The following is a 72089-nucleotide window of genomic DNA, read 5'->3' as shown; positions in this document are numbered from 1 at the left end:
CTGTTGGAAAGTTTTTCACCATATGCTACTTTATATCTACTTTTTCATTCATTATTTCAGTGATGTTTTTATTTCTTAAATTTATTTTAGAAAAATTCAAAAGTAAAATGTGGTTTAACTCCCAGTATTGAAACTTGGCATTCTTCTTTTTTTTTAATGTATTTAAGAGAGCGTTCAAAATATTTGTGATGAATCCCGAATGGTTTAGGCTTTTCAGCCAGTAATCGTTTTTTTATTTAAATTTCATGATTAAATGAATTTCCCTTTTTATTTTTTTTAATACTGAAATAGTCAATTTTTAAAGCCAAATAATGAGTTCCAATGCAAGGAAAAGGGGTAACCAATCATATATTCAATTCTCCCTCTGAAAAGTATATTTCACCCCGCAAGGAAAACTAAGATATTTTACTCGTGATGTAGCTAATATTAAACTCAGGCTCACTCAACCCTTTATTCGAGGATTGGGGGTTAGAAATTGCTGTCTTGCTTTCAAAATTTACATAGAAATAAACAAACGTGCAAGAAATGGTGCACAATACAGCAAATTTGTACAAAATAGGATGCTAGTTACAAAAACGAATGAAAAGCAATAACAAAACCATAGTTTAAATGCCTTGAAGAGATTTTAGTTCTTTTCATTAAATTTACCACTCATTCCAATAATGTATGCTAAAAAAACAATGCTTTAATATACAACTAATTTTTTACAGCTATCTCCATTTTCCTGATCTCTTTTTTATCTGAAATTTGAGCAATAAATATTATGTTTAAAAACTATGTGCCATGTGATATACTACAGGGTTGCCACGCCACAGGGAAACCTGAAAAAATATTAAAAATACAGGGAATTTTGAAAATTTCTTCCAACCTGGAAAAGCAGGGAATTTTAAATTAAAGTTGCAAAATCAATGCCCAAATATATTAACTATCAAAATAAACAAATTAAAATACTAATTACAATAATATTAATAAAGTTCACAAATGTACTTTTGAGCGTTATTTAATACATTTATTTATAAAAATTTATAACTAAGGTTATATGCAAATTCTGCTGCAATTATAAACTCAAATCTCTTATCCAACTGAAATTCTGTTCCTTAAATATAGTTGAAAATAAATGATTTATGATCATTATGAAGTCAAATTTTATAACACTTTAAGCATGAAATTTTGGGAGCTTAAAGTTAATTTGGCTGTTAATTCGTTCTGGTATTTATGAGAGTTTTAACTCGCGAGATTTTGAGTAACACGCATATAAACTCGTGAAAGAACGTTCTTTTATACTGAAATCATTTTTGAGACCATTTAAGATGATTAGATCTCATAATTTTCAGACATGAGTCTAAAACTACACTACGTAGAGCACTTATTACAGCTCTTGCTCAAAGATTTTGACTCGGGCGTTTCAGTTGACCTAAAACTTTGATTCTTGTTTCAAATTATAAACAGACCGCGTAATTAAAAAGATGATTAGTTGCCATGGGTTTCTAACCAGGACCTTATACTACACCACTCGGACTATAACTACAGCTGTATCTCTAAGAAAGTTATTCTCCTCTATACTTGGGCATTTTTTAAAAATCAGACTTTGGAGACCGTTTAACTACTAAAGACAAGAGAAACTAAAGGTTATACTGTAGTGAGTAGTTAATCATTCCGAGGGTTACTCACGGTTTTAGCAGATATCCGGGCGTAAACAAGGCAAAAACGTTTCAATTGACCTTTGCCCTCAAAATCATGAGTGAGCCACCAAAATATTTATACTAGTATGTAGCAAGTAGAATCCTTATTTAAAAGAATTGGCTTGGTTCACTTATTGCTTTTGAAGCACAGCAATCATTTGTAGCTGTTTCTTCTCACGACCCTAAACTTTGACCCCCACTCGAGGGCCAACAAGTCAAATTAGAGGGAAGACGCTTCACTTTTTCTTATCACCATACTAGTAAAATATTCTGACAGCTTCAGGAACTATCAGGCCCCCATTCACTTTTTCAGCTTTAATAACTCTTACATTCTCACAAATCATCGGATTGTGCTTAAGTTTTAAAAGTATTTCACCAATGCAATTTTCTGAATATGTTCAGTATGCATCATCGCGAAAAATTGCTCCCGTGTTTCGGATTTCAATCCTTTTGCATCTTGTAAATATGATCTTTTTACAACCGAAAGATATTTTGACATATGGTGCCTTTAGATTAGTTTATTTTTTGTTTAATTTCATTAATTAACAAAGGAATTAAATTGGAAACAATGACAACATTGAATTTACTCGGATTTAGTGGAAAAATGCTCTTCTGTTTGAAATTTCAATCTTTTTGCATCCTGCAAATATCTAAATATTTTTGGCTAATCAAATGTTATTTTAGCATATGCTACCTTAGATTAGTGTGTTTTTTGTTCAATTTTAATAAAGAATTTATTTTATGGGAAACATGCTAACCATGGGTTCAAGACTTTCCGTCTTGGACAAAATTTCCGAGACGTAGGTCGGGACGGAAAGAAAGTCAGACTTTCTTTCAATTTTTACTAAAAGGAAAAATTGAGGTTTGAAAGATATGCTTTAATTCTTGGACCTTTCCATAACCACGAATTTACATCGACATTCTCTTGTTTTTTCCGCCGTGAGTTTGTTTTGCAACGTGCTTTCGGATGAGTGGCTTTTAGACTCGCGCCGTTTGACCTTTTTTTAAGATAGCTCTGTTATTTCCAACTCGCTGCATTGCAGACCGTGGAGTTGCTCGCTATTCTTGCTGAATTTTCGAATTGATCGCCTTTCATCTTGCTGTGTTCGAGCATCCTTTCGTTTTTCTCATTTGCTTTTTTTTTGTTAATTTACACGCATAAATGAATGCGTGAATTTGAATCACCGGTTGAATGTGATTGACAGGATGAAATGTTTACGCCACATCAAAGGGCGTCTACATACCAGGTAAAAGGGGAACTATCAGGGATTTAAGATTTTAATGGGAATTCTGGAAAAAATTGGGGTGCAAATTTCAAGCTGGTATAAAAGGCCAAAGGGCAACTGATCCTGCATTTTTGAAATGTTTCTGGTAAAATATTCTAAGACTCGAAGAATCACTAAATTCCAATGACTTGCAATCTAACTCTAGCTAGAATGGAAATAGGGGGGGGGGGGAGGAAGCGAGAAAAACTACTCAAGGGCTCTAGAATAAAAAAAAATTGAACTGAATTTTAAGCCATTTTTTAAGCTAGAAGTGGTTCGGGATTTCTCCTCTGCAAACTAAATAAAAACATTAAGTAAAAACAAAAAACCAGACTGCGTAAAAACTAAAGAATGTATAAGCCCAGTAGTTTAGAATGTATTAAGTACTACTGAATAACTACAACGTTGAAATAGTTTTATAACCGTACACAGATAAGACATCATAAATTCAAAAGCTGAATAAAAGGATCAACAGTCGGGGCCCATTCCTTTCTGATTCACGGAACCCCGTTGATTCTTCTATTCTGCTTTTGAATTTAGGATTTGTCTTATCTGTGTACGGTTATAAAACTATTTCAACGGTGTAGTTATTCAGTAGTACTTAATACATTCTAAACTACTGGGCTTATACATTATTCGGTTTAGTTTTTTTGGTTTTTACGCAGTCGGGTTTTTTGTTTTTATTTAATTTTTTATTTTAAAGTTTTTAGTTAATTTTCATTGACTTAGTTATTATAAGACGGTACATTTCGCAACCTTGTCATTTCATTGAGCGAGTTTGTATCGTGAGGTTTAAGTAACTTGCGGTGGTCTGAACTACTACTATCGGAAACGTCGTCATTCAAATCTTTCTCGCAAAACTAAAATCCTCTCAAGAAAGTACACGTCGCGAAACTCAGTCCCTTGAATCAAAACAAAAACAAATGCAACATATGTTAGAGATGAAAATCGAATTAGTAGACGGACTTTTTTTTGTGCTATTGCAAGGGTTTATTTTGATGACTACAATCTGAGTGTCTTGCCTTCGTTACGCATAATTTTTTTATCACAGTTCAGATTACAAATAAAGAACACATGAAACAATTTACATCAGAGAGAGGGGAAAGTACATGCGGAGCAAAGGTGTCTTGACCCACCACCTCAAGTGCGAGAAGCAATCGCTTGGACCACTCGGCCACTGAGACCCCAATTAGTAGACTTAGTTTTCACTGCCTGAATTTTTTTGTTTACTACCTGCATTTGTCTCACGCAGGTAGCGTGCGACACCCAGCGTGCGCCGATCCCGAACTAACAAAATGGCAACTGGTTTTTGAAATGGTACTCTTGATTACTGTCATGTGTTTAGTGACACTCCTAAGGTTAAGGCAAATCGATTGAAGTAAGAATTACCAAAATTGACCAAGGCGTTTAGTCCCTAGAACGCCACATAGAAACGGACATACATCGACTGAAACACATTACCTTCCTTTTCGTCGCGCAGTCGGGTAAAAAATGCAAGCAGCAAAAACGCGTGCGGTACAAAGCGACTGGTTGCTATGGTGAACTTTTATTACTGTGTTTAGTCGTCACACTTGTAAGGTTAAGACAAATCGATTGACGTAAGAACCATCAAAATTGAACAAGGCGTTTAGTTTCTAAAACGCCACCTATGTAGGAACAAACATACATATATATACATAGACTCATAAACATATTACCCTCCTTTGCGCCGCACAAAACGGGTGAGGTTTTGAAAGTGACGGGCTTTTTAACCCGCGTTTTTGGTAAAAAGCCCGTTAAGAAAGAACACGTTGCGAAACTCAGTCCCCTGAATCACGACAGAAACAAATGCAACTTATTTCGAGATGAAAACCGAATTGGTCGAATTTTTTTTCGTGCTTATTGCACGGGTTTATTTTGAGGACTACAATCTGAGTAGTGTCATGCCTTCGTCACGCATAATATATTTTTTATTACTGTACAGAATACATATAATACACATAAACAACACATGAAAGAATTTACATCAGAAAGAGGGAAAAGTACAACCGGAGCGAGGGTGTCTTGACCCACCGCCTCGAGTGGGAGAAGCAATCGCTTAGAGCACTCGGTCATTGAGATCCCAATTAGTAGACTTAGTAAACAAAAAAATTCAAGCAGCGGAAACTACCTGCATTTGTCGCACGTCAAGAAATTTTCCAGTCTTGAACACATCATCAAACTTGCACCCATGCTTCCAAGTGATCATTATTTTCTGTAATGAGTACAAACTGAAAGTTTTTATAAAAAAATATAAACTTTAACCTCGTGGGATGCAGGTGATCAATTACCAAACTCGGGTGACTGAATTTAATTTCAAGAAACCTATCAATTCGTTCATAAATTTTAATACATCACTTTTAAATGTTTGTTAACTCTTTGGAACGGCGAGTTTTAGTTTGGTTTAAGTTTGTAAAAGTGATCTATGTAACCCGTTTTAAGTGTCAAATATTTTTTCTTTTAGGGATGCTGAGATTCCTTCATCGGACGTTTTCTCATTGGGATTGATGTTACCCGGTGCTGTAACATTGTCATTCATCACCGGGTAAACATTCATCCCGAAGTGAAACGATTTTCATCGAATGGAGAGCAGAATGAACAGTCCTGGTTGGAAGAATGTAAATTTGTTTCAGCATATTTAATAAATTGGCAAAACTTATGAGTATTCTTTCCTTGGTTCGATTGTTCGCCAAATTAAAGCACCACTTAAGTTTGCATGGAAATTAACTGATTTTCCCCCGAAAAGTTTCAAAAGACCCCTTTAGAAACACTCGAATGCAACCAAAAGGGAGGTGCACAACTAGACCCCATTAGGAGTCTATGTAACAAATTTATACTTTCTAGGACATACTGTTCTTGAGTTATGCGACATAGATACGGACGTCACGAGATAACTCGTAATTAACTCTGGAAACGTCAAAATGGATGTTTTGAGCGTCTATACATTCTTTGGTACATATGTACGTGTGGTCGGGTCGAAAAAAAAAATTCATTTTGGGGGTGAGCAAAAATGGAAATGTAATGAAGGCCGATTTTTGGATGAAAATTTTCGCAAATACTTGTTTTGTAAAAGGAAGTCAGAAAAGAACAACGTTGTCATGGTTGACAAAATAGAACTTCCCGTATTTCGCGGAAAATTGCTCTTGTTTTTGAAATTTCTATCTTTTTGCATCGTGTAAATATTTGGGCTAATCAAATGAAATTTTCGCAAATGCTACCTACGATTTGCATATTTTGTTAATTTTAGTAAAAAATTTATTTAATGGGAAACATGCAAACACTGAACTTAATTCGCGAAAACTTGCTTCCCTTTTTTCAGGTTTCAACCCTTTGGCATCTTGTAAATATTTTTATATTTTTGGCAATTCGAAGTTGTTTTGACGCATGCTATACCAGATTAGCTTGTTTTGTATATTTAATTACTTTTGCTTTGTTTAATTACATACATTCTTATTTGCTTTTGCAATTTTGATTCTAATTGTCATTAGCTAATTTTCAGAACCTCCTCTCTAAGCTATTCCATTTAACGTGGGTACTTCGGTTTCTTCCCATAAAAGTTAAAAAGCATTCATGAAAGGTTTTTTTTTCTAATAGCTTGCAGATTCTATAAATTATACTTTGAATGTGAAGATGGCAAAATTAAACCTCATGCATACCTGCCAAACCTTCCGGATTTCCCGGAAGTTTTACGGATTTTTATGTCTTTTTCCGTTTTTCCGGTTATGAGCAAAATCTTCCGGATTTTTCACGTTTTGTAGGAAAAATAATCTCGCAAATTTTGGCGCTAACGATACTTTTGTGGAACGCGGCACCGCGTTTTTGGCCAAGTAGCCAAGGAAAGGTTGCCGTAAGCGAATGGCACGAGAAGAAGCGAGGCATGATTATGACGTCACTGAGTGATACAGCGCATGACTTCATCGGGATCCAATCAAAGCAAGCGTCGCGGCGGACAACTAGGGACACAATTTCGGCACCAATTATCTTCTCATTCTCTCAATTCGAGCTGTTTTTGCTTCGTTCTTTTTTTAAGATGAGTTTGGCAGGTATGCATGGGACCGACTCTCTATGACCGAGCCTTTCAGACATTTACAGAAAAACTTCAGCCACAGAAGTCTTTTATCAGTCTCTTGTTGCAGAAAAGGCAATTTTGTTTTCCTTTTTATATTGCCTATTTATGTTTGCATTAAAAGAAATGTATGTACGAAATACGTACGTAAAAAAATGTTTTTAGTACAAATTTATGATGTTGCCTTAAAGATTTTTTTTTTTCTCCCTGAAGGGTATGAACCCTGGTATGTATTTTTTAAATATTTTTAACTGATTTCTAGGAATAAAACATGCCTTACTCATCTAAAAAATTAGTTTTTTTTACGCATCTAACAAAATAAAATAGCACCTTTTAACCAAAGCAGCTAATACACTTCTTTCCATTTAAAAACAAATTTTTTAACCGCTTTCAAAACGAAAAAAGTAATTAAAATTTTTCTTTATTTTACCCTTTAGCACAAAGATACGTCGGACGTTATATTTTGATTACATATATTTTGATTACATATTTTTGTTGCTTGAAAAAAAAAAACTGCTAGCGTCACGTGGGGACATCTTAACTAAATCCCAACAAATAAGAGGTTGACTTAACATTTCTGCTCTAAAAATGTAATGGCAAAACAAACTAAAGGTATTAAAAGTGGAGGCTCCTATGTAAGTGAAACACATAATTTCCTAAGAAGTGATAATTTACACAGGGATTCAAGTGAAACACGGCCGATCGCAATCCACAGATGCGATTGCTATTTCCCCAATTTGAATTCAAGTGTAACATTGCGATTGTCTTCAGTCCCGATTTCCTCGCAAAATTTGCAATTGCTCTCGCGCTGTCATAAGTCTGGAAATCCGTCGCAAGTGCAGAAAAACATCAATGGCGTCTGTTTTGAATGCAAAGTTGATTTAGAATTAATGGAATGTTATTTGTTAAAAATTTTCAATTCTAATTTGGCAACTCAATGCATGACTCGTTTTTTGTTTACAGTATCATTTTTGCAGTTAGCCTTCATTTTAAATTGGAAGTATAATTGGTTTTATTTACTTAACATATGCGATACTTCCTCAGTTTAACTTTGTTTTCATCTACAAATGCATACTTATTTTAATATGACTTAATACTTGGCATAATATTCTGCACAGTCATTATACTACTTCGTCGTTTTGAAGAAATCGACGAATTTTTTTTCCGGCTGAACAACAGTACAAGTTGAATTACGACTGTGATGAGAAATTATAATTAAATTCTCTTCATTGCTGTAATTTTACTAGTTAGTACTCTACTAGTTATGAAAAAAAGGGACTGTGTGTGTGTTGAAAGTGAGTAAATTTGCTTAACGTTCACTATCTTACTAATATAAAATCTCAATTCTAGGCAAAGACATCAGTGATATACTTAATATTTCTGGTGAATCACCAGTAAAAGTAGACATTCTTTAATTTTGGTGTTTTACAGTAACATATGTACTGCATAAACATGCTTTTAAAAAGTAATTGGCAGAAACATTTCGCTGTAAATAAATACGAAAGTTTTTTTTTTCAATAAAGAAAAAAAAATAATGATAGTACTATATATAAAGGTGCATATACAGGGGGGGGGGGGGGAATTCCAAATTCAGTCAGTTAATATTGGTTTGGGATCGGTGGGTAACCGGTTACTAACCGCAGCGTTCTATCATCTTTCGGTTACCACTTTAAGCTGATTGAAGCACGTGATCGGTTAACCGGTTGAGCTCGTCGAAACTATAAAGTAATAATTTATCGCCGACTGTCTTTGACATTAAAAAAAAATAGCGGAGTCGATAACCTAATTAAATAACACAATAGTCCGGTCAATTTAGACTGGAAATAACAAATTCCGGGAAAGCTAAATTTTTGTAGAGACCTTGGGTTTAGCATTGCAAATAAAGTGCCAAAAGTCCCCGTCGATCCCATGTGCGCTAAAAAAGTTATTCGGGGTCAAAGGTCAAAATTTTAGGTTTTTGGATTTTTCACAAAAAAGGTAAGTTTTATCGAAAAGTACCTCAGACCAAAGTTGTAGATCTCAAAATTCTCTATAAAAATGGTCCTTATGATTCTTCATTTCCCAGATATTGCGTACTCTCAAGACAGTCACTTACAGAATCCCCTCTACTCGCATGGCCTTGAATAACATCTGGCTATTCTAGTCCGTGTGGCGTCGTTCACGTACCCAGGGGTGCTCAACCCACTAAGGGCATGGGCGCAGCCCTCAATATCGCGGAGCCCCCCCTCCAAAAACTGAGAAAAATACCCCTCAAAACAATCCTAAAAATTTCGATGGTGCAGTCTGGGCCATGACCCCTTCTAGGTGGGCTGACGTACATGCTTCTTTTAGAGTTAAACGTGCAATTCGAGTGAATAAACGTATTTATTACAAGCGTCTACTGTTCGTGCTGATCAATATTTATGAAGTGAAAAGGGGGGCGCTTGAAAACAGCGCGAGCACCGAGACCACAGGTCTATTGCACTATCCCAGCTTAGACTACTAAAGGAGAGCCCAGTAACAGAAATAAATCTCAGCAGTTGCCTAACCGAAATTCTAGGCAGTTCCCGGGGATCTACATAGTGGTATCCCAAGTGCTCAAATCTTTGTGCAGAGTAGAAGTCACATTCACATAGCACATGAATTGAGCTTTCAATTAGCCATATGACATACTCTACACGAAGGGTTGTCGGTAACACCCATCAGATTAAGGTGCCTATTAAGAGAGCAGTGTCCAGTTAGTAACCCAACAGACTTCTTGATCTCATTCCTGCTCAAGTTCAGCAGTTCTAAGACCTGAGCCAGGGAGGCTGCTGGTTCAGAGTCTTGGCCTGTCTTTGAGACTCGGACTGAAGCCACAGGCCATATGATTCATAACCTTACCGCTTAGGCCTCGATCTAGGCCAGGGACGTAATTAGGTCATTTTCGAGCAGGGGCAAGACCTCGTTTCGGCGCCCCCCCCCCCATAAAAAATAAATATTAAAAAAATATTATTTTAAAAATATAAATTTAAATTAGGCAGTGATAAGAAGGTCGCATGTGTTGATAAGCTTATTAACTACGTAAAAATTGCATTTATAAGTTTTTGTACAGTTTATTCCTGGATTGCATTTTTTTGAATTTCGATAGTGGGTAAAAATAATTAAACATTTTATTTAATATTTTACATACGAAGTTTTTCAATTAAAACTATTTTGTGTTTCACAAGGGAGTAATTAACTTGTTGCATTATTTTTTTTATCAGGTGGCTCTGCCCCTTGCTCGTTGACGCATACCAATCCCCGAAGATTGCTTTGCAACCTTATTTGATTCGTGGATATTTAAATCGTTTGTCAGAAAGAATCAGATTGAAAAACACGTTACGAGTTCCATTTCGAACAAAGTAAAAATTCTCCTCTCCCTCCCATAGAAAATAGAGTTTAAGTGAAGAACTAATTTTTTGTACACAATTCCACTCCTACCCGAAATTATAAAAATAATTTGATAAAAATATGCATAAATGAGATGATGTTTGAAAAAAAAAATCGCTTTGAAGAACATTTTTCCTCGTTCCAAACTAACGTGAACCAACTTGCACAGCTATAGGTGCTAGTGCTAAAAGGGCTCCTGAGCATTGCCAAACGGCAGTTTTGGACGTTTGAAAAACTGCTTTTAAGTTCGTGGTCTGTAGTAATATATTTTGCTTTTTAGTTCCGAACTGAGCATAGGACTTTTCGCTAAAATAGAAACCCTTATACCTACTGTTCTAATTTATTGATAAAATTGTTACAAGCTTTATTTGATGCAGAAAAAATCTTTTTGGGACAACATGAAATATTAAGAGATGTGAGAAATCTTTCATCCCTTTAAAGGCAATTTTGTGAAATTTCAGCTTAAAAAATTAATTACAAAAAAAAAAAAAACTAATTAGAAATTTAAAGTAAACAACCCCAGGTTCAAATCCTTGGGGCTCGAAGTAATTTTGTACAAAATTTTAAGGCTGTAGGTGCTCTGAGGTCTCTTGGACGCAGGCCCGCCACAGGGATCTTTTCACAATTTTTTGACGTTACTTTTTTTTTAATGTACCGAGATGCGAATTTAAAATTACCACTTCAAATGAAAACAATAAAACAGAAATGTTTTCAATTATTTATTTTTAAGTATTATACTACTATGAAGAAATTTGTAAGAAAAATATCAGTATCCAACAATATATCGCAATAACGTGTGAAATAATTTTCCGATGACAAATTTAGTGGGCTATTTGTTTTTGTTTCTCACCTGAAATTAATTGAATATTGCTACTACTTCGTATATATAGACTTTAATCCGACAACTTACAATAGCTCGAATCGAACAGATTGTCTTATTTTACCTTGAAAATTTTATATGCAACACATTTTTGATTGTCACAATCTGTATAGTTAAATATTAATAATTAAAAGAATTAATTTTTATAAAGGACGTACGTTCCCCACCTCTGGTATTTAGTATACAACTGAAAAACATTTTTTAGAAAAACAGATACCTAATGTGCTTGATATCGAAACTCTTTTTATTAATCTTTTTTAAAAAAACACATCGTAAACATATTAACATTATTTTTCAGTGAGTTTCTTTCCAGGTTATTTCCATTTACAGTACAACCTTATTTATCTGGACTAACTTGGACCGAAGGCAATTTGAATAAACGAAAATCCGGATAGTACGGATAATAAGCAGTAATTAATTCGCAAATAAGAAGACTTAGCTTTTATTAGCAGCCAAAAACTATTTTTTGCAGCAAAATTACATAGGATTTTTACTCGCAAATACTTGGTTATAGTTCAGGTGTCAGAATGACACTCCAAATACGTCACGTAGGTCATTAGATGACTATTTTTTTATTGTACGACCTATATATAACAGTTGTGTATTTAATCAAAATAAGTGAATATTTGGCACATTTATAGTTCCGTTCTTATTATCATTAATTTAGAATTATCATTTTAGTGAATATATTTTTTAACTCTACAAATTTGATCCGGGTAAGCCGGAGGTCTGGATAAACGGGAGTGAGATAAATGAGTTTCTACACTGTAAATATAAATATGCATCAAAAGTATCAAAGCAAAATTTGAGAGAGGATGTAAAAAATAGTCGTCATTCGTTCAACAATCAATAGGCGTCATTGTGAATGAGAGGAAGACATCATGTGGGCAGCTTTATGACGTTTAATTGTAGAAAAATGACATTTGAGCATTTCCGCTGTTTTGTACTTCCCATACCTTTGTTCTTATATTCCTCCTCCGAGAGGGAGGTTCTTTAAATAAGATATAATGAGTACTAGTCACTCTAAGAAAATACTTTCATGCTGTTTACTGCGCCCGCCTCGCTCTCTTTTGATATATCTTTACCACTCTTTATCCACATTAAACCTTGCAAGCTTTTTACCTGCGCCCGCACTGAGAGTTTTTTTTTTTGACTTCTAATAATTTTTCTTTTCCTTTTACAAAAATTAATTTGAGCATTTGCTTTGTCAGTTTAGCGCCCCTAAAATCTAGCGCCCGGGGCACAAGCCCCGTCTGCCCCCCTCTAGTTACGTCCCTGATCTAGGCAGTTGTTTACACAAGCCAATATGGCTAAAGTTTCTGCCTGGTAGACAGTAGCAAGCTTCCCTAAAGAGAAGCACAAATTAGTGTTATTGCTGCTGCAATATGTACCAGAACCAGTTCCAGACGCAGTCTTGGAACCATCTGTAAACCAGATTTCGTGTGCATTGCCAATGATATCCTGTACATCCTTCCATTGCTCTCTGGATGGAAACACAATGTTATACTTGGCATTAAAGCTGAATTGCTTTAACATCCAGTCAGAAGGGATCATAAAGTAAGGATGCTTACTAGTCTTTGCACACAGTTTATCGTACAGAGACGGGTAACGAGGGGACTTCCAGAGACCTATGAGCTTGAGGCGGTATGCACACAGAATCGCCTCCATTTCCACCTGCTTATGCAACGGAAGAAGGCTAAGAAGGAGCTCAAGGCTATGGGAAGGAATAGTTCTCATGACACTAGTGATAGTAATAGTAGCCATCCTTTGTACTTTGGCGAGGCAACCCTCAGCCGTAATGGTACAGGTTTAACCCCACCAGGCAATTGCCCCATACGTAACCGTAGGTACAATGGGAGCGTTCAGAGTAACGGCACGAGGCGACCAAGTGTCCCAGCCATGACGTCATCAAAATCGTAAGGGGCAGAGCCCGAGCAGTTGTGCTCTGGACAGCGCTTGGGCCATTTGGGTGAAAACAACATGGCGGACAACGAAGGGAAATTGTTATGTTGATAGCGCTGTAATTACTAGAAGATAACAGCGATTCTGAAGAAAGCTTATCGACTGAGGATGAAATTGTATTTATACATGCATCAAGGAGAAGAACTGACGTCCCCAGAGTTCAGGGCTACTGCGAGAAAATTTCCTGAAATGCTGAATACAGACTTCAGATGTCATTTTCGAATCAGTCGCGAAAGTATTAAAATAGTTGGGGAGAATGGTGCAATGAACTTACTAGTGGATTAGAAAATATGTAACACTGATCATGTCACATTTCATCACAGTGATTGATGGTTTTGCATATATTTGGACTTCGTGAAACTTTTTTCTAGGTCTTAGAATTTAACTCGAAATAATTTTTAGCGGATTCAAGAACACATTTTTCTATGTTTCTTGGTTAATTTTAATTTTTTTTTATGTTCATTGAACTTTTTTTCGTGCAGTTTAGCCTAAAGTACGCACTGCAATGGTATTTTGCAAAGTTTTTCTCTTTAAGGGATAAGCAGGTCCCTTCCTAAGGGTGATTATTTTATAATGAAAAGCAACTCTGGCGAAGAAATGTTTAACATGAAATTCAAAATAATTGTGAAGACCTAGAACTGATTATCCAGGAACAAAAGCTGGTTATTATGTATTTGTGAAACTTGCATTAAATAAAACTATGAAGTAGTATGCATCTCTAATTTTGGACGGTGATGCAAATGAAAACAATACTGCTAAATTTGAAAGAAAGATAAGAAATAGTGACATTTTATTGGCTTGATGCAGTTGAAGTGTTAAATGATTCAGCCAACTTTTTAAAAATGCTACCATTCAGTGTCTCTATTTTTTTTTTCAACCTGTAATTGCTAAATTTCCAAAATTCATCTCAACTCAATCAAATATGTAATGTTCATTCAACATTACTTTATATATAACAGTACAATATGTACCTACAGGCTTTCAATAAATTACACAGATGTAATTGTTTTGTTTTATAATTTTCCCATCAGTAGATATCTCGTGAAATAATTTATAAAAAAAAGTTTCATACGAACGGTAAAATCTTCTTATATAAGCTTATTTTAAACTCAAACTAGCCAATCGAGGGCTCTGGCCGTAACATAGGGTAGACGGACCAGTGAATGAACACTTAAACGAATTTTAATTTTGAAAAATCCATAGCATTGTTAAAAATTGTCGTACAGTGAAACGAATACCACTACAATGAAATACTCGTTTCAACAAAATACATTTTCAGTCCTCATTTAATTGCCATTACATTACTAGAATTCAATAAAAACAAAATTCCCCATACAACCAATATTATTTTGGGTCCTTTAAAGTTTAATGTAATGGGATTTCACTGCATTAGCCACATGACAGAAAAATCATATCAAATGATGTATTTATATTTTGTAAAAATTGTAGTGCAGTGAAATTCCGTTACAACGAATGCCACTACAATAAAATAATCATTTCAAAAAATACATTTGCAGTCCTTATTACTAGAACTCCATTGCAACGAATATTATTTAGGGTCCTTTAAAGTTCAATGTATTAGCCACCATGACAGTAAAATCGCATCAAATGATGTATTTATTTTTTAAAAAAATGTGAGAATTTTTATGGTTCTGCATCAAGGTTTTTTCGGGGGTGGGGGGGGGGGGAATTTCCGACCCAGAGAATGAACACCCCAACCTGTGGACAAACGCAGCATTGTTTTGTCAATCAGAGTACCAACGAACAAAAACTGTTAAGATATTTTTCTTTCTGGAGATGGGTAAAAGAAAGTTCCTTCTGCCAATTCACTTAAAGTTTTAAAACCTTATTTTTTTTTTCCAAAATGTCTGAGGTGTTTATTCACTGGATGGTGTTCATTCGCTGGTTGATAATCCCTACACAAAATATCCAGATTCTATGATTCAAGTAGCAGTAACTAAAGTTGAATACTTTTCTGCAATTGAAACTCTCATTGTTTTCAGACATACTCATACAGTGGTGGACAAAATTATAGACTCAAATTTTTTGTATTTTGTTTCAATTACAACATGACTCAGTTTAAATTATTTTCATTGAAGTAAAGATGAATAGTTGAAGAAATAGTTCTAAAATTAGTACATCTTATCAGTTAAATTAAAAAATTCATAAAATTAGAAAATTTGCAAATTTAATATTTTATTATTACGTGAAACCTGGACAAAAATATAAACTCAAAGTTAAAAAATCCAGGATTACGAGAAAGTTTCGTTCGAAAATGTTAATTTAACGCCATAGAATGAATAAATGTTGCCATCAGTGATTGCTAAAAGTTTGGTTTTTGGAAATTTATGAGAAACATATAAATGCACTGCTGGACAAAATTATAAACTCATTTTTTTTTTTTTTTTCATTTTTTCAATCATAATTTAACAATTTTTGTTCCAGTAAAGATAAATAACTCTTTTAGCATGGTAAAGCAGGATTGGCATTTCTTAATGGAAGATAGAACGCTGAAGATTACCAATTAATACTGGAATATCATCTCTTACCTTGTGCTCATCTGATTCCTGGAGGTAACTGGTCATTTCAGCAAGATAACGCGAGTGTACACACAGCGAAAAGTACAAAAGAATGCTTCAAGCGCTGGGGTATCAAAGTAATCAAATGGCTAGCTCGTAGTCCGGATCTTAATCTGATTGAAAATCTTTGGGGGACCACGGTTCGCAAAGTTTATCATGATCGGCACCAGTACCAAACCACAGGGGAATTAGAAAGGGCAATACTTTCAGCATGCAACCATATGCCACTGCAGCTGTTGGAAACTCTTGTGAAATCTACATGCCCAGCCGCATATTCGAGGTAATTCAGAAAACGGGGGGCCCAACTCGTTTTTAAAAGTTTGTAGTTTACACTAATGGCTAGATTTAATGCAGTGTTAATTTTTAAAACGTTTCAAATATTGATTTTTTTTTCAATTTATCCATGTTAATAGCAAAATTACATTTTCCTAAATCTATGCTTTTGTTTTACTGAAGTAATTGCAAATGTAACTTAATTAAACTCGAAAAAAAAAATTAAAATTTTATCAGCTTATAATTGTGTTTATGCAGTATTGTAAGTTTTTAATTTTGTAATTCAGCATTGTTTCATTTTTGGTTATTAAATGATTAAATATTTGAATAAAATTCTACCAAACTTCAGAGTTTCTTAGTTTTGAGTTGATACTTTTGTCCAGGTTTCATGCATTATAAAGATATTAAAGTTGAGATTTTTTAATTAAATTATTTATTTTATAAAGTTTATGAGTTATGCTGAATTCAGGACTATTTAGTCAGTTATTTATCTGTCAGTTAGTTATCCCCTTGGACGCAGGCCCGCCACAGGGATCTTTTCACAATTTTTTGACGTTACTTTTTTTTTAATGTACCGAGATGCGAATTTAAAATTACCACTTCAAATGAAAACAATAAAACAGAAATGTTTTCAATTATTTATTTTTAAGTATTATACTACTATGAAGAAATTTGTAAGAAAAATATCAGTATCCAACAATATATCGCAATAACGTGTGAAATAATTTTCCGATGACAAATTTAGTGGGCTATTTGTTTTTGTTTCTCACCTGAAATTAATTGAATATTGCTACTACTTCGTATATATAGACTTTAATCCGACAACTTACAATAGCTCGAATCGAACAGATTGTCTTATTTTACCTTGAAAATTTTATATGCAACACATTTTTGATTGTCACAATCTGTATAGTTAAATATTAATAATTAAAAGAATTAATTTTTATAAAGGACGTACGTTCCCCACCTCTGGTATTTAGTATACAACTGAAAAACATTTTTTAGAAAAACAGATACCTAATGTGCTTGATATCGAAACTCTTTCTATTAATCTTTTTTAAAAAACACATCGTAAACATATTAACATTATTTTTCAGTGAGTTTCTTTCCAGGTTATTTCCATTTACAGTACAACCTTATTTATCTGGACTAACTTGGACCGAAGGCAATTTGAATAAACGAAAATCCGGATAGTACGGATAATAAGCAGTAATTAATTCGCAAATAAGAAGACTTAGCTTTTATTAGCAGCCAAAAACTATTTTTTGCAGCAAAATTACATAGGATTTTTACTCGCAAATACTTGGTTATAGTTCAGGTGTCAGAATGACACTCCAAATACGTCACGTAGGTCATTAGATGACTATTTTTTATTGTACGACCTATATATAACAGTTGTGTATTTAATCAAAATAAGTGAATATTTGGCACATTTATAGTTCCGTTCTTATTATCATTAATTTAGAATTATCATTTTAGTGAATATATTTTTTAACTCTACAAATTTGATCCGGGTAAGCCGGAGGTCTGGATAAACGGGAGTGAGATAAATGAGTTTCTACACTGTAAATATAAATATGCATCAAAAGTATCAAAGCAAAATTTGAGAGATGTAAAAAATAGTCGTCATTCGTTCAACAATCAATAGGCGTCATTGTGAATGAGAGGAAGACATCATGTGGGCAGCTTTATGACGTTTAATTGTAGAAAAATGACATTTGAGCATTTCCGCTGTTTTGTACTTCCCATACCTTTGTTCTTATATTCCTCCTCCGAGAGGGAGGTTCTTTAAATAAGATATAATGAGTACTAGTCACTCTAAGAAAATACTTTCATGCTGTTTACTGCGCCCGCCTCGCTCTCTTTTGATATATCTTTACCACTCTTTATCCACATTAAACCTTGCAAGCTTTTTACCTGCGCCCGCACTGAGAGTTTTTTTTTTGACTTCTAATAATTTTTCTTTTCCTTTTACAAAAATTAATTTGAGCATTTGCTTTGTCAGTTTAGCGCCCCTAAAATCTAGCGCCCGGGGCACAAGCCCCGTCTGCCCCCCTCTAGTTACGTCCCTGATCTAGGCAGTTGTTTACACAAGCCAATATGGCTAAAGTTTCTGCCTGGTAGACAGTAGCAAGCTTCCCTAAAGAGAAGCACAAATTAGTGTTATTGCTGCTGCAATATGTACCAGAACCAGTTCCAGACGCAGTCTTGGAACCATCTGTAAACCAGATTTCGTGTGCATTGCCAATGATATCCTGTACATCCTTCCATTGCTCTCTGGATGGAAACACAATGTTATACTTGGCATTAAAGCTGAATTGCTTTAACATCCAGTCAGAAGGGATCATAAAGTAAGGATGCTTACTAGTCTTTGCACACAGTTTATCGTACAGAGACGGGTAACGAGGGGACTTCCAGAGACCTATGAGCTTGAGGCGGTATGCACACAGAATCGCCTCCATTTCCACCTGCTTATGCAACGGAAGAAGGCTAAGAAGGAGCTCAAGGCTATGGGAAGGAATAGTTCTCATGACACTAGTGATAGTAATAGTAGCCATCCTTTGTACTTTGGCGAGGCAACCCTCAGCCGTAATGGTACAGGTTTAACCCCACCAGGCAATTGCCCCATACGTAACCGTAGGTACAATGGGAGCGTTCAGAGTAACGGCACGAGGCGACCAAGTGTCCCAGCCATGACGTCATCAAAATCGTAAGGGGCAGAGCCCGAGCAGTTGTGCTCTGGACAGCGCTTGGGCCATTTGGGTGAAAACAACATGGCGGACAACGAAGGGAAATTGTTATGTTGATAGCGCTGTAATTACTAGAAGATAACAGCGATTCTGAAGAAAGCTTATCGACTGAGGATGAAATTGTATTTATACATGCATCAAGGAGAAGAACTGACGTCCCCAGAGTTCAGGGCTACTGCGAGAAAATTTCCTGAAATGCTGAATACAGACTTCAGATGTCATTTTCGAATCAGTCGCGAAAGTATTAAAATAGTTGGGGAGAATGGTGCAATGAACTTACTAGTGGATTAGAAAATATGTAACACTGATCATGTCACATTTCATCACAGTGATTGATGGTTTTGCATATATTTGGACTTCGTGAAACTTTTTTCTAGGTCTTAGAATTTAACTCGAAATAATTTTTAGCGGATTCAAGAACACATTTTTCTATGTTTCTTGGTTAATTTTAATTTTTTTTTATGTTCATTGAACTTTTTTTCGTGCAGTTTAGCCTAAAGTACGCACTGCAATGGTATTTTGCAAAGTTTTTCTCTTTAAGGGATAAGCAGGTCCCTTCCTAAGGGTGATTATTTTATAATGAAAAGCAACTCTGGCGAAGAAATGTTTAACATGAAATTCAAAATAATTGTGAAGACCTAGAACTGATTATCCAGGAACAAAAGCTGGTTATTATGTATTTGTGAAACTTGCATTAAATAAAACTATGAAGTAGTATGCATCTCTAATTTTGGACGGTGATGCAAATGAAAACAATACTGCTAAATTTGAAAGAAAGATAAGAAATAGTGACATTTTATTGGCTTGATGCAGTTGAAGTGTTAAATGATTCAGCCAACTTTTTAAAAATGCTACCATTCAGTGTCTCTATTTTTTTTTTCAACCTGTAATTGCTAAATTTCCAAAATTCATCTCAACTCAATCAAATATGTAATGTTCATTCAACATTACTTTATATATAACAGTACAATATGTACCTACAGGCTTTCAATAAATTACACAGATGTAATTGTTTTGTTTTATAATTTTCCCATCAGTAGATATCTCGTGAAATAATTTATAAAAAAAAGTTTCATACGAACGGTAAAATCTTCTTATATAAGCTTATTTTAAACTCAAACTAGCCAATCGAGGGCTCTGGCCGTAACATAGGGTAGACGGACCAGTGAATGAACACTTAAACGAATTTTAATTTTGAAAAATCCATAGCATTGTTAAAAATTGTCGTACAGTGAAACGAATACCACTACAATGAAATACTCGTTTCAACAAAATACATTTTCAGTCCTCATTTAATTGCCATTACATTACTAGAATTCAATAAAAACAAAATTCCCCATACAACCAATATTATTTTGGGTCCTTTAAAGTTTAATGTAATGGGATTTCACTGCATTAGCCACATGACAGAAAAATCATATCAAATGATGTATTTATATTTTGTAAAAATTGTAGTGCAGTGAAATTCCGTTACAACGAATGCCACTACAATAAAATAATCATTTCAAAAAATACATTTGCAGTCCTTATTACTAGAACTCCATTGCAACGAATATTATTTAGGGTCCTTTAAAGTTCAATGTATTAGCCACCATGACAGTAAAATCGCATCAAATGATGTATTTATTTTTTAAAAAAATGTGAGAATTTTTATGGTTCTGCATCAAGGTTTTTTCGGGGGTGGGGGGGGGGGGGAATTTCCGACCCAGAGAATGAACACCCCAACCTGTGGACAAACGCAGCATTGTTTTGTCAATCAGAGTACCAACGAACAAAAACTGTTAAGATATTTTTCTTTCTGGAGATGGGTAAAAGAAAGTTCCTTCTGCCAATTCACTTAAAGTTTTAAAACCTTATTTTTTTTTTCCAAAATGTCTGAGGTGTTTATTCACTGGATGGTGTTCATTCGCTGGTTGATAATCCCTACACAAAATATCCAGATTCTATGATTCAAGTAGCAGTAACTAAAGTTGAATACTTTTCTGCAATTGAAACTCTCATTGTTTTCAGACATACTCATACAGTGGTGGACAAAATTATAGACTCAAATTTTTTGTATTTTGTTTCAATTACAACATGACTCAGTTTAAATTATTTTCATTGAAGTAAAGATGAATAGTTGAAGAAATAGTTCTAAAATTAGTACATCTTATCAGTTAAATTAAAAAATTCATAAAATTAGAAAATTTGCAAATTTAATATTTTATTATTACGTGAAACCTGGACAAAAATATAAACTCAAAGTTAAAAAATCCAGGATTACGAGAAAGTTTCGTTCGAAAATGTTAATTTAACGCCATAGAATGAATAAATGTTGCCATCAGTGATTGCTAAAAGTTTGGTTTTTGGAAATTTATGAGAAACATATAAATGCACTGCTGGACAAAATTATAAACTCATTTTTTTTTTTTTTTCATTTTTTCAATCATAATTTAACAATTTTTGTTCCAGTAAAGATAAATAACTCTTTTAGCATGGTAAAGCAGGATTGGCATTTCTTAATGGAAGATAGAACGCTGAAGATTACCAATTAATACTGGAATATCATCTCTTACCTTGTGCTCATCTGATTCCTGGAGGTAACTGGTCATTTCAGCAAGATAACGCGAGTGTACACACAGCGAAAAGTACAAAAGAATGCTTCAAGCGCTGGGGTATCAAAGTAATCAAATGGCTAGCTCGTAGTCCGGATCTTAATCTGATTGAAAATCTTTGGGGGACCACGGTTCGCAAAGTTTATCATGATCGGCACCAGTACCAAACCACAGGGGAATTAGAAAGGGCAATACTTTCAGCATGCAACCATATGCCACTGCAGCTGTTGGAAACTCTTGTGAAATCTACATGCCCAGCCGCATATTCGAGGTAATTCAGAAAACGGGGGGCCCAACTCGTTTTTAAAAGTTTGTAGTTTACACTAATGGCTAGATTTAATGCAGTGTTAATTTTTAAAACGTTTCAAATATTGATTTTTTTTTCAATTTATCCATGTTAATAGCAAAATTACATTTTCCTAAATCTATGCTTTTGTTTTACTGAAGTAATTGCAAATGTAACTTAATTAAACTCGAAAAAAAAAATTAAAATTTTATCAGCTTATAATTGTGTTTATGCAGTATTGTAAGTTTTTAATTTTGTAATTCAGCATTGTTTCATTTTTGGTTATTAAATGATTAAATATTTGAATAAAATTCTACCAAACTTCAGAGTTTCTTAGTTTTGAGTTGATACTTTTGTCCAGGTTTCATGCATTATAAAGATATTAAAGTTTTCCCCATAGGCTTAATATTTTAAGTAACAGAAAAATGCCAAGAAACAAGTCAAATGTACCAATAAAGAACAGTTCCTCCTCTTCAATCCAAATCGTGGGGTAGGTAGTTCAGCGTATTAAACATTAAAGAATAACATTTTACATGGCGTTCTTACGTTTACTGACAGCAAAAAATCGAAAAAGCGTTTAAAAAATCTAGATTGTATGTTATATTTCTTGTGTGACGGAATTTAAACAAAAAAAGCGGGACTTTTTCGACAAAGCGGGGCACTTTGGCGGGACAGTAAGACAAAAAGCGGGACATCTGGTCACATTAGGGTAGGGGCACAAACAACACACACAATGCAATAGCCAAGCCCCTCAATGACGAACCTAACCTGCTGATCTGACTGGGGAGATAGTTAAGGGTTCACAATGTCCTAATAAAAAACATTAACACATTTTACTCTTTTAAATGGAAATATTAATGTTTGTAAAAAACAAAACTTGAAAAGTTTGGTGAAATTCCGTTAAAATCATATTTTGATTCCTGTTGTAGCATTTAATAGTCCTGGAAAAAGGTGGGGGATGCTAGTTAATGAAATATTAAAAGAGTAGGGGAACTAGGCCCCTGAAATATCCACTTCTGTATGAATATACATATAGAAGTGCCGGATCATGGGGGAACAAGCTGGGACCTTTGCCCCAAGACAAATTCAATGTATTGTTGTTTATTTTTCTTGAAAGTCAATATGCTTTCAATTGAATGAAAATAAGCGAGAGCAGCATTTTAAGAAACAGCGAAAATCATTTTCCACATCCCCAACTTCTACAAAAATTAACTGTTAAGTCTGTATTCAACTTCTACAAAAGTTTATTGTTAAGTCGCTGATGTTAATATTTTGCCACCCTTTATGGCTTTAAACATTAGAACCTCTTTAATCCAAATTAATGCAAGTACCGATTAAACAAAACAACCCATAAATTGAACCCAGGTACATAAACTACTGTATTGCCGTTTTTCGAGACATTTGAAGGAATATGTGGTGGATTCAATACAAACAATAGGAAAATGTTGGAATTAGATGTTTTTTTCAGCGGAAACCAAGTAAGCGAGCTTGTAGATAATGTACAAAGATGGCAAAAAACTGAAAAATTTGCAGTTACTACCCTTTACCTGCACACCGCAGTGTACTTGAATGTATGCCAGCATTGTTTATTTAGCAAAAAATACCAGCTATTTGATAGTTTGTCCAGTTATTCTCATAGAGGAATTTGCTTTCATTTCATTTTGCAATTATATCTGAAAATGAACCTGTGACATGTATTAACTCCCAAATTAATCCACTGAGCACCTAATTTATTTTCCTCGGCAAGAGTAGTTTTCTTAGTCCTGCTTCCATCTTTGGACATTTTCAAAAGTCAGATTTCTATCACTTAGACGCAAAGCTAGCACCCTTAAATATATTTTTAGTGTAACCAAGGACACATCTGCTGGACAACTAATTCGTTACTATGCACGCTGTAGCAAACCAAGTTCTACTTAAAGTTAAAACTGTACCATCCTTTACATTTTACAATATTATATTTTCATTTTATAGTCAAGATTTCTTTGAAACTTTTCTGGTAATTAGAAATATGCATTGTTTAAAATGTTTGATACAATAAATAAGGACATATACTTTATTTAAAATAGGGGTTCCCAACCTGTGGGTCGCAACCTCAAAAGGTTCTTATGGGGTCGCAACATTATAGGACACTTCATTTCAATTTTTGAAAAATTGGAGACAATCTCCAATTATCAGAAATGATTGGGAAGGGAACCCTTTCAGATAACTAGACGTTTCTGAAAAAGGGGGTATATTTTAATCAATATTGTATGAATGTTAGAAAATGGGAAAAAAAAATTAAAAAAAAAGAGTTTTCAATTAATCCAGTAGAAAGGCAGGGCTTTTTATGCTAAGCGTACTAACAAGTACTTTCCAGGATGGAAGGCTATTGCATGCCGCGTCAGAATCATTATTTTGCAAATTGTAACAAGTGCTTTAATAAACTCACTTGAAATTTTTTGCTCAAATTCTTAAAGCGAATCGGTAATTTGAAGTTTGGATAATTGGAGCTCAGTTATATATGTTTATGTATAGCATATAATAAAAAAAGCTTGGAGTTTTCAAATACCAGTTTATCAATTCAATTTTGAAATGCATAGTACTTTTGTCATTTATAAATCACAAAACAAGATACATGTTAGTATACACGTATACACATACGGTAGTCTCCACTTAATGCAATTACTTAGACAATGACTTGGAAAACTAACCGATTAATATAAAACGTATCATGAAATCACTAAAATTCACATTTTAAATCAATTGCATTTTAAGATTTAACAGTAGTTTTTCAAAATAAAATGGGGAAGCTCATCTTATGTTTAGAATATTACCTGTAAAATATTAAAAACAAACATAATTTTTAAAAAATCATTAAATGTTGTCTAGAATTTTTCAGAAACTCCTTTATAAATTGCTCATAGTTTTTTATGTCATCAGAATATTTCTGTAGTCTATGCAGGGATTTATACAGATTACCATTTTACGGTAAATCTACAGTTTTGGGCACGAAAAATTTCTTCAAATGCATTGGTATTGATAAAAGGCACGAAATCGGTCAGGAATAGGGCTCCTAATTAGCCTAAACGTTGCAAATTAATATCAGAATATCAGAAGCACTGAAAAGAGAAATTTCAAGAATATTTCATGAAATGAAAAGACAACTGATATCGTTTGCATTTTATTCAGTGTTTGAACACAATATGAACAGTTTAGGGGGGTCATGATGCCCATGATCCTCCCCTTCTATCCGCCACTGAGTTGAGTGCTGTATCAGCACTCAATGTATTTCTCATTTGAGTATTTGTAGAATCTGGCTAATCATCAAGTGGCACTCTTCATCTAACTCATTGATTTCATCAGTCTATTTTCCTATAATCAGAATTATCAAGTGTAATAAACAATACCTAAGTAAAACTTAAGGAAAATGAGATTTGATGTAAATTTCAAATATTCTACTATTAATACTAGCCACTCTCCCAGTATCTATGGCAGTTGAAAGCACATTTTTAACATTAACGAGGACCAATTTAAGTCAACATAACATACAGTTACATCAAAGTCTCTGATTTATAAATAACTTTAAAAATTGTTGTAAAATAAGACATTTTAGTTTTTAAGTTTTAAAAACTTTTTCTTTGTAAATTTTAGTGAATCATTAACACTATTGTAGGAAAAACACATCAGTATTTCGTTTCCTAACTAAGAAAATATTTGAATTGTAAAATTCATGCATAAATTCTAAGGTTATTTACCTCTTTTAAAAATACTCAGAATCATAAATAGGCTTAGGCAACTCGTACGAGGGGGCAAGGGATTTTCCTCTCACTTTGAACAGTAAAGAGACCTTGCCCCTCCACTTTTTTAAGTTCAAAACTAAGGGTCGAATGAAAAATGATAGTGATGATCTATTCATGTGTTTGAAGACAGAACCGACTTAATAAGTGCTTGTGTTATGCTTATTTCATATATAAATTAAAATGGAACTTTGATTTTGGGGTAGGGGGAAACCTTCTGTGGCCATCTGCTCCCGCATTTTGAGTCTGTTTCTTGAATTTTTGGAAGAAGGTCAATTCATTAATAATGATGCAAAAATTCAATTGCCCAATTTTTGAAGAAAAAATTTAGCTTTAAGGGTCTGTTGCTCACCGAACCTGCCCCCTCCCCAGCACCTCCTTTAATCTCCCAATTTCTTAATGCACCAACGGCCAATGCAAATAGGAGTGCTTTTGTGTTGTATATTAATAAATGAAAAGTAACAGCTAGCAATAATTACCATGGTCTATAATGAAGTCTATTTAATGATTAATTTAACGACAAATAGTTAATGCGACAGTCTCTTTGAGATAAGAACCTGGGCTCTCTCTCAAAAAAAAAAAAAAAAAAAACATAGGCTACTGCAAACTATTAAAAAAAGCTGAGGGTTCCATGAAAAAATGAGCATTTAAAAGGGTTACACTGATCAAAGAAATTTAGAAACGCTGGCATAGACGAACAGGTGAACGCCGTTGACAGAAACCTTTTTAAAGTTTACAGACAATTGTTATATTTGAAACAAATTTATGTATCACTAGTTACTACACTTTTATGATAATCAACAAATGTTGGTTGCAAATTTCGAGTTTTCCCCCAATTAATAATAACATGCTGGACTCATTGCGGAACTCTACTCACTTTCAACTTGATATTCTTACTGTGGCCCACAATATAAGACTTGGGAGAAGTACAGTGGTTTTTTGCAGAAAATTTTAAAGATATTATTTGAGTTTGCAAACAGTTCTAATGCTATCTTGCTCTGCTTGAGGTGGTGTGCTCTTAAGGCTGTGTTCTTAATTTCCAATGAAATTCATCGGCTTTAAAGAGCGAAACATGCAACTAAAAACAAGTAATTTCATTCGTTAATGGAGTTTTTTTACCAAAACAGCAAACAATATCAAGATATCCTAATCATTACATTACGCAAACAAATACAACTTAATTTAATAGTAGCACATTAAAACACCATAATTGAAATTACATTGGACAAGAACTATTCTCACCTACCAGTCACAGCATGTAGTGTAGCATATAAAACAAAAAAAGTCAGCAACAGCGTATGTAGATTTTGAAGTATACTAGCATACTCTTTTGCTGCCCATTTTGTAATTGATATTTCCATAATAAGGTTTGTTTGATGCAGTAGTCTTCTGTTGTGTTACTTCACATTCAAAAAAAAAAGATGTTGTCTTCTCAATTAAATAAGAGCTTATTTTTAGTGATGGCATAACTATGCATTTACTTTCTTTACCGACTTTTAAGAAAGTCTACGTTGTCTGTATTACGTTGCAGAAATTTTGTCAATTTTCTCTTTATGGAGCTGCGTAAATACTAATAAATGAGCGCATACACTGAGTTTTTCCACTCAAAAGTTCCATCATTTCTTTCTAAACAAATATGAGCAACAAAATGTTCTTGATTCGAAAATAATAATAAACAATCGCAGCAAAAACCATTACAAACTTCTCTATTTTCGAACTCGAACGTGTGAAAAGTTGATAAATAACAGCAAAAATTTTTAGCCAATGAACAGCATGCTTTGCGAATGTCCCAAATACGTGACCTATCTGCCCAGCTAAATTTCTTGGGCTGCTTGCGCTCTGTCCCGAGTGACTCGGGCCACTACTCTGGACAGCACCTGGGACATTCGGGCTCTTCGAGCTGCTACTCTGAACGCTTTGGGACATGACCCGAGTGCCTCGTGCCGTTACTCTGAACGCACCCCAGCGATTTTTGGAGAAAAACCCCAATTAATACCAATTGCTCGTCTACAAGACCAAAAGATTATCTTGGCCTTATCGGTAATTTGCTTAAGGTGAGAATTCCATGTCAAAGTTTTGTCAAAGATCACACCCAGGTATCACCAGAGTAGGCAAGAGGCGAACCAAAGAACTTAATTATCTTCAAGTCTTTGAGACGTTTACGAGTGAAGGGAACCAAATAAGTCTTATTCGGATTGACCGTAAGACCTGCCTCCAAACACCATTTTTCAATTTCCTTAAGGGCAGACCCCATGAGATTTGTAACAGTTTCATGGAACCTACCCCTAATAACAAGGGTTATGTCGTCCGCATAGCCAATGCAGTGCAGATCTCTGCGACGAATTCTTTACAGAAGTTCATCAACCACCAGGCACCAAAGCAAAGGGGGAGAGAACGCCACCTTGTGGGCAGCCACGGCAGTTACCCACCATCATAGTTCTGCCCAGCATGCAAGCTTTTGCCATACGGGTTGTTAGCAGACTATTAACCCAGGTACATATCATGGGATCAATTCCCTTGTGTGCGAGAGAATCGTTAATAGTCTCAGTAGGGACCTTATCAAAAGTTCCCTCAATGTCAAGGAAAGCAGCGAGAGCTACTTCTTGTCCATTTACTGCATTATCCAGAGCTGTTGTTAGCTCATAAAGTGCAGTCTCAGTGGACCTTCCAGGCTGGTAAGCATGCTGGCACTTAGAAAGAGGATTGGTTTTCAAAACACAATCCCTGAAGTACCTATCAATCAGTTTCTCCAGAGTTTTTAGGAGAAAAGAGGTAAGACTGATGGGTCTAAAGGCTTTCGCCACATTGTAGTTTGGCTTACCAGGCTTGGGTATAAAAATTACTTTGCAAGTTTTCCAAGCATAAGGCACATAGCCAAAAACAAGACAGGACCTGTAGATCCTACAAAGATGTGGTGTGATAATATCCACACCCTTCTGCAGAAAAGCAGGTATAATATCATCCGGTCCAGCAGATTTAAAAGGCTCGAATGAATTAATGGCCCACTCAATTTTACCAGGGGTCACAATTTCACTCGCTAGTTTCCACCTTTCCTTACTACCACGTAAGGGGTGTAGCGGAATATCAGGATGACTTTCGTCATCTTTAATTATAGAGCCAGGAAAGTGTACCCTAAACATCTCTGTTAGAGTACTTTCCCTATCATCAGTAAAGGAACAATCTTCCTTTTCAATGGAACCCAGTTGACAAAAATTGTCTCTAGAGAGTATTTTCGTGAGTTTATATATATAGCAACGCGAGAGACGCTGTCCAAATGTCAACAGAACTGTCTCCAGTTATCCTGTTTACTGGTTCTTATAGCCTTATTGTAATTATTGCGAGCTTCATGGTACAAAGACCAATCGCCCGTCTTCTTGGCTTTATTAAAAAGTCTTCTGCAATTTTTTCTCAATCCACTAAGATTTTTACACCACCAAGAAACTCGTCCTGGTAAATTAGTGGAGATTGCATTGCAATTATGTTGATAAGATTGGAGTATAGAATGTTGAAGTGAATCAACTGCTAGTTCCAAGTCTAACAACGAAGTAAGTTTGAAATTCTTACCTGATAGGGAGACCCTTAGATCTTCCCGATAGGAATCCCAAGATGTTCGTTTGGGATTCCGTTCCTCCTGCAGTACGCTTAGTGCAGGACCTGAAAAAGTCATAAGGATTAGTCTATGGTCAGATAGGGTAATCCGGTCTGACACCTGCCAATCACTTACGCAGTTCAGTGCTCTATCATTACATATTGTTAGATCAATGACTTCACATCTGTTTCGGGTAATAAAAGTAGGTATATTACCTCTGCTGAGGATATTTAGGTTGTTACCTAACAGGTACTTTAAAAGTTCCTCACCTCTCTTGTTGCAATCACTGCTTCCCCACACAATGTGGTTAGCGTCGCACCCAATAATGAACTTCAGCCTTGCCTGCATACAGAATTTTACAAAATTCCTGGCTGAGGTCGCTAAAGGAATCTCATCCTCATAGGGTAGATAAGCCGACATGAAACATGCCGAAGCACCATCTTCATTAAATACTCGGATGGCGACATTATCACCGTCAAGAAACTTCGGTAGGCAGAGAGCATTCAGGCGCTTGTTAACAACTACGCAGGCTCTCGGTCTACTACAAATCAGATCATAGAAGAGATTACCACAGCTACCCAGACCGAGGATTTTCCCGTGGTTAACCCATGGTTCCTGTTACTAGGGCAATGTCAATTCTTCCTTCAGCCAAGTATTTATACTGAGAAGAGCAGTAGCAGACTGGCAATGATGAAGGTTAAGCTGCGCAACTATGATGCCAGGCATCTCCATTGCAAAGAGCGGGGACCCGCTAAGGGGCAGCTTCTTTGTTAGGATGAGTATCCTGTAAGAGGGTCTCATCCGTTAACGTAACATCGGAATCTGCATCCGAAACGTCAAGATTTTCCATAAAGTTCGTAATCGAACTTGTAGTGGATTTAGGAGAGTTAGAACCATTATCTTTGCTCTCAATACTTACGGTGGGAGTGGATTCAGATGGTGTCCCATCCACCGAAGCTTCCACCCCTTCCATCTTTGCAGGATCTTGAACATTGCTCCCAGCAGGAGTTTCAACTGCCTCGTTATTATCCTTGGGCTTCAATGAAACATCGGAGTCCTTGGATGAGGCAGTTTCTGCACCAGGAGCATTTTGTGTGTTGGGATCGTGCAGGATCTTACACAGACCCTTGCCAAAATCCCCAACAAACAATTCCAGGTTGGACTTCTTAATGAACTCGGCTGAACCAGAGTCCACATCGAAGATCCACCTGACATAATTGTCCTTAACGACTGTTTTGTCTCTAGCCCTCCAGCTGCTCGTGTTGAGGCCGGGGTTGAGACGAGCAAGTCGTTTCAAGACTTTATCTTGCTCCAGGTGTAGATATCCCTTGTCTTAAAGGCGATCTTCACCTGTTTCACAAGGTCTTTAAAGGGCAGCACTGCAAGTTCGGAGTCACCTGCAGTGCGCCCATTGAAGTGCAAATTTACCCAATCTGCAGCAAAGTCATTGGTGCACTGGATAAACAGCGCACCATTTGAAAGACTGACAGCTGCAAATTGAGGTACGTTGTTGTTGGGGGGGGGGGGGGGATATCATCAATGATTGCATCGATGTCCCTTTGGATACCAATGGCATCATCCGGGGAAAGTTGGTCCCCCGGGTAACCTTTTTTGGTGATAGCCAACTTAATGGCAGATGTAGCCTGGCTATAGGAGACTCTAGGTCTCTTGACTTGGGCTACATCAGATGGTGAAGGGGTGGAACCCTCCGATAGGACCCTCTTTGTAGATGGGGTGCCCTGCTGTCCATGTTCCAGGCGCTGTTGAAACTTGATGGCTCTCTGGTGGTTTCTTCGTTGCCGGCTGGACAGTTTTTTGGAGGTACCGGATGGGCCAGTACTTCAGTGTTCATTGTTGTTGCAGGAGGTTCCTGAAAAACAGTTTTATTAGTGTTGTCTGCTGACCCCTTTTCAGGAGCAGAGACAGTTTCTGTGAAGGTTGGCTGCGTCCGGATATCCCGGGACGAGTCAACTTTTTGTTTTGGGCGGTTTTCACCGCCAGGTTTTTGTTTATTTTTGTGTTTACCCGTGTTTAGGGAAACGGAGGGTAGGTAAACGGTCACCGCCGGAATTGACCCTCTCTACAGGCGGAAGGCAGAATTCAACGTGGTTTGCCAAGCCACGAGGGACTGTTTGTAACAACCTGTAACCCCGGTTGCTATATGGTAAGCCATATTTCCATCGGCACGGTTCCACACCTTAGATTTGGGTTGCCTTTCCTGGTTGGTCGAGAACCTTTCGGCTCTACTGACCAGCACCAGTTATGCCATGGAACTTTTGACACCCTCCTCTTTTCTCATCCGGGCTTGGGACCGCCAATGGCAGAGTTATCAATATTTAAGAAAAATGTCACAATTTTGCTTTATTTGCAACAAACTTTTGACTGAAGATGAAACTGTTGTGTTGGGCAGTCGTGGAATGCCGACTTTAATCGATGCAAGTGTCGGGAGAAGTTATAAGAATGCTGATTATTTAAGAAGTCAAAAGCTCCGTTACAATTCGCGTGGATTGCAGAAAATCATGCACCCGGAAAAGTTCAATCTTTGCAGCAACGTGAGGATTTAATTCCAAGGCCAAATACTTCAAAAGTAAGTCCTCCTCGTATAGCGCGATTAAATGAATTTGAATCCAGCTCTTGTTTTCAAAAACGCTGCTTATTTTGTGGCTGTGAAGCGGATGAGGAGGCTGTTGCCATGGGTGCAAGACCTTCCGTCTCAGGACGGATTTCCGTCTTGGACAAAATTTTCGAGACAGAGGTCGGGACGGAAAGAAATTCGATGACTTTCCATCAGTTTTTACTCAAAAAAGAAAAATTGAGTGTTAGAAAAATATGCTTAAAAATTACTGTACCGTTCCATAACCAGGAATTTACATCGACATTCTCTCGATTTTTAGATATGGACTTGTTTTGTTGGAGTGGCTATTAGACTCGCGCCGTTTAACTTGTTTTAGGTTGCTCTGTTATTTCCAACTCACTGCACTGCAGACCGCGGAGTTGCTATCACCTCTGATTTATCGAATTTACCCTCTCTATTTGAAAATTTAGCCTTTTCTCTTTCTATTTTCGATCATCCTTTCGTTTTTTTTTCCATTTGCTTTTTTTTTTGCAAAAAAATCTTAGAGTTAAATCTGAATAACCGATTGAGAGTGATTGCTGACGGGATGAGGGATGAAATGTTTACGCCACAGCAAAAGGCGTCCACGTACCAGGCAAAAAGGGAACTATCAGGGACTTTATAGATTTTGATGAAAATGGGAATTTTGGAAAGAATCGGGGGGGGGGGGGAATGGGGGAAATTTCAAGCTACTTTGAAACATTTATGGGCAACTGTTCCTGCATTTTTGACATGTTTCTGGTAAAATATTCTAAGACGTGAGGAATCACTAAATTCCAATGTCTTTCAATATAACACTCGCTAGAATGAAAATATAGGGGGGGGGGGGGAGAGGAGGAGGAGACGAGAAAAATAACGGCTGCACGAATTTGCGAAAAAACGCTGCTCTTGCAAAGAGGGTTAGTCCGCAAATCAACCCACGATACTGAGGCCCTAAAACGTTTGTATTTTCGACAATCTAAGAGGTGGAAGGGGTGAGGCTACTCAAGGGCTCCATAATAAAATATCGAAAAACTGAATTGAAAGTCATTTTTTGAAGCTAGGCGTAGTTCGGGATTTTTCCTCTGCAAACTCAAAGTCAAAAATGTTTAGGCTGTCTTTAATAATGTAAAAGTAGGGAGGGAGAGGTTTTAAAAAAAATCGGAAACTGGAATTTTAAAAACATTAATTTAGGCAATCTTTGGTGAATTGATGAGAGATGGTTTTGGTGTTCTAAACTGAAAATGTTTTGTAGCTGATGTATTAAAAACTATTTGAGGCTATACTTAAATTTCTTGATAGAAAGGGAATTTGGGACTCTCTCCCGAAAAGTGTTTGTAAGTGAAGTCCTAAAATTTTAGGCAATGTCAAGAAGGGGGGGGGGGTCTATTTAGGCGAAATTCTGAAACTGGAGTCGTAAAAGCGAGAACCTTTAGACCATCTTGGGGTTCGGGGTCCCCCTGCCCCCCAAATCAAAGCTTAAGCATACAGAACTCAGCTTAAGATAATCTTTGAGGGTCTTAAGAAGAGATAATTCACATAAAGACTTTCTCTCAATAAATTTTAGAACTTAAATTCTTAAAACTTCGGTGATGAAAAGGGGGAACCGCACGTGTAAGTCAAATTTAGTGAACTTAAGGGAAGGAGAAGGAGTTCAGGGAGGGGGGGGGGGCTCTCTCCCCCGAAAATTTCTCCATGCTGAATTATTGAAAGGCTATTTTGGCGTTTTTTGAGTGAGTTAAGAGCTAGGGAATTCGAGGGTCTTTCTCGGAACATTTTCGAAATTGAAGTCTTAAAACTTTGGGTTGTCTTTGGCGATGTGAGGAGGGGAGTTGCTCTTACAATAGAATAATAAATCTGAAACACAAACTTACACTGCCTTTAATAAACACAAAGCGAGCGGGGGGAGGGGGGGTATTCCGCCGCCCAGCCCGAAATATTTCCGTTTCTGAAATTGTAAGAGCTCTGTTTTGGACTATCTTTGGATGACTTAAGGGGGAAGGGAGTAGGAAGTTTCTTTCAAAAAGTTTCCGAAATTGAAGTACTAAAACTTTTAGGTGGTCATAAGTCAGGTTTATAGGTAAGAGGGGTATTGTTCGTAGAAAAAAAAATTTAGAAACTAAAGCCTTAAAATTCAAATTTAGGATATTTGTGGTGAATTCAGAAAAAGGGGTTCGGGAGTTCTCTTCCGAAAATTTTTCGATGCTGAAGTATTTAAAGCGCCACTTTAGACTATATTTGAGTGTATTAAGAGGGATGTGATTCGGGGGCCCTCCCTGGGGTGAGGATTCAGTTCCCCTATTGCTTTTTTTAAATTAATGAATATTGGAAACTGTACCTCGTTTAAAAAATGTATCTACCTCACTGAAGTGGTTTTTTTTATGGCTAATTTCACCACTTGCTATCTTATAAAAGAATTCTTTTCCAAATGAAGACTGCGTGGGGGAATAGTGCCAGTTTATTATAATTACTCGCGCATACCCTTCTCCCACCTTTCCTTTCTGGTTTGTTGGCGCTACCTTGGGTAAACTTTCCGATAATAGCTGAATTATGTAGCAATAGTGAAAATCTTATGTCCCAAGCGATTTTCTTGCTGCAATAAAAATGTTTACGATCGGCAAAAAACTAATGGCGGGGAGTTCCAAACGTTTTTACCCCTAACATTATCCAATATTGTCTAAAATTGCGTTTTTGGAAATTCAGTTTCGAAATATTGCCAAAGGAGGAGTTTCTGAACTCCAGCCCTTCGATATGCATTCAAAATTTCCCTCTCAAACATTTTCACTTTGGGCGCCCCTGATGATTGGCAGTTATAAATAAGTGTGAATTAATAAATTATTAATTGTGAAACACACACTTACTTAATTTAAAGACATCAAGAGAGAAAAATTGTTTCAGTAACAAGTTTTATAACTGAGCATTTTCTAGGTCATGGTCTTTACTAATTTTCCTGCGTGTGACTTCCTTCTTAGTTTTTTTCACTTCTGCAAAACCATGGGCGTCCCCCGGCTACTAGCCCATCGGCCTTCGAACCTATACACTTTCGTCTTTTTCTGCACCTTCAAGCCTATGCACCCCTTTGGGAGTCAAGGTTGACGCCCTCTTGGAGGACCCAGTCTGCCTCTTGGCAAAGCTATATTTTTAAGAAATTAGTGTTCAAATCAAAAATATTGAAAATAACGGCTTTGACCAGAAAAGGAAATTGACTCAATCATTACGCCCCTTCCCTATCCTCCAATTGCGTTTTTTTTCCTCTTGCCTAACGGGCTGTTGCAATCTATTCTAGTTGAATTTTGCTTCTTCGTATATACTAGGGTACCTTTTTTTTTTCAACAAGCTTTTTATTAATTTGTTTCTTCTCCGTGATGTGCGCCCTTTCCGGCTTGCACCCCTAGGCCAGGGCCTATTGGGTAATCCGGGCCTGTGTACAATACCAGTGGTGGATTCAGACTATTACTTTGAGAGTGGCCATTCGAAGTTTTTTTTTTAGCAAACTTTCTTTGGATGTTTGTCCTATTGGTTACCTCTCAAACAGTGCTGGATCATTGATTTTTCCGAAAAAGAGACGAGTGATTTTCGTTTATTTAAGGAACTTTTGTAACCTTTATCATTTTTTCAAATGTGATAGCTCTTAAATAGTTACATCCTTTATAATACAGGGTACAGTGCAGCGGGATTTCCCGTTTGTTCTAGATGCACTAGGTAGTTTTTTTACATTAAATGTCTGAGGAAGATTTTTATCCTTTGAGTAGCTGAAGGAACAACAAATCATGCAATATATGAAGACCTTTCAAGGCGAGGAAAAATCTATATACATAAAAATGAATGTTTGTCTGTATGTCATCCATGAACTCAAAAACTACCCGGCAGATTTGGCTGAAACTTTCACCGTTTGTTATTTTTGGTACTGGGAATGTTTATAGACTAGTTCGAAAAAAAGTCCGATCGATAGTTCCTTTTTTATTCCAATTTAAGTCACAATCCATTGGATAAATACGAATAAAATTATTGGCTGCAGAAATTAATTCGCGTGAAAGATCTCATTGATAAGAAGTTAGCTGTTGCCATTTTTCTTGAGTTTGAACAAATAAATTCTTTCTGTATTGTTTTGTGGCTTTTCATGCAACGGGGGGATTTAAAACTTTTTCTATTTGATATTTTTAGCTATTGATTGATCTTGCAAACTGCGTGAGTACAAAATTTGAGTATAGTCACGGCTTCACTTGATACCTGGACCAATTATTATGAAAATTGCTATATATGTGTATTTTTCCACGGAGAAGGTGCATAATATGCTCATTGAAGCCACTTGCCACCAGGTGGCACTGCAGAGTAGCAACTTCGGCCCCGTTCAACAGATTGTCATGAAAAATGATGTATTTTTTTGTTGGCGTAGCAACGCGCGTCGGGTACAGCTAGTAGTTAATAAAACAACTGCTCAAAGGGCATTAGATAAATCAAGTTGTAATAAATGTACACATTGTGGCACCAAGTATCTTAAAAATATTTTCTTTTTACATATTTTTTCAACAAAACGCTCACACTTGATGGTTTATTGAAATTTCTTTTCAATTTACAAAATTTGAACATTACAACGTCTGTCGGGTCCTCTAGTTTTAATATGTAAATAGTCTGAATATTGCGTAAAATGTTTAAATTTGCATAAAATTGAAAACAAGTGCAGGAGCTCATTTCTCTTGAGCTCCTATATGCAAATTAAGCTCTGGTTAAAGCAGAAAAATGAAGTAAAGATAATTATTATCTTTGGTGTCTCAATTTAAATGAGCTGATGTGTGCATCACATGACTTCCTTCTACTCGACTTTAATGTCATTTCCCCATTACTGGCAATTTTAATGTGATTCAATAGTTTACTCTCTAAATATCACCAACAGTGGTCAAATTAAAACAGATTTTAAAAAAATCGCTAAGTTGGCGACCAAAAGACTGGCCATATATTGGCAAGTGTCCGCAAAATTATGACGCTACTTGAGTTTGCATCGAAATTAACAATGATTTCCCCCCAAAAAGGGGCAAAAGACCCCTTTAGAAACACCCGAATGCAACCAAAAGGGGAGGTGCACAACTAGACCCCACTAGGAGTCTACGTACCGAATCATGGGTGCAAGTTTGGTGATGTGTTCAAGACGGAAAATATTTTGAGTCACCACCCCCACCCTCTGACATGCGAGCTTAAGGAAAAATGTATGAGCAATAATGTTGTAGTTTTTGACTATGGCAGTTTTGGAATCTGTGTTTACTTTGAATTTTTCGCTTTTGACTTTTCTAACAACATGGACCTAGTTTAAACTATAATATTGAAGCGTTTTGATATCGTAGTTCCCAAAACCGAAAAACTGCCAAATAACGGGGGATCTGGGGGCTCTCCCCCAGATATTTTTTTTAATTGAAGTCCAAAAAACGCAATGATAGTCCATTTTGATAGTTCATATTCTCATTAAAATCTTCAAAATCCCTGATAGTTCTCATTTTACCTGATATAAGGGTGAACGCCCTTTGATGTGGCGTAAACATTTCATCCCGTCAGCAATCACACTCAACCGTTGATTCAGATTCAACTCTAAGACAATTTAACAGCGCACATAATTTTCACTTATGCATGTAAAGTTTGCAAAAAAAAAAAAAAACCGCGAATGAGAAAAAAACGAAAGGATGATCAAGTATAGCAAGTGAAAAATAAAGACGAAAAACGATCAAATTCGAAAAATTAGCGACAATAGCGAGCAACTTTGTGATCTACAATGCAAAAGGAGTTGGAAATAACAGAGCTAGCTACCTAAAAAAAAAAGTCAAGCGGCGTGAGTCTAAAAGCCACTCCTCCTAAAGCACGTTGCATAGAAAACAAGCCCATGGCGGAAAATCGAAAGAATGTTGATGTAAATTCGTTGTTATCGAACGGTTCAGTAATATAAAAGCATATTTTTCAAACACTCAATTTCTCTTTTTTTAGTAAAAACTGAAAGAAAGTCATTGAATTTCTTTTTTTCCCGACCTCCGTCTCGGAAATTTTGTCCAAGACGGAAATCCGTCCTGAGACGGAAGGTCTTGCACACATGTACCGAATTTCAACTTTCTAGGGCATACCCTTCTTGAGTTATATGACATACATACGCACATACATACATGCGTACATACGGACGTCACGAGAAAAGTCGCCATAATTAACTCGGGAATCATCATTATGGATATTTCGCGTGAGTATATGTTCTTAGGCACTTATCTACGTGTGGTCAAGTCGAAAAAAAAAAAAAAAAACTCAATATTCATTCGGGGGTGAGTAAAATGGAAATTAAGGTAGATTTTTCATTGAAAATCTTTTCCCGAATACTTCCTTTTTTGTACAAGGAAGTAAAAAGAAACCTTCAAATAATAAAAAGTTTGCAGTTTGGGACAAGCCATGGTAATTAGTCAACTGTTAAATTTTTTAATATTGAATTTTTTCCTTGCACTTTAACTAGTGCACAGCTTAGTGCATGAAGCAATGTATTTGTAAAAAGTTTAGACATGCCAGGTTGACTAGCTTACATTGGCGCTGGTTATGAAAATTGGAAGGGGTGCTCACACATCCAAGTCCAAAAAAAAAAAAAAAATTCTTGGGATCTCCAGGATTGTTTTCGAAAATCAGTTTATTGAATAGATATTAAATGAAGCGATCTCTGACCATTTTCATGTGGAACAGAAAAATACATAAAATGCAAATTTAGCGTTGAGTAAAAAAGCCTATTTGATGATAAGTGAGAATAAATTTTATGTAAGGTGAGGATTTTTGGCTTCAGTGCCATTCAGGGTTCATACTCTATTTAGATTAAAAAATTCCATGACTTCAATAAAAATGTTCATGACCTTGTTATACGAAGATCATAGCACTATTTCAAATAAAACTTTGCCAATTTCTGGAAATGAGCATTAGCAAAACTTCTACATGAATGCCACTGCATCATTGAAGCACTTACTCATAGCGGAAAAAATATCAGTTTACACTTAAAAAACTAAACTACTCTTATTTGTCTTCATCATATAAATTTAAGTAAAGTAAAAATGCAGTGAATCAAATATGATTACAGACGTGCTGAGTACCGAGTACTCGGCCGAGTTACCAAGTACTAATTGTTTTAAGAAGAACCATCGACACACATGTGATGAATTTTAAACTCTTTGGAATAGTAGTATAGGCCTCCTTGTCCATATAATAGTTTTTAAAACTAAATTCCTACTGAAATTTAATTACGCATTATATAAACAATTTTGTTTGTGTCAAAAATTTTACAAAACAATTATTTTTAAAATTAAAAACAAATAAAAGGTATGATTAATCAAGTTGGAATTAAAACAAATTACAGTGAAATCCCTCTAATGCAGACACTAACAGGACAATTTTTTTTTTGTCCGCAATAGAGAGGTGTCCGCAGGACAGGGGTTTAATAATGTTATTTGCATTGGAACTGGGGAATTAAAAATTGTCCGCATAAGAGGGGTGTCCGTTAGGAGGGGTTTCATGGTATACCAATCAATTATAGTTCTAGTCTGCCAAACATAAATAATTTTTAAAAGCAGATAAAACAACTGTGCAGGGACACTGCAGACACGTGTTTCTGACCCCCCATTACAAGGAACGTCTTTTTCAGTGCATAACATGTGAGCTAAAGAATGTAAAGACATACGACAAAAAAATCCGACTTTTGTCGGATGCCTTTAAATCCACGAGCTCCCATTTTGTGCATTGAAAAAGAAATTCCTTGTAACACCAAAACATGTGTCTGCAGTGTTCCTGCACTGTGCTTTTAACGTTGTTTTATTTCCTTTTACTTTTTAAGCAAAGGTATTTTTATATTTTTTATAACTAATTTTTGTTTGTAGCAAAAATCCATTTTTAATATAAAAATTCCATATTTTCTATACTTACCTTTTTTGCATAATTTTTAATAAATAAGTTTAATTAACTTTGGGGACATTAAAATAAAGATTTATTCCATTGGAGCATTACAAACTTCATTTTTCTCAAAATTTAAATTTGACTTATAAATTTTAATTGTAAATGATTGCAGAATATAAGCTTGCTCTTTTTTTAAAATAAATTTTAGTATGTGTCTTGGACAATATTCAATTTTTTGCAACTACTCGGTATTGGCCGAGTACCGAGTACTTGGCAAATTGGCCGAGTAGTTATCGAGTACTCTGTACGTCTCTAAATATGATGATGCTTATATGTCTAATATCTTTGTTACAAACATTCAGAATGATAATGAATGGGACAAGATTAAATGAGTCATCACTAAGTTTCAATAAATTTGCTTCAAACGTTGCCTTTTAGTGTCAACAGTGCATTTAACCATCCACTTAACTTGACAGTATTTTGGTTCTGTAAAGTAAAGCTACATAGTTTAGTTCTTCATGTTTCAAAACCAGATATTTATGTAAAAAAACCATTCAGTAGTGAATAAATCTTCTGATCCAAAAGTACTTGCTTTGTTTATTAATTTGCACATTTTAAAATGCATATACATTAATAGGTCCAGAAATTCCAGGACATAATGTTTGATTCCTGACATTGAACGTAGCTGTGAGGCGTATGGATTAGTTTAGCTTGCTGTATGTATGGGCACTAATGTTTCGAGTATTAGAATTCTCCTTTTTCTGTCTTCTATCGCCTGACTAAAGATCTTTATTCTCTAAAACCTTCAACAAATTAAGATAAATTCTGATAAATTTAGCAATCAAGTTTTTAAGAGTGATGGAAACGAACTTTGATGCAATTAAATTGCGTTTTTTGAGTGGGCGTGGCTAAACCAGGAACGTGCAAGTTCGCTACTATACAGAATATAAAACATAAGAAATGTTGAAAATAAAAGTAAATTCAAAATGAGCGATGATCAAGCAGTAAAATCACCTCGCAAAAAAAAAAAAAAAAAAAAGGCAAGTGGCTGCAGCAGAAGTGGATGTAATGAAATTTCAAAATTCAGGTTTGATTTTGGGGATTGTTCAATTCTCCACTTTGAATAGCTTTTATGTGTTATATTGTTAAATCACTCACGATTTCTAATGCTCTTTTAGTTACTGTTACTTTCTCTTTGTCCAGGACAATTTTCCATGGCTTGAAATAAATTTCCATGACCTTCAGTGAAAACTTCAATTTTCCATGACTTTCCAGGATTTCCATGACCCGTACGAACCCTGGCCATTACAATGGGGGGCAGGAAGAAAAATGCAAGCCGTTTTCTGTGGCAGCTGATCTTCAGTCTGCAGGTCATCTTTATTTAGGAAATATGTAGATTTTTCTTATAGTATCCCCTATTTTCTTTAACGTACTGGCTGTGGGGGGTGCCTGGTACCCCCAGAAATAATTTTGGGGGATGCTGGAGCACCGCAACACCCCAGGAACTGGTGTCCCTGCTGGCTTAAATTAGTATTGTTTAGCCCAGGACAAGAAATTGCTCTTTATCTGAGAATGAATGACCCATAACTTTTTAAACGACTTACGTAAAATATTGCAAATAAGACTTTCAATTAACATTTTCATTTTGTTCACAAAAAAGGTAAAAAAAGAAAAAGATACTTTTAATTTTACAAATGTGTATTCGGCAACATTTCGTATTGCAATGTCTTAGTAAAATTCAATTCAAACGAAGCATGAGATAGCAGGACATTGGTTCACAGAATATTTAAAAATAATTGAGAGAATTGCCAATTTTCAAATTGCCATTTTTTTTCAGCATTCAGCAGGTCTGGGAAAATAAGTAAATAAATAAAAAAAAATAAAAATAAAAAAAAATAAAGACAAGCACTAGATATTAAGAAATTATTTAATTTGACTACAATTGAAGCAAAATAGAAATATTAAAAATATGAAGCTTAGGAATCTGAAGGTTTTCATTAGATCGCTCTCTTATTGATAGATTCCTATTTACAATTAGAAATATAATTTCTTTGAAAAATTATTTTCTCTTAAATATTGCTAACAATTTTTACAAGTGCAAATATATTCACCATATTACACAACAATACCGCAGGTTAAAATATCCCCGCCATTAAACAAATATGCTACAAGTTACGATGCAGTCAGCCACATGATTGCAGGGCAAAGAGACTAAGGAACGAAGTCTTGAAGAATCATTATCCTTTTCTTTTACAGGCAACCAGTCACGTGACAGCCAATGTTATTGGTTTTATCTATTTACAAGCAAAGTTTATGTTTAGTTCAGTTTGTTATTCTGTCACTTTTATGCATCTGAAAGACAGGATCAACAATGAGCGACATTGTTGGAAAAGATTCCCGAATCCAACTGGATGTGGAGAACAGGTTGACTACGGCCAGCATCAGTCAAGTTTGTTCTATTTTGGGGCGGGGGAGGAGGAGGCAATCGTCTCGTGCTTTGCTTCTGTCGGTTCACTGTAAGAGGTAAAAATTTAATCAATACATTGGAATTTGGGATGTCCAAAACAGATTTTAATACCGTATTACCCTGCACTATACGGTATGCCGCAAAACCCGGGAATCACCAAATTTTCAATGCCACTTGCCTGGTCCTTTCCGGCAAGCCGGAAAAATTGAGGTTAGGAAAAAAAATACTATAAAAATATTACCGTATTACCCTGCACTATACGGCATGCCGCAAAATTTGGGGGTCACCAGATTTTCAATGACACTTGCCTGGTCCTTTCCGGCAAGCCGGAAAAATTGAGGTTAGGGAAAAAAAATACTATAAAAATATATGTTCAGCTTTAAATGAATATAAGTTATTCGACTCCCGATACAACCCGATCCGACTTACGCGAAATGGCTATAACGCGTTTTTCTAACCGGTAAAGAATTTTAGATCTAATGCTAATTCCTCGCCCGCAACACGCACATTTTCTGAAGGGAATCGCAGTGTGTAAGTACAGTGAAACCTGCATAAGTTGACCACTTTCGATGCACTACTTTAGTAGTCAACTTATAGAGGTTGAATTATATGATATAGATCTAATTCTATTGAGAATAAAAAAAAAAGCTGGTCTTCAACTAATCACAAGTCACAAAACTTCATTTAAAAAAAAAGTGTCATTTAAAAAATTTTAAGCCTGGTTGTGCCATGCCACTTCACTGCTGCTTCGCTGGGACTGATAATAACTCGGGGGGGGGAAACACGACATATGTATTCATTGCCGCTAACAAACCGGGGGGGGGGCATACGAACGACTACCCACTTTCGGCCACCCTCCCCTATGCAATACATTTTTTTTTGAAAGAAGGTTATTTTCGGGATTTATTAATTTTTTCCCTTACAGTAGTTGGCTGTCTGATTGGAACTTAATGGGGAAATTTACTTTTGTTTTGTTGCAAAATAAACCTCAAAATATCTGGCATGCGAGAAAATTTGAATTTCCCAGCATGCTGGTCAACCTCGCCTTTTTCCGGATGCCGGATAATGCGGGGTAATACGGTACATTGAGAAACCGTGAAGTATGAATGGGTGAGAATGAACAGCAGAAAGCTTAAATGGTAAAAACAGCAAATTAACAAAACAAACAAGACAAAATGGAACTCGGAGTCAAAATTTATTACACTATTCTTTGAGAAAAAACCGTTAAGCAATAAATTTCTTCAAAGCCCCCATAACAACAAATTTATTATTATGGGAATAGTGATCCTGATTAATTGTTTTGATGTGTACGAGAGTGGCTGAGATTTTTGAGTTACAAAATTTAGAATAGTTATTTGAATTTTCTCATATAGAACGTTCAAAGCAGTAAAAGTATACCTGACTATTGTAAGATTTCTGACAATGGAAAACGTTTTAATAAACAGGGATGAGAGTGGTCAGAGAGCAAAAAGGATGAAATCCAAAAAAATTTCGTAAAAGGGATGATAATCAAAACTGCATCAAAATAGAACCTGGAAATTCAACAAAAAATGACTAATTTACCAGTTTTAAAGGTAATACCTATTAAATTAAGTGTAAGTAATAATTCTGTACAATAAGCTGCATTGTACCATTTCTTCCAAGAGTGTTTATTCTTAAATAAATCTGAATTTTGATAAAGAGGCAATAATTTCAAACCCTGAGTCTTTGAACAAAGGGTTGGAGGAGCCAGAGGTCAATCTTGGCTGCATCACATAATAGTGTCAATTTTTCAAATTGTTTAGAGAAAAATACATTTTTTTCATTAAAAACATTTGAGTTTACAGTGTTAAACAAGTGTGAACACAAATTTTAAAAGGAGGTCTGTATGTAAAGGAAAAATCTAAAATTTCCCTATGTGGTAGAACATACTTTTCATAGTAAGAACTGAAAATAAATATATATAGGTATATAAATGATTGGTTATCTTTTTCCTTGCATTGGAACTCAAAATTTGTTTTTAAAAACTTCCTAATATGATTTCGGAATCAAAAGAACAACTTACAACTGCCTTATTTAATTATGAAATCCCAAAACTTTTAACAGACTGTAAAGCCTAAACCATTTGAGATTCATCATAAATATTTTTCACACTTTCTTAAATACACACACAAAAAAAGGTAACCACGCCAAATTTCAATAAAATTTGAGACTGTGGGTGCTGAGCCACATTTTTTGATTGACTTTTGCATTTTTTCTAAAATAATATTATTGAAATGATGAATAAAATAAGCAGATATAAGGTAACATACAGTAAAAAACCACCCAACATCAAAAATAATTGAAATACTAGCAGGATGCAAAAAGATTGAAATCTCAAACGAGGCATGCAACTTTCGGCGCAGTACGAGTTTGACGTCGTTGGCATGATTCCAAAACATACGTTTTTAGCAGATATTGCAAAGGATGAAGATTCGAGGGGAAAAAGTAAGAAATCGAGGATTAAAAATTTAAGAAAAATTGTATTCTTTTCCGATTTTTGAGAAAAATAGGGCTTGAAAGAGGCAAAAAAAGAAGGAATAGGAGGAAAGGTGTTAAAAGTCAACAGAAAAAGCCGGAAAAATCTCATCCCTGAATAAAGATCTCGTTTCATTGCAGAATAAGAAATTGAAAGGCTATTTTTTATTTTCAGAAGTGATATTAAGTGGAACAGGTAATATCCCATTGGAAAAACCTTGAACCCATATTACGATTCATTACAAATAAAAGTAGTTAATATGCATACCATTTTCTGCGTGAATAATTGTTTTAATATATTGCTTATATGTTATTTTAAAAACAAAGTTCAAAAATAAAAAGGGTAATCATTTTTTATTTAAATAAATTAACCATGCTCCAGAAATGACACTTACGCATAATGACAAATATGGCTACCTATATTTTAATTAGACAAAAATCTAGATTCAGTAATAAATTAATGTTTTAGCAAAAACTGAACCATTTATTTATGATTTTATACTTTCTAACAATTAAAAAACTTACAGCATTAATCAGATAAAAGATAATTTTATTTAAATTTAAGACAATTTTTGACAATAGTTTAAATTCCACCTTTTACAGCAATATTTACTGTATTGCTCTATCCAAAAATTTTAAATTTAACTGATTTGTCTAGTAAAAGACAATAAAACAGTTTCTTTAATAATAATAAAAACGCAGATGAACTTATAAACAAATTATAAAAATTTCACCACATGATGCATTAGGATGAAAACTAATGTTTAAACTGAAGAAAGAAGCTTAAAATGTAATTATATTACACTTACATTTGCTAGGATAACTTTTCTGAATGTTCATGAACTTGTCAGGTTTTGGCAAATTTTGTGCTGGGCAAAACATAGATTTAAACCTTTCTTCAAAATCTGTTTAAAAATTAAGAATACATAATTAGCATAGTATCAGAATTGACCTTAAAAATTCACATAAAAAAAACATCAGCTCTATGGTATAATAGGTAAAAAATAATGCTTTGATGATATGCCGGAATAACGATTAAATTGTCCGTCACACTTTTTTTCTCTTCCGACATCATTTTTTGCTTGGCCGTGAAAATTGTGATACTGAAAATGTTAAAATATTCCTGATTTTATGTTACCTTTTTCGGAAACTCTGCTTAATAATTTAACAAACAGATGAAAAGCCTTTTTCATCTACAGGACTGATACATACGTTTTCTTTTTTAAATTTTTTTTAGAAGACAAATTTGTTTTACAGCTGTTTGAAGGTACTCGGGCATTCTTTTTGTTACGTCTTAGTGTCCTTTGTCAGTGAAAGAAATTTTTTCCCACCGTCAAGTCTTCTTTTACAAGTATGGCCTCAACGCAAATTCTTTTGATTTGGATATAATATCCACTCCTGATGATGGTAATGAAGACAAAGAAGAAATAATAGAGGATGTTCCCACAGATGATCAAGTTATTCAAAGCATAAAAATTTAAAACAATTTTCATTTGCAAATGTCAACCAAAAAGCAAGTTTGCAAAAAAAAAAAGTTGTATAAATGAAATTGCATTGAAAAACAAAAAACAAAGTTACACATTTGGTCCATTAGTTAATTGGGTAAGTATCAATTTTTAAACAATATTATACCTGCCAACCCTGCAAGGAAAAAATCCTGGAGATTTTTTATGATCCCTTTTAGAGACCTTTAGTACAATCACATCTTTGCATTATATAATTCATTGAAACACAAAACGGAAGAATAAAAGTTAAATTAATGCTTAATACACAGTTAAAATTTACTTTTGATCTGACTTAATAAGCATTCATAATGTAGCTAAATTGGATAAGCTTTCAAACCATGGAGTACATACGTCTGGACAATCTTTACCAACACAATTTTAAAGGATTTTTTTCACAAAATTCCTTAAACAAAGGGATTTTTGCAAAGATTTATAAAATTCAGTAGATTTTTAATTATGTAGAATTGGGAAATCGAGAGAAATGCTCAAAATCCAGAAAACAACTGGAAAAACCAGTAGAATGGTCAGGTATACGAAATGCTTAGATTTTCAACAATGCCCTAGATTTTAAAATTTCCCACTGCGTACATTTTTTATCACTAGTCGGACAGGATAAGTAAAATTGGAGTTCCACTGTACTTTTTTTTGCACATGTAAGATAGAGGAAAAATTATAACATAAAAAATAATTTCATGTTAAAGCACTGGCTTTTCTAGTTAGGTGAAATTCAATGCACAAGAATGCAAACTATAATGAAGTTTTTTTATATGAATGATTAAAATTTGCATAACATCAAATTGAGAAAAGTCGATTCTTACCAGCCGACTGTTTCATTGAAGATACCCTAGTTGGCGGCGTAGGTGCCATGTTAGTTGCTGGCATTGCTTTCAACTGTGATGGTGGAGCAGGGTGAGCAGGAAACTGGTGCTGTGGTGGTGGTGGAGGAGGAGGAGCCGGTGCCCTTGGAGGAGGCGGCCTGACTGGCGCCGATCTGCTATTCACCAATGCAGCTCGATTAGGAGGCGGGGGAGGAGCAATGTTCATTTTATTCCAGTGATTGCCTGGCGAGGAATTTGTGCCCATTTGATTGAGATCATTTGGTGCACTATTGTTCCTTGGGGGCGGTGGAGGAGGCGGAGGTGGCCCTATGCTTTTGGCCACGGGCTTAGGGGCACTATTATTGGCAACAGACAGTTTCATGGAAGTAAATCGTGAGTTGTGACTTTCCCCGGTTCCGAAGCTCTGCCTCCGGAGGATGTTCGGAGGCTTTGACGGCGGGGGAGGAGGCACAGATTGGGGTGGAGCAACGGGACTGCTTTTGGGGGGTGGGGGAGGTTTCACATTGGGAGGCGGGCGAGTAAGGCGAGGTCTCTGTCCGAGGTTCGTCTGAGATGCAGAGCGCTTGACTGTCGTATGCTTCACGGATGAGTCCGGTTGCACAGAGGGTTCGACTTTCGTGTTGGATCTGAAGACAGGTTTTTGACTGGCTGGTGGAGGAATCGGAGCAGGACCTTTGAAATTGACATCATTAGGAAAGTTTGGGTTTCCACCAGATGCATTGAAATTTTCTTTAATTTCTAAACTAGGAGTCCGATAATTTGCAACACGCGGCTTTGATACAGGACTAGGAGGTTGTGAACGACTTCCACTCAGTTGCCCGACCCGCAAATGATCCAAAGATGAAGCACTACTGCCAGACTTTATACTCTGAATAACTAGAGATGATGGTGCACTGTCACCTAGAAAGATATTTTGGTAAATAAAAATTTTCAAACATGATAAAAACAGTTAAGTTCATATAATTAGAAACAATTGTCTTTATTTAAAACAAAATTTTCAATAGAATATTTAAGTTTCTTGAAGAGCACAATATAACTGTGATATGAGAATGTCTTCAGAAAAGTATTTGAAGTTCAAAAATTTTGTACAGCATATTATATATTTGATGTCAACATGGGAACAAGGGCAGGCAATTATATGAACTCCATTCGAAAATTTTTGCAACACGGTTTTATAACTCTCATTTAAGTCATTTATTTCTTCCCCATATGAGAAACTCTTCAAAAATGTTTTATAATATTTCCCTCCAACATAGTTCAGTAAAAAAGAATTGAATATTTGAAAATAAAGCAATTTTTTTTTTGAAATGGCAGGAGTTAATTGTTCATTTACTCTAAGAAAAATCTACATTTCACCTGTTTTAAATTTAAAAGTGATGCAGTACTTGGAATTGAAGAAAATAGAAAATTGAAAATGGAAAGTTCCAACTAGTTACATTAATTTTGTTATTGGTACGGTAAAAAAACTTTTTACATTTCATTTTTTTTTGAGCCAGAGCAGGTACATCCAAAAACACAACACATTGGTGGTTTTGAAAATTGCCTTCTGAATCATCTTTGCACTTCAATGCTGGTTTCGGTCTTCCGATAAAATTTTAGGACAAACTTCCTATATTTCTCGCCATACTGTGATTAATTAATCACATCTCCAATACAAAAAAGGCAGCATGTTAGGGACAGTTAAAGTGTGAGTACATTTTTTTCAGAAAACCTGAAGTTTTGAAGCACATTGTACAAATGAAGGTGTATCGTTTAAGGAGTAATATTTGCTTTCACATATAAAACTTGTTGCAAATAAATATGAGTGTAAAGCTTATAGAATTCTAAGCCCTGTTCTTTTCAATGTAATGATAAATGATTTAATGGGCACTATTTCAAGAATTGTCGCAGGCATATTTTGCTGTTTACTGATGACATAGTAATGAGTGCTACCAGATCTGACTTACTGGCTTGGAAAGTGTACTTCAACAGACCTTAAATATCCTGAGCACCTGGACTTATGAAAACAACATGGTTCAATTGTTCTCCCTCAGTACAAAACACAACATCCAACTTCATTTGAACCCAAAATTAACTTGGAAGAAGCATATTGTTACAGCCGTTGATAGAGGATATTCAAGATCAAGACTACTAAAACGTTTAGCAGACGTTACTTGGGGCTCAACTCAAGATGTTTTGTGTACTGCCTATAAAAGCTATGGTTGACCTGTTATTGAATATGGAAATGAAGTTTTGATAACTGCCTTAGATTCTTTAAGACAACACGTTGTGATTGATTGCTGGGGGTGCTCTTAATGGAGCTCCAGACAGAGATAAAACCTTTCAGTCAAAGATGCCGATAAAGCACCATAAACCTTGCTGAAAAAATCCTGCACAGAAAAAATAACTTTCTACCTTATTATAGACCAACAAGTAAGAGATTAAAATCACATAAGTCTTTGAAAATGCTCATATCCATTTCTGTAGAATAAAACTATTTAAACTTAAGAAAACGGGGGAAAGTGTTGTGCTCCAACGGATTCCGAGTCATTGTGGCATTTTCAGAAATAAGCTGTGGATCAACTTGCTAAGGCTAGATCTCTGTTGGCCTTACCAGATCTGCATAACATTAAACGAATTGTTTTTAAAAAATTAAGAACATGATTTTTTCATATAGTGACACAGCTATGGATAGAGAGTGGAACTCCGTCATTCCTTGCTCAAGAAAAGTAATAGAATCCAAAATTCATTGCTTTGATCTGTTGGAGTGGCTTATTTTTGTGTTATCATTGGACATGACTATTTGCAAAAACATCTGCATAGAATTGGAGTGAAGGATTCGTCCTGTTGTCCTCTGACTCGCTTGGGTGAGAATGATGGTAATCATCTCAGGAACTGCTTCATTATTTTAAAGTTTTTAAACAACAACTCAAAGAGCGCTTAATTCCCATTTTCATTCCCATACTTCATCAAATTGGGCTGCTCATTGATTAATGGCAGAAAAACCGCAGATAGGCGTAGGATTAAAAAAAAAAAAAAAAAAGAATATTGTGAAGGAAAGCAAAGCAGACCCAATTTGCATTTGAATTGACCCCCCTATCCCCCCTCATTTTGATTTCCCAAATAAAAACAATAAGGAATGAAGCTATTAAGTTATAACTAAAATTTTTGCTGTCTAAATATGTTTTACTTTGGAGTGTCTAATAAGGCTGAATATTCCGACAGATTATTGCAATTGACTGAAAAAAATGGCCAGATACCACTGCATTTAAACATACAATACAATGAAAATGTAACTCATCTAATCTGTTCAACATAACTAAAGAAGTTCACTTCTGCATTCTCATTAAAATGAAGTTAAAAAGTTGTTTCGCATATGATTGGGAATTTTACAATATCATATTAGCAAGTTTCATGACAAAATACAATTTATTTCAAAGCAAAATTCAAAAGTGAACACATATTAATTTTTAACAGTAAACCTTGCTGTTATGAAAAAATATTTACCATTACGAGGAGTTGTAGGCCGCAATTTTGGAATGCCTTGGGCAAATAATCCCCCAGGAGGAATAATTGGGAATGGGCCATTAGATTTACTATCTACAGTTCTTTTATTTGAAGTACTTGAAGATGTTTTACCTAATTAAACACAAACAAAACATTAAAATAGCTGTAGTTGCTACTAAATAATAAGAAAGAAATGGCAATAAAATAATCTTTCAGTAATTTAATATTGTTCGATTATGTTTTAATTAATTACTGTTCAATTAATTCACTATCAATAAACATGCACTTTTGATTTGAAAACTTTACAAAATTTTTGAATGAATTAAATAACAGTTATACGAGTAAAATAAACAGCAGAACTTTATTTATCCAGTCATCAGTAAGGATAATTTATGATAGCAAGAATGTAACTAAAGAACAGAAACATTTTTTTTTTTTGATCTGTAAATAATTCAGAATCTGTGTGCACATGCTTCTCTTAAGTGCCACATGTGTTTGAAACAGGAGACGGTAGATCAATTCTTTGTTAAGAAATGATGGAAATTTTTTTATATCTTTAAGAATGTTATAAAATTTAAATGTAATTTTGTTATAGAGCATGATTTTTTGTCGTAATGAATGGTAAGTCTGTTTATTTAAAAACTTTTTTGCTATTATTCCTACTACTCAGATTTTTTATTCTCCAAATAGCTTGAGGTCCCAATTAGTCTGTATAAACAAACTGTATATTGTATACAAAATACTAACAATCCAGTAATGCTATTCAGAGACTGCAGTTTCATCCTTGTTATGAACTTATTAATCTAGAATAGACAATAAGCGAGCTGGAGGCAGATGTCATCTCATTAAAGCTGAGAGTGCCAACAAACTGGTAGCCAAAAGAAATTTGGCACACCAGCGAGAGTCTGCTAAAATGGTGTGGTTCAATGCGTCAACTGAGGCAAAGCTTGGGCATCAAGCACTAAGTTACCACTCTTACGTCAGCTAGGTAGTACTACATGACGACAAAACTACAGTCTGGATAGCCTAACTGGGCTATCCATATTTTGTATGTAGTTCTGTCTTAGTCCAGGTTTAAGGTCGGTAACTTACTGCTGTATATTGTATGGTATTAATTTTTATTGCAACAATCACAGTTCACACCCTCCTTTGCATGAAAGGAAACCAATATCCTGAAATATATTGTAAAGTTGATGCCAAATTGGTCTTAAATATTTCGAGGTCTCTCCCAAAATTTTCAGCTTGACATCGGAGGCAAAACGAAAAGAGCAATACAGGCTTAAAATTAGTTCAAAACCATCTGCTCAATTTAAAGATTTTAAAACTTTTTGAAATCGAAAATACTTCATTGAAACCTAATTATCAATCAACACAATATTAATAATAATAAAAAGTTAACTGAACAAAACACATGTGAATTTGTAATACACATTAATCAATGAGAACAGCTAGCTTTTGATAACTAGGAATAAAAATGGCTTACCACCACAGATATTTTTTAAAAAATAATTTAAAAATTTTAGATACACTGCAAAAAAAAAAAAAATGTATTTTTAAAGCAACCATAGTTGTTTCCATAGGACATAACAGATGAAAGTCGTTCAATAGTTGTGGATACCTCTTAAAAAAATTACAATATTATAAACATAAAATTTTTTTAGAAGATGACACAAACTTAAAAAAAGTTCATCAAAGAGTTTAAGTTTAAAACTTTTATGACAGTCAACTAGACAATAAGATAAAATTCATTCCAGATTTAGGGAAGGCTAAGGTTTTCAGGTTGTTTGAAAAAGCCAATATTAAAGCAAAGCAGCAGCTGGTCTCAACAGTTGATAGACCTTGTTCAAACATTTATTACGGGACTCTTTCACGATTATCTGGCTCTTACAAACTATCTTCTCTTGTTATTTGAGGTAATTAAGTAGATTTCAAAAGCTTTCAGTTTTCTACTTAATGAGCAAGATTGCAAATTAAAGAAATAATTGTGTTGACTGGAGGGACTGACAATGCCAGTGCTTTTTTTCTAACAAAAGAAGTGCAGGAGCATTATTGTCCCTACAACTTATTTTTATGTGTAAATAGCCTGAATTTTGCCTAAAATGTTAAAATGTCCATGAAATTGAAAATAATTACAGTTCAGTTCCCGGGAGCTTCAATGCAAATTAAGCCCTGCAAACACCAGCCCAATTTAATGCTTAAATTTATTTCTTTAATAAATTTGAAGTATTCTTTACTTCCTGAGTCAGGCAGAAAAAAAAAAGGTTTTCTTTTATTGTACAGGTTTTGGTGCAGTCGACAGGTACGACGTAACCATGGACAGCTCTTGGCATAGCCTTTCCGATTAAAACAATTCAATTAAAGTGTCAAACTACGAACATCATCAATAGGCGCAAATAAGATCAAAATAGGCAACTAGTTTCAAAGGCAATCGCCCCATTTTTCAGTTCCTAGCAAAGAAAGAAAGACTTGTCAGAGTAATGCTGAAATACTTAAAAGACAGTTTCAAAACAAGTCAGGCTTCAGCCAGGGGTCTGGCCGGAGGATATTTGGGTCCGTTAACGGACCCTTCACATAAACCCGATCAACTAAAACGGACCTTTCACAAAATTCTGATAAACGGATCTTTCACAAATTGTTTGTTGAAAGAGCAAATCTGAAAGCAAAGTAACGCATATTTCCGTGTATAAAACCGATAACTTTTGGAACCTTTTTTAAAGTCAAATTAGAGGGATCAGCTTATACAAAATCTGCTAGTTTTGCAAAGAAAAAAAATTCTCTCTTGCAATGCTCCTGCAAGCGATAAATTATTGCTACTTCCAAATAAATATAATGCTTGTTGTTTGTTTCTTGGAAAGAAATTAACAGCTGAAAATAAGTTTGCATTTAAATAATTTTGTTTTTTTGTTTTATCACAGCTAATTAGCAGCGGTGGTGTTGGGTGTAGTGGGTGCTGTCGTGTTGTCCTTTGTTTCTGAAAAGATGTTGGTAAGCACTTCTCTCCCACTCATGATTTAATAAACAACAATAATAATAATACATATCAGCCTTTTTATGGGTGGGTGGGTGGGTGGGGTGCGATGTTAAACTGTTATTTTGGTAGAAAATTATATGGGTTTGAGTTTTCGATGCTAACAAGGATGATTAACTTTAAATAAATTCTTTTAGTTACCGTTTTTTCTTTAGATGTCTGCATTTTGAAAAATGCCGTCTTTTAATATCCAATGAGGGAATCCTATTTTGTTCTTTTTTGTTAAAATCACAGAATTTATAAGTTTTAAATGAAATTCTGTGATTTTTAAGTGCGTCTTGGGTCAAAAAGTAAAATGCTGAACCCTTGCCTGAATTTTTTTTTTTGTTACAATTATTTTAAATACTGTACAGAAATATTTCTAGTATAATTTAACGTAATGTAGAATTGTAGATAAATATTGATACCTGAGATAGCGATGCCATCGCTCCCCCTCCTCCCCTCCCCCTGCTAAATACTAAAAAACACCACGGAAAGATATTCTCAACATAGTTTAAATGATGCAGTTTGTGCCATCTCTAAATTCTAAAATGACGTTTTAATCTTTTTTTTTTTTTTTTTTTGCAAAATTATTTGAATTTTCACAAAATTAATTCATTTTTACAAAAAACGGACCCTGTGAAAAATCCTGGACAGACCATGCTTTAGCATTTGTTGAGTTACGATTGTCCGTAGAAATATTAGAGAATGCAAATTCAAGATCTTTTAGAGAAAGTGAAATGTGAGAAACTGTAAAAGACTAATATAAATGTGTACACAAAAAGCTTCCGAAAAATCCAACCCTCTAAAAGTGGAAAGTGCAAATAATCTAGTTTCAGAAGACTTAAATCTGTGATCGAAGTTTAGTCTCTAAGAACTTATAATTTTTTGTTGCTTCACATAATTTTCTAGCAAGCCTAATAAAAAATTAGCCTTGCTATTTGAGTATACACACAGTTTTGAACTTCAATGATATTAGGGGACATGATTCAGTTTTTTAACTTTATCAAAACGAAAGATGTAAATGTGTTAAATTTTTGTACGGAAAGCATGACCAGGGGGGCATTGTTTTAGGCTATTGAAATCTGAAGCTAATTAGGAATTTAGGAAAAATTATTACTTTAGTAGAGTTGTGGGCATTTTGAAACAGAGTATCGGGAGAGGCCGTAATGAGTAAGGAGGTGGATCGATAATTTTGAGGGAGCCATTGATCTTCATTAGGGACGAATAAAACAGATAGGACAAGACTAGCTGGGCCCAATGCCTGTTGCTGATCATCTCATTTGTATTTGTTTGCCCCATTTTTTCCAATATTACATTCACAGATAATGTAATAAATACAGGGTTGTCACTGAGTTTCATTACTAAAAATTGTAGGTTTAGTAGCCTACAATATAAAAGACTCCAAAATAGTCGATTGATGCAGAAAATAGTTTCTAAAGCATTTTTTTTAAAAATAGCATTTATGTCATAATAATGTAATAAATTTTCAAAAAGAAAACAAGAAAAGAAAAAAGAAACTGTAAAACAGTCTTGATTTTTTTTTCTGAAGAGTAGGGAGTAAACTGACAACTGAAGATTTTGCCAAAGGAAAAAAAAAGTATTAATACAAGTAGTCACTTTTTCACTGTAATAGTTGCTGTTTTTCACAACTGAATGAAAAATAGTTGTTTTCGCCCAAATTTGGCAAATATAGCCTTTGCTTAAAATAGTAAATTTCCCCCTGATGATCAAATGATAGGAGCAAAATAGGAGCAAATTTATCTGGTTTTTAACCATGGTTTTTTCTTTCAGGTCAAAATAATAAATGGGGGGAAAAGTTATTAAAGTGATATAATTTTAGACTTGTATTTCAACAGGTTTACAGGATAAATATTACTAATAATTATCAACTTGATCGTTGAAAGATTGGAGTTTGTTGAAAATAGCGATTTTTTTTTCAGAGGTGGAGAAACCGTAATGAATGGTACCCGATTTCTGACATTAATGCATGAAAAAATACCATCAGAACACAACTAGATGCAACCACCCAATTAAAATGCACAAAATATTTTTAAAAAATCATAAAATTACCTTCAATGGCGGGCTGACTTCTGTCATTTGTCTCAGCTTTCTTCAATTGTGTTCCCTTCCTGATCTGTGAAAGTAGAGCATTTCGATCAGGAGGTGGTTGAGAGTTGCCTGATTTCGCCCCAGTTGGCAGCTTAGGCAACGGTGGAGGTGCCGGCGGAGGAGGTGGTGGCATATTTAAAATGAAAGATCACACCACTTTGGGGTACACTGAAAAAGCTAAAAGGAGAAGTGATATTAAAATCTATCCATTCAAAATAAATGGAATACATAAGCAGGAATAAATACTCAACTTCAGTGATTTTTCATTCTGTTCGGAACATTTACGTTAAGTTCTAATTTATGTAAAAAGGTACAAAGCAGAACACTTTTTTTTTTTTAAATACAATAACAAAGAACATTTGCATATACCAAAAAAAAAAAAAAAAAAAAAAACATAGGTTATGACAAATACGCTAGATAAAGTCCATGATCCAATGCAATTGTCATTAAAAGGTATCAAAACAGATTTGGATAAATTTGCTTTTATGTGTGAGACCAGAATTTCCTGCTATTACACAGTAAAATGTTTTTTTCGTTGAAGGTATTCAAAGCCAGGGGCCGATCTAGCTGAGGCAGGAGCGACAAATGGGGGGGGGGGCAAGAGGGGCAGTTGCACCCCCACATTTTTCACTAAGAATAATAATGAGTAAATTCAATTTAGATAACGGGTCATTCCACGTCAAGTCAACCACAAAAATGGGATTTTAACACCCACCGTCTTGGAATTTGATAAAACTTGGTATACTTCATCCCCTTTATGGTTATAAGCAACCCCCTAATTTTTTTTCTTTCAATATCAATTCGTTTTGATTTTATAGCCTTTTGAAATTCGGCGATTTTGCATTTTTTATCATTTTTGAGACACTCAAAACTGAGAAGATGTTTATTAAAAAAATTGTTTCTTGGTAAGTAATGCTATAATCTTTCTGAAAATTTTTGCATAAAATGTAAAGACTTTGAAAATGTTGATAAAAAATATCTTAATAGTTTTAGTTCACATAAGAAATTTTTAAAAAATTAGAAAAGTGAAAATTTTAAATTTTTTTTGTTAAAAAAGGTGCTGACATAATTCTGAATTTCAACAAGAGGGTCAGCTTTAAAAATCATAATTTTTTTAAAAGATGATCATGAATATGTATTCTAACTTATCCAATAAAAAACATTAGGGGACTTTGAGGGATTCTGCCCCCCCCCCCCATTCTGAAAAAAAAGCAGGAAACATCATACAGACAATCTCTTCCATATTCTTAAAAACAGAATTGTCAGCAATTACGACAAAAATTCAAATATACAGTGTGTTGAACATCGGACTCAAATGTAAAAAAAAATCTAAGTTTCTTTTTCATTTGAAATAACTTAAAATATGGGGTAGTTCCACCCCTAATCTACCGTAAAAATGGGATTTTAACATGTACCACCTCAGATTTTGATGAAACTTGGTATACTTCCTTATTTTGTGGTAAAAAGCAACCCCTTAGTTTTTTTTTCTTTCAATCTCAATGTATTTTGATATTATAGATTTATCAAATTTTTTGATTTTGCATTTTTTGTCATTTTTAAGACATTCAAACTGAACTGTTGTTTAATGGGGAAAAATTGTTTCTTAGCAACTACTAAACTTACCTTTTCGGAAATTTTCATAAAAAATGCTAAGATTTTGAATATTTTTATTAAAAATATTATAATAATCTTGGTTTATACTAAGAATTTTTAAAAAATTGGAAAAAGAAAAATTTTGATTTTTTTTTTTTTTTTTTTTTTTTGGTGAAAAGAGCCATTGTCAAATTTTTAACATCAGGGTCAGTTTTAAAAATCATGTTTAACAATGAAAAATGATCATGAGTATGAGTCCTAACAACCCCTATGAAAAAAGTTATGGGTCTTTTAGAGATTCTGCCCCCCCCCCCCCCTCTTCAGAAAAAACGAAAGCATCAGAGAAAAGCTCTTCTATGTCTTTGAAAACAGAGTTCCCAACAATTATTTTTTAAAAAATATATATATAAAGTGTGTTTAATATTGAAGTCAGACATATAAATTTAATATTTAAGCTTTTTTTTAAATTTGAAATAGTTAAAAATAGTTTAAAATATAGACATTCTGAAAATAAGATATCATGAAATTTAAAAGTTACAGACAATAATATCTGCATACAGATTACTGCATTTTAGTTAAGACAACGGAAAACAAAAATTAACTCTTAACACCAATTTATAATCATGCAGTTTCTAGCACTTTCAGGATCCCCCCCCCCTCCCACCTAAACCCTTATGTTTGAGAAAAATTGCTATAGTGGAACTGTATTTTGTAGTAAGTTACCGCCCTAATTCTCCTGGCTTGCTAATTCTGTATTAACTACCAGTTTGTTTGGCTCTCTTGGCTCCCTTAAGAGATTTTTCGCCTCCAGCTCATGTGATTCCTATTCCGGGCTGATGAGTGCTAAAAAGCACGAAACTGCAGTCCTCGGATGGAATAACTGAGCTGGCGGTGTATTTTCAGTATAGTGGAACTGTTTTTCATTTTAGTGTTACTGCTGTACAGCAACAAATTCATCCTTTTCATTCCTTGAAAATAGTTAACACCCCTTAAAAGTTAATAGCTTGATTGCTTAGTAATAATATATTCTAAATAAAGTAAATTACCTTCCCCCCTCCCTTCATAGCAAATGAGGAAATAAATTGCATCTCTCATATTCAATGGATTTTTGTATATTTTTTAATGAGAATAAGAAACTAAATTAGTATTTGCAAGGGAAAAAAACAATATTTGTCCGGATTCCCCCCCCCCCCCAACATAACTTGCATCTTTTCCTCAACTGCTTTTGGGAGTGTACACTAGTGCAATGCAATTAAGTGCAATAAATAGAATAGAGAAAAGAAATTAATATAAAATGTGCTATTTCAAACTACAACGGAACCTCCATAACTCAATAAACCAAGAAAACATGAAAAAATTTCGACTTAAGTGGACGTCAACTTACTGGGGTTCTAAAAATTTAATTCCTAAAGAGTTTCTGTGTGTACAACTTACTTACTGATGCTTAATATTCACATTATGAAAACTAATTCCAGTAAAGGAATTTTCTATTCTTTTCGTTTTCTTTCTTTGAAAAGTATATAGTAAAATCAATAATACAGTAAAACCCCTCCTAACGGACACCCCTCTTATGCGGGCAATTTTTAATTCTCCAGTTCCAATGCAAATAACATTATTGAACCCCTGTCTTGCGGACACCTCTCTATTGCGGACAAAAAAATTTATCCCGTTAATGTCCGCATTAGAGGGATTTTACTGTATATTTGAATATATTGTGAAGCATAAATACATAATTGTTGAAAAGAGATAAAAGCTTCTTGTTAGTCATGTCTGTTAAAGATAAAAAGTCCTGCTCACACTTATTTAGAATACAGGTATAATTGTGCCTTCTTTCTCTACAGTTTGGTATATTTTATCCTATCCTTTTAGAATTGCACTAACAGCACAGAGTGGTTGCTTACTCCCCTGGATAAAAGATAGAATTCTCTAAAAGAGATTTCCTAAAACTCTGAGAAAAAGTTAATATGAAAGAATGTTGGTAGCAAAAATTGAACTAGAATAGCAATTGGGTGTGGACTGATAGGGGGTTCTCGCAAATGTGTGTCAAACTAGATAGATTTTCCGTCATTGAATTTGGCATTGGGCCAACCCTAAGAAAAATAAATGTCCCAGTTACAGGGGTTATCAGTGTGTCCAGTTACTGAAGTTTCACTGTATTTAAACAGGAATATTTAGAGTAGAATGTTTATAAATCGTTTGTATAAAATAAAAAGTGGCTTTAAACAACATACCGCAATTCAGGGGCGAATACAGAAAAATCTTTTGGAGGGAGCACGGGAAATTGAACTTTTCTGGGCTAATCAGTTTGATAAGCGGAAAACAAATCCATGTTTCAGTTTGATATTGCATTAGATTAATGAAACAAAAGCTCTGCGAACTAGAAGTGTCTAGCTTCGAATTTGTCTTTTAGTCTGTTCTTTGCACAGTTGGTTAGAGAAATCATTACTGGACAGATATCAAATTTTTACTTGTATTTGGCCTAGATCTGATTACACACAACACAATAATTCGAATGACATACATATTTTCTAATCTTCTTAGTAGGAAAACAGACATAAGGTAGAAGGAATTTAAGAACTATGAGCTGGTATTTATAGGATTTGTGATACTTTGTATTAATTGCCTAGTTATAAATTAGAATTAGATGATTTCTCTTTTAATTTCTATGTTGTCTTAATGCATACTAAACAATAATTTTTAGTATGCATAAATTGTTGTAGGAAAATTTCGAATTTCGCGATAACCTGTTTTTATTGTTTATTATTAATTTATTTAATTAACTACTTTCAATTCAAAAAAATCTTGAGTATTAAAATGTTTAAATTTGGGTTCAAACACCAATGTATGTCATTATTCAAATTTTTTTTGATGCTATTAGTAATTAGCTAAGTTTGTAAGATTGTGATCGATTTTTTTCTTTTATCAAAATAAGGGGGGCAAGGGGGCAGAATCCCTCAAAGTCCCCTAAAGATTCTCATTTTATATGTTAGCACACATGTTACTGATCATTTAAAAAAATATATAAATTATTTTAATTTAGACCCTCATGCCAAAAAATTAAAATTTTGAAAATCATTTTTTTATTGAAAAATTTTTAAAATTTTCAGTTTGTTAATTTTTTTCAATTGCTGAATATAAATTCAGATCTTTGATATATTTTTTTCTAAAATGCTTGAAGTCTTAATGTATAATGTGAAAATTTTCAAAAACTTTTTATCTTTAGTTGTTGAGAAATAATTTTTTTTGCAAACAGCTGCAGTTCATTCTGAGAGAACTGTGAATGACAACTAATGCAAAATCTCAAAACTTTGAAGGGTCATAAAATAAAAACAATTTTAAATAGAGAAGAAATACTTTAGGAGGTTACATAGGACTATGAAACATAGAAGTATACAAAGTTTCATTGAAATCTGAGATGGTGGGTGTTGGGGTGTGGTTGAACTGACGTGGAATGACCCTAACTTACAAAATCATTTCAGAATAGAAAAAACTGATGGAGAATAATTGTTTGCCTTAACTAAAGAAGTAATCTCTTTATATGGATTAAATATTTCAAAATTGCGTACTCTACAGGGGGTGCCCATCCCGCACAAGCTCAATGGCGCAAATCCCCCCCCCCCAAAATTTTTTTCTCCCTTTCAAATGAGGTCAAAGTTAACACTTTTTGGAGTTTCTAATTCTTTTAATATTGCAGAAATTAGGTTTTTCAAACATGACTTAGGAAAAATTTAAGTGGAACAGCCTCTGAACCTCTCCTCCTAATATCATAGAATATTGCTTCCGTTTTTAGGACTTAAATTTTGAAACAAATTCCAGCGGAAAGCTCCACACTCCTCCTCCTGTAAAAATTTCCAAAGTTATCTACAATTGCATTTTTGGAAGTTAAATTTCAAAAAATTTAGGGGAGAGAAGAAAGAAATTGATTTCTATCTATTTTTCAAAAAAAAAAAAAAAGTCCTAGAGTTCTATCTTTTATTCTACCGTCAAAAAATCAATGAAATAAATAATAGATTCGGTTTTATTATTAGTAATAAAATATTTACTGTAGCTTTTTTTTTTCTTAAAAATCTTAAGGATATAACAAATTTTCTCGGAAAAGATATACTTCAATTTCAATTTAAAAAATATCTTTTCCTCGCAAATAAAAGTTCAAAGAACATATCCAGGAATGTATCTTAGTTACCCAATTTAAAAAAAAGGAAGTAGTGCAGTCTCAGAGACCTGACATCCCTTATTATGTCCTAGTTTTTTAACTTCCCTGTTACGAGAAAAAAACTTATTTCAGCATAAAAAGTTGTAAAACTTTTCATTGTAGGTATGTGTTATGCAAAAACAAATGAAACTTTACCCAAAGAAAGCATAAATAATTGTCAACTTTGGCACCCCAATAGAAATTAATAACTAAGACACTGACACCTATGGCAACTAAAAACAACCAATATTTCATGAACACATAACTTATCAATGTATTAGCACTCTAATAAGAAAAAAATGCAACAAAGAGTTCGAACGATATTTTCATTGAATTCAGAACTTGATTGAACAATAGACTTTAGAAGAAAATGCATTTTATTTTGTGCATCATTAATTTATATTGAATGATTTAAAGCTGCTTTAAATCAGTAAATTAATTAGGCAAATAACTTCAGTTTTGCAATTTTGCACATGAACATTAATGGAATGTTGATTATGGTAACTACAAAAATAAATTATTAAACGCAACTTGAGGTAGATGAATCATAATACCGAATTCAATGAAATTTCTTTCACGCAAATCTAAAGAAAATGTTTCACAGAAAAAGCACAAGAAGGATTATTATAATTGTAACCAAAAAATTAAACGCAAGAAGTAAAAATGAATAGTATGCACAGGAAGTGTTATGTGTCACACATTTCTAAGTTTCTATGTCCAGGAAGTTGACAAATCAAATCGCGGAGTACAAAATTCAAAGATACATTTTAATAGATGAGTAAGTGTGAAAAGAATTGCATGAAATAAAATATTTACCCATGTAGACAACATGAAAATAACTCATTTTTACACGCAATGTTTTTCTGCAGTCATAAGAACTATTCATGACACTTGAGAGTAAATACCACCTAATGCATTATTTAGAAGATAACATTTGATTGCAACTTTTGGAAATCGGTAAATTACATTTGAAAATAACGATACACCTAAATTTTAACAAATTTAATAAATATTAGAGCTATATTAAAAAATATATTTGACTTATTACAGAAGCCTAGACCCATTTCCCATTACATATCTTATCTGCTTACAACATTGAAGATTTTTTTTTAGGTGATGCCAAAGGTCAAAAAAGTGAGTAAAAAATTGGAATTTGATACAAAGGCTTAAATTCTTTCGATGTTTACATTCCTTGCATCACTTTTGTAATAAATATGTTTATTATGTGATGAAGTTCTTAATTTTATATATATTTCAAAAGCAGTTTTCAAATTGCGTAATATTTGGATGACGACATAATGGTGAATCATTCATTCACGCATCAAACGTTTCAATGACCTCCTTTTTATTGCTTATGATAGTTCAAATAAATATCAGCAGAAAATAAGTCTTCACGCGTACTTATTCATTTTTAAGATATTTTATGAGCTTTACCAGTTTCATCATTATTTCATTTAAAATTCGTTTATTTAAAGGGAAAAAAAATATGTGTGTGATAAAAACACTGTGGAAGAAGAAAAGAGATCTACTTTCTTGTGTTTCAGCCTTTGCTCATCAGAAAATTAGCATTGAAAAACTGAATCAAAAACACCAGCAGATGAAAGATTGAATGGAACATTGCCACTGACCGAAGTAACATTGAAACGTTTCTTTTACGTTTCATCACGATGCTAGTGTAGTGGTCGAAAAATTATTTCCGTGTCCGAAGCAACGCATCAAAACGTTGATTTAAAGATTCGTTACAAAAGCATTTTTGAAACGTTGCATAACGTTTAAAATTTACTCAAATTAAAGCATTATGAGCCAGTTGAAAAATAAACGTCTCAAAAAATTACTAATCACTATTCGCTGCCTCCTGCCATGTATTCGGCAAAAACCTTGGTACCTTGATTTTCAGTAGTAAACATCGTATTATAGCTTGTTGTGTCGACATTCCTGCTATGCGGTGATCTCTGGTCCTCATTTGGTTATGAAAATATTTTATACTAATACTGGATCACTTATTTTTGACTTTTAGCGGTAAGTACTTTTAATTTTTTCATTGATGTATTATTCTGTTGATATTCTTGTTTATTAAAAGAGTTATTGTACTTTTTTTTAATGAAATTCCTACGTTAAAACTTAAAAAAAATTAAATAAAATTTTAAAAAATAAAACTTTAAAATTACCATCACCAAAGACTGTGTAAAACTGCGTTCATGAAACTACAAGTTTCGCAACTTTCCCGTTGGAGAACCTCCCCACTCCCGTCCCCCATCAGATGAGTTTTTTTCCCCAAGATGCTCCCCTAAAACTATTTTCTAGTTGCGCCACTGATTGCTAAATGCATTTTCAGAGCAAAGGAGAACCCGTGAAAATCACTACTTATGCACAAAAATATTAAAATAGCTTAATCACATAACAAATGTATAACTATTTGCCTGAGAATTTTATTTACAATTCCAATTCTTGCAGTAATCATTCTTCCTGCTTATTTCATTTTAGCCGAGTCAATAAAGGTTTCGTGTCGCAAATAATTTAGGGAAAGCCAAATTTTTGCAAGTTGTTAGTACATAAAGTATACACTAAAAAAATACAAAGTCCCAACCCCCACCCCTCTTGCTTCCCCCCCCACCCCCTCCGAAACATTATCAGAGCAGTACTATGATTATACGCTTTTCGTGTTGCAACTACTTCAGAGAAAGCTGAGTTTTGGCAGGATGTTTACATAATGTATTCTTTAAAAAAGTACAAATTCCCGACCCCCACCACTCTTTCTCCCCCCTTCCCGCCCTCCGAAACATTGCAAGAACAGTACTATGACTGTACGCTTTTCGTGTCGCAACTAATTAAGAGAAAGCTGAATTTTGGCAGGATGTTAGTACGTAATGTATTCTTTAAAAAAGTACAAAGTCCCGATCCCCACCCCTCTTGCTTTCCTCCACATCCCCTCCGAAACATTGCAAGAGCAGTACTATGATTATGCGTTTTTCGTGTCGCAACTAATTTGGGGAAAGCGGATGTTTTTCAAGATGTTAGTACAAAAAATATACACTAAAGTAAGACAAAAAGTCCCGACCCCTACCCCTTTCTCTCCCCCTTCCTTCCCCACCCCTTCTGAAACATTGCAAGAGCAGTACTATGATTACGCGCTTTTCGTTTCCCAACTAAATAGGGGAAAGCTGATTTTTTTTCAAGATGTTAGTATACAAAGTATACACTAAAAAACACACAAGGTCCCTTCCCCTATTGCTTCCCCCCCACTCCGTCTGAAACATTGCAAGTGCAGTATTATGATTATACGCTTACAGCTAGAAAACTAATGATGATAGCGGAGTATTCTTTTTATTTCACTTCTTACAATATTATAAACCAGTGGTGTTCAACCGGCGGATGCCTACGGGTCATATCCGTCCCATGAAACTGATCAGTGTGAACCGTTGTTTTGCGAAATGTTACAACTAGAGGACTAAGTTACAGCTGGTTTCTGAAAAACAGGTTGCATTCAACAACAACAACAACAACAAAAAAAAAAAAGGCATCAAGTTATTATAACTACAATTTTTTTTTTATAAGGGGTCATCTAACAGTTTGTTGGCTTGGTCTGAAATATTGTTACAATGCGTTCCACTACAGTATTCACATATAGACGTACAATGGAACCCAGTTTTGCGACAGCTACAGTTTGTAACACAATATTTTACAGTTGCAAGGTATGAGTAGGAGAATTTAACTTGGAGCAGAGGTAATTGTCATGATCTTAGGAATCAGTCTAAATATATTTACAAACCCATTGTTCTGCTGGAAACTTAAAACCTAACCAAATTTGAATAAAAGTTTGTGAAAAGCAAGTAATCGCAAAAATGTCCCTAAAGTCCACTTTTGATTTATCAAAACTTCCACGAACTTTAGACGTCACTCTACAACATCTTTTAAAGGTTTCCACCAGAGTTTTTAGGGTCAACACCAGATTCAAACTTGGTTAGGTTTTAAACGTCCCCCAGAAGAGTGGGGTTGGCATTGTACTTCATGCAAAAGACTTATTCCTAAGTTCATGAAGATTACCTCTGCTTCAAGTGAACTTCTCCAATTAATATCTTGCAATTGAAAACAGTATGTGTTTCAAACTGCATCTGTCGTAAAGCTAGGTTCGATTGTACGTCTATGTGTGGACACTGTAGTGGAATGCACTGTAACAATATTTCGGACCAAACCAACGAAATATTAGAAAATGGCTCCTTATATAAGACTTAAAAATAATAACCAAAAGCAATATTAAACGTTAATAATATCTGCTGCAAGAAAATAATCTCTGTTCAAATAAACTGTTCTTGATTTATTTAAAGCTTAAATAGTTAGCCAAGCATTAACATAATTTTGTAGACTATCGCCAACACAAACAAATTATAAACTTTTGTAACAAATAATTGCATTATGGTAGTAAAAACTTTAAGTGAACGTCATTACATTCTTGATCCATTTGAAGAAAATGATTATTATCACATTATTATCTATAAATTTTGTTCAAACATTTCTTTCCAAGACGTAATGATAAAAAGCTATTAATTTGTTGAAGTTACTTTTTGCTTTTTGTTGTGAGTCTTCTGCATATGAATAAGTTGGTAAAACGGTGAAATGAGCTACCTACATAAGAAGTGTAGGTTTTTAGCGTATACTTTATGTATTAACATCCTGCTAAAATTCAGCTTTAATTAGTTGCGACATGAAAAGCGTATAATCATAGTACTGCTCTTTCAATGTTTCGGAGGGGGTGGGGGGGGGGAAAGCAAGAGGGGTGGGGGTCGGGACTTTGTATTTTTTTAGTGTATACTTCATTTGCTAACATCCTGCAAAAATTCAGCTTTCCCTAAATTAGTTGCGACAAAGCCTATTTTTTTACCTTCATTGACTGGGCTATTTTGTCCAATACGAGGTTTGATAAAAAAAGAAATGTCATCTTGATCTTAAAGTCTTTCTTTTGCAAGGACAAAAGTATATTGATGACCTAAATAAATGACTGTTAAAATAGCTCCCGAGTCCTCAAATGAATCAAAATTTTTTAAGCTAAACAATACTTCCAGAATTTTTGAAAAATTCTTCTTTTTAAAAAAATTTTTTTTGTGCTCGAAACACTTTTTCACTTCAAATATAATTTAAAAAGCATTAACCCATATGCCTCATGTTTCCTTTTTTCATGCCTTTTGTTTCCTTTTCATGTCTCCCCCCCCCCTAAACAAATGCACCAATCATTTGCCCCTGCCCCAAATAACGTCTGGATTCGACCCTAACTCGCCCTTTGAGAAAATCTTGCTTACACCAGCATGGATAAAAATTGATCTATACATATGTAGTATGCAGTTTATACTATTTTTTATTGAAAAAATTGATGAAATTATTAAGAAAGTAAATTGTGAATAGAGATTAAAGAGTCAGAAACAATCCAACCCCCTTGATGATTTACCTTTTGTTTATGACAAAAGGTTTTGTTAGTAATTAGACAGTGTTCAGCTAAAGACATTATAGGCTTGATCATCATAAAATTGTGGGAAAATTAAGAGAGTATGAGTTTATAGTGGAGCAGTTTGTGAGGAACAAGTGTTAAAGTATAACTTATCACATTTTAAATGCACCAGTTACACCAATTGCAGAAGAAAGAACTATCAGCATTTTCAGTACAATAAAGAAGTTAAAAAAATTCACAATAAAAAGGTTAAAAATCTGAGAGTGTATAAGCTCCAATATCTATCCTATAATTAGAAGCAGCTACATTACGAAAGGAGAGACAAAACAAAAAGAATATGAACTAGAAATGAATGAAAGAGCTATTGCACAAAAAAACAGCAATTACAGTGAAACCTGTGCAAGTTGACCACTCGCGGTTCAGTACTTTGGCGGTCAACTTAGACGGGTGGTCAACTTATAAAGGGCGGTAATGATTTTTTTTTTTGTCATTTCTCGCACCGTGTATTCATTTTTCGAGGAATTCACCCTTATTACTCTTTCTGTTCAACTCACTTTCATTGTTTAACATTATTGAAAGTGAAACAATAATTAAAAATACTATTCAAATAATTGCTATTTTTTCCTTGTTTTTTAACTATATTAGACACTGCAGTTTTAGAAATTCCATATATGCCAGCTAATTTTCTTTGGCTTTCTCCATTTTCAATTAGTTTTAATATTTCATACTTTTTATTAATCTCAAGTTCAACTAACTTTATTTTGAAGCCTTTATATGCAAAACTTATAGCACAAAGAGCAACAAGCTCGACTCTCCCAGTTCATAAAGGCAAAAATAAAATCTCCTATCTCTTAATCCCTTGCTCCAGAGACATGTAACTTTACTCATTAGCAGGCCAGATCTGCGTACCTGCAGTGCGAGGGGCCCGCGTCTTTAAAGGGGCTAACGGCCCTAGAAATTGAAGAAAAAATAGAAAAAAAAAAAAAAAAACTAGCACTAAGACTTATTCACTTTAGTAATAGACACTTTTGGCCACCAGGGAGAGGTCCTATATATTTTGTTGCAGGGGGCCCAAAATGTATAGATCCGCGTCTGCTCTTTTTAGCACAATTCCTGTGTTGTCACAACATATTGCAACTGAAAGAAAAGACTTTAAACTTTTCTACTGACACCTATTTTCATTGAACACAGTACAAAAAGCTATCTCAAATAGAACAACAAATGAAAAACAAGTTTGGAGAATAAAGAGCAGCGTAAGCTTTACGCTGCTGTTTAGTTAGTAAAATGCTAGTCTGTCATTAAAGCATTAAAAACATTCTTGGAAAGCTATAAAATAAAATAAAATAAGATAAAATAAATAAATAAATAATAAAATAAAATAATTTACTGAAGAAAGTTTAATAAAATAAACCAAGTGGTCAACTTACAAAGAGTTTTTTACAATACTCCAAACCAAATTTGGCGTACATTAGTGGTCAAGATAGACTGGTGGTCAAGATAGAAAGGTGGTCAAGTTACAGAGGTTTTCCTTCATTATATGACATAGGACTAATTCCGTTCCTGACAAAAGCGGTCAACATAAACGGGTGGTCAACTTACAAAGTGGTCAACTTTACAGGTTTCACTGTATTTACTAATGAAGACTTTCTAAGCCAAATAATAGATAATTTATGCAATTCAGATGACAATTCAAAATAAAGTCTGACTCTGAAATGTTTGAACTAATCCACAGTTTTCTCTTAAAGTGACAAAAACTCGTAATTAGTCCAGTCAATGAGTGCTCTAAACAGGGGTGTAGCGTGCATGGAATATGCGATAATTTTTGACTTCAAAATAGTCAGGGGGTCAAGTGTTAGGGGTAGTTATTAAGTAAACATATTAAAAGTCCCCGCCCCTTGGGGGGGAGCTAAAGGTGGGAGGGAGAGGGGAAGAAAATGTTGGGGTTTTCAAGAAAATGTCGGAAACGGTGGAAAAAATGCGTTTAAAATAATAAAAAATTTTGAAAAAAAAAAAAAAAAATAGAACCGACTTCAAAAGTGCTCTAAAAAGTGAAAAATAATTTTATTCTTTAAACACCATCGATAATACTTTTAAACATAATTTTTGAAGTTGGCGCAAAAACAAAAAGTATAAAAAAAATTTTGAAAAATAAAATAGAACCGACTTCAAAATTGCTCTAAAAAGTGAAAAATAATTTTATTCTTTAAACATCATCGATAATGCTTTCAAACATAATTTTTGAAGTTGGCGCAAAAACGATAGCTAAAATCCAGTGTAACCGTGCTTCGTTCATTTTTTTTTCAGAAAAGCATCCAAAGTTACGAACGAAATATTTATATCTTATTCAAATATGCTGTCATCAATGCATAATGTATGTGATAGTGAAGAAACTGGGTCTGTTTAAATTTATAGTTGTAGTTGAGTTATGGCTGTGAATGATTTTATCTATCGTTTTTGCGCCAACTTCAAAAATTATGTTTAAAAGCATTATCGATGGTGTTTAAAGAATAAAATTATTTTTCACTTTTTAGAGCAATTTTGAAGTCGGTTCTATTTTATTTTTCAAATTTTTTTTTATTTTATTCTTTTTATTGTAAATGTAGGTATTTAAGAAATAGTAAGCAGTTACCATCACGAAACTTCACCTTATTTTTTTCATAAAAATGCTCCATACTAAAAAAAAAAAAAAAAAAAACTATAAACACGCGTTAAACTTCAAGCGATTGGCACTAAAAACTTATCTTTGTTCCACTTCGAAACTCATGTGTAGTTAATTTAATTATAACCATTTAAGCATTACGTTTTCCCTAACTAATTTACATTTCACAGCATCTAAGTTGCTCATAATGCAATCCTGTATTTTCTTACTTATCCCCGATCATCTGTTATTGGCATACTAGCTGCGTGCCCGGCGTTGCACGGGCTACCTAAAAAAATGTAAGAGCAGTCCAGTTGATGCTTTTGTAGTACACTGACACTAGTTTCTAACGCGTTAAGGAATAAATAAATGCGCGTAAAGCAAGGTTTGCAAAACACCAGTAAAACATATTTTTGCCAAAACACCTCATCAACGTTAATAATCGTTATCAATGATACAAGTTATGAGTACATTTTCAGTCAGCACAAAAGGGGAAAATATATGCATTATCAACTATAATCTTTACTCACGTTAAACTGAATTACATCTGATAGACTATATCGGAAATATTTATGCACAATAACAATCCGCTTTTTACATAAAATAGTCTACTACCCGGCGTTGCCCGGGTGTTTATTAATGCAACATACCACTCAGATAAATATTTGGATGGATTCTATCCACATGGTCGTACAAGAATTACATCAATCCGTTTTCCAGGTACAAACCCTCAAAGAACTCAAATAACTTGTAAATCACTCATTTACTTTACGACGTGCACGGTCCTCCTCGAAAATGAAAGTTATGTCATGTGACGCGTATTTAACAATCAGGCTTGAACAAAAAAAAAAAAAAAACAGCAAAATTTTGCTGCAGATTACGGCAAAATAATCGAAAAGTAAACAATTTAAACACCCTGATTACAGGAAAAGCCTTAAAACAAAAGCCTAATTTTATTTCTTTATATTCGAGAAAAAAAATTGCAACAGATCTTTCTTTTCAATGATTTTCTTCACGCTGTAAATTTTAATAAAAGCGTTCATCCGGAAAGTTGAGTTGAAGCACTGAATAATAATTTGAATGGAGGAAAGCCTTCGAAAAATAGGGATTTGATTTTGAAATCTAAGGGTCATAATTAATAGTTTTTAATTGATATCTCCACTAATTATTATCGGAGGATTATGCTAAATAGCCAAACATGAAGACGGGAAGATGACGAATCCATCGATACCTGGTTCGATGGTCAGTTCACTGTCGTTCGGGAGAAGAAGCTTGGACATAGATAGATAGATAGATAGATACTCAGATTTTATATGTATAAGATAAGATAAATCTCTCATTTACTTTACGACGTGAAATAAAGCTTAAATGCTTCATTTATTGTATTTGTGATGATGCCCTAAAATACTTTAGGTCGAATACTCTCTAAAGAAACATTACTTAATTCGAAATACACCGCCAGCTCAGACATTCCCAGCTCGACTGGGAATGTCTGAGCTGGCGATGTATTTCGAGTATTTCTGCCTAAGCCCTGGCTATAGGCATCACCACACTAGAGTGACTCTAGTGTGGTGGTGCTATAGGGCGGTAATTTACTTAAATTACTTAATTATTTGACTTGAGAAAAGCCTCAAAAAATCACTCATGAAACAAAGACAATATGAAACGTTAAATTAGCAATCGACGGAAAGCTGAGATGAAGCACGGTGCACCTCGAAAATAATTCGCAACTCCAACGAACTATAGGGGGCACTGAAGTCACTGTCTAATGGCGGAATTGAAAACTAAAACAAACGCACATGGTAACGAAGAAAATGCTAAAAGTGTTGTGATTTTTGTTCGTACGTATGATTGTTTCGCTTTATTCTTTTTAAATTAATTTTCAAAGTCTTGTTGATATTCTGACCCACGTAGAAAGAAATGAGAATTCAAGAAGCATTACTAAACGTCAAACATTAATGCAAAGTACGTAGTTCGTAGTTCTAAGCAGCCATTTTCACGATGTTGAATTCGATATTTATCAATTCTTGATAAAACTAAATAATAATTGTGGCCTGACAAGAATAACAATTAATGCTAGAAAATTTAATATGACATTACAAATTATTACCAAAAGAAGATGATACTTCTTTGCTTTGCTTTGGCTAGCGCTTGTTTTCCATTTGTAGCTGAGTTATTTCTCTTGAATTCCCGAATCGGTTAATTTAAAAATTTTCTGTTTCGATTTTTCTAATTTCTGAGTTACGATTTAATTGTGTCATGTTATGCAAATCATCAACAAAATTCTCACGGATATATGGTGGTAGTTTTCTTTTCAGTTGATTGACAATTATTTCTTTTTACTTATCGAATTCTGTAATCTTACTACCATTTTATTCCACTCATGATAAAAATTGAAAATGGTTTAACTAAAAACGCGAAATCTCGCCAAGGCTACTTTGCTTGCACAATGCCAAAATTATAACCCTAAACAAATTTGGCGAAACCTTTCAGCTGAGAATAAAAGGAATAAAGTAAATTCTTTCTCGGTTATTCATTTTGTTCTACGATAATATATTCAAGAAAATATTTTGCATACTGTCCATTCCAACTAAATGCTGCTGTAAAATATGGTAAGTTTAATTAATTTAAGATTAAAAAAAACCCCATATTCTTACAAATTCATACAAAACAATAAAAAATTTTACCTTGTATAACGTTATCCAAGTTTGTTAATCC

At 34.4% G+C, this 72089-nt stretch overlaps 1 protein-coding gene across 1 annotated transcript; it reads right to left on the bottom strand.

The window, feature by feature from the left end:
• Positions 1-41507: 41507 nt before the first annotated feature.
• On the bottom strand, positions 41508-62361 carry LOC129216994 (uncharacterized). The gene is made up of 6 exons (XM_054851219.1): positions 62110-62361; positions 55470-55685; positions 50390-50521; positions 46883-47803; positions 45369-45464; positions 41508-42110 (listed from the first exon to the last, which is right to left on the bottom strand). The coding sequence occupies exons 2-6, from the start codon at positions 55639-55641 to the stop codon at positions 41962-41964; spliced, it is 1470 nt and encodes a 489-aa protein (XP_054707194.1). The 5' UTR covers positions 55642-55685; positions 62110-62361; the 3' UTR covers positions 41508-41961.
• Positions 62362-72089: the final 9728 nt, after the last annotated feature.

This window comes from Uloborus diversus, chromosome 2, assembly GCF_026930045.1.
Source record: "Uloborus diversus isolate 005 chromosome 2, Udiv.v.3.1, whole genome shotgun sequence".
Lineage (NCBI taxonomy): Eukaryota > Metazoa > Arthropoda > Arachnida > Araneae > Uloboridae > Uloborus > Uloborus diversus.
Note: the sequence above shows the minus strand (reverse complement) of the source record. Positions and strands in the feature narration are given on the sequence as shown.

Bases quoted from the DNA above. Each gene is read 5' to 3' on its own strand.
- LOC129216994 (XM_054851219.1), bottom strand. From the start codon at position 55,641: ATGCCACCACCTCCTCCGCCGGCACCTCCACCGTTGCCTAAGCTGCCA. The intron at 47,804-50,389 runs GTAAATATTTTT...ATATCTTTCTAG, and splicing joins GCCTACAACTCCTCGTAATG to GTGACAGTGCACCATCATCT. The intron at 45,465-46,882 runs GTAAGAATCGAC...ATTTTTAAACAG, and splicing joins TTCAATGAAACAGTCGGCTG to ATTTTGAAGAAAGGTTTAAA.